The sequence below is a fragment of the Carassius carassius genome, chromosome 48 (genome assembly GCF_963082965.1).
Source record: "Carassius carassius chromosome 48, fCarCar2.1, whole genome shotgun sequence".
NCBI lineage: Eukaryota > Metazoa > Chordata > Actinopteri > Cypriniformes > Cyprinidae > Carassius > Carassius carassius.
The window spans coordinates 19,031,604-19,103,692 of record NC_081802.1 but is presented as its reverse complement, the minus strand read 5'-3'; the positions used below and the strand labels follow the sequence as shown (position 1 = coordinate 19,103,692).

The 72,089-nt window shown below is 40.2% G+C and overlaps 3 protein-coding genes across 4 annotated transcripts; all 3 read left to right on the top strand.

Moving 5' to 3' along the window:
- The first annotated feature begins 43,049 nt into the window (after positions 1-43,049).
- LOC132131426 (neuromedin-U receptor 1-like) lies at positions 43,050-52,260 on the top strand. The gene is made up of 2 exons (XM_059543443.1): positions 43,050-44,046; positions 51,869-52,260. The coding sequence occupies exons 1-2, from the start codon at positions 43,149-43,151 to the stop codon at positions 52,258-52,260; spliced, it is 1,290 nt and encodes a 429-aa protein (XP_059399426.1). The 5' UTR covers positions 43,050-43,148.
- Positions 52,261-57,665: 5,405 nt separating this feature from the next.
- On the top strand, positions 57,666-61,190 carry LOC132131279 (CMRF35-like molecule 8). 2 transcript variants are annotated; one of them, XM_059543304.1, is made up of 6 exons: positions 57,666-57,760; positions 58,298-58,567; positions 59,182-59,499; positions 59,676-59,855; positions 60,813-60,853; positions 60,928-61,190. In XM_059543304.1, exons 2-6 carry the CDS (start codon positions 58,504-58,506, stop codon positions 61,147-61,149), a joined length of 825 nt encoding a protein of 274 aa, XP_059399287.1. In that variant the 5' UTR covers positions 57,666-57,760; positions 58,298-58,503; the 3' UTR covers positions 61,150-61,190. The 2 variants fall into 2 exon arrangements, with proteins under 2 accessions (XP_059399287.1, XP_059399289.1); XM_059543306.1 differs by lacking the exon at positions 59,676-59,855.
- Positions 61,191-66,563: 5,373 nt separating this feature from the next.
- LOC132131345 (receptor-transporting protein 3-like) lies at positions 66,564-67,933 on the top strand. Its single transcript, XM_059543365.1, has 2 exons — positions 66,564-66,750; positions 67,416-67,933. Exons 1-2 carry the CDS (start codon positions 66,608-66,610, stop codon positions 67,756-67,758), a joined length of 486 nt encoding a protein of 161 aa, XP_059399348.1. The 5' UTR covers positions 66,564-66,607; the 3' UTR covers positions 67,759-67,933.
- The last annotated feature ends 4,156 nt before the right edge of the window (positions 67,934-72,089 follow it).

Below are 72,089 nucleotides of genomic sequence, written 5' to 3'. Positions count from 1 at the left end.
AACTGTGACGTTGAGACAGTATAGTGCCTACCCTGATGTTAGAAGCATCGACCTCAACAATGAAATGGGCATTCTGGATCTGGATGTCGGCAGATCGGGGCAGTGGTGAACAGAGTCTTTAGTTCGTTGAAGGCTAGGCGAGACTCTGGGACCAACTCAGTCTGTTTGTGTATTGTTTAGTCAAGGCAGTCAGAAGGGAGGCGACTGAGCTGAAGTTCCTAATAAATCAAACCCCAGGAAACCTTGTAACTCCTTCACCGTCTGAGGGTGTGGCCAATCCAAAACTGCCTTGACTTTTTTCTTGTCCATGGCTACTCACTCCAGACTGATAATGTACCCATGGAAAGAAGTGCTGGTTTGATGGAACTCACATTTCTCAGTCTTGGCATAGAGTTGATACTAGATAAGGCGGTTTAGCACTGACCTCACATGGTGGACGTGTTCCTCCAGAGAACTTGATTAGATCAGAATGTCATCTATGTATACAATTACCCATCTGTCAAGCATGTCCTGGAATATGTCATTCATGAAGGATTGAAAAACTGATGGTCTGTTTGCTAGGCCAAAGGGCATAACCAAGTACTTGTAGTGCCCACTAGTGGTGAAGAAAGCAGTCTTCCATTCGCCTCCCTCACGGATGCGAATCAGGTTGTAAGCACTACGTAAAATCAACTTGGTGTAGTATTTGGCCTGGCTAAGCTGTTCTAGTGTGGCTGGTACTAGGGGTAATGGGTAACAGAACTTAATGGTGATATCATTGAGGCCCCGTTAATCAATGCATGGCCGTAACCCTCCATCCTTCTTAACAAAAAAAAAACCCAGCTGAGGCAGGAGAAGTGGAGGGCCGAAAGAATGCCTTGGAGAGTTCTTCACCAATGTAATACTTCATGGCTTCAGATTCAGGTTGAGATAACGGGATTATCCAGCCTTTAGGAGGCATGGTGCCAGGCATCAGATCGATGGCGCAATCGACAGAGCGAGAAGTGTAAAGAGAGTGGGAAGTTGTGATACTTTCTTCTTTCTAAATGCGTCAGTAAGGTCTGAGTATTATTGGGCCAGATGTGAAGTATTAGTGTCGGGAGCTAAAGAGAGAGAAAGACATTACTCTTGACAGGCAATGTTCTTGACACATGGCGCCCCATTAAGTGATCTGTCCTTCCCTTCAAGAGATGAGTGGATTGTGTGTCCGTAACCATGGTAGTCCGAGAATGATGCTATGATTGGGTCAGAGGATGATGTAGAATCGAATGAGTTCTGAGTGCAGGGTTCAAACATGCAGGTTGACCTCCTCGATGATGCTGAGAATTCTCCCCTCTCCCAGGGTCCATCCGTCTAGCGTCTTCACTGCCAAGGGAGAGTTACAAGGAGTCATTTTCAGTTTATGGTGCTGAGCGAATTCATGTGATATAAAGTTACCCACTGCTCCTGAGTCTAAGAGAGCGGTGGTGGTATTCATTGACAAGGGTTTTAACAGGCAAGTTTAAAGTTTATGCTTGATATTGAGGTTGTAATGCAAGTCTTCCGGTCACCTGAGCCTCTATCCTCAGCTGGGTGTTCGGAAACCTCACGGAAAGTTTGGAGAAAGGCTTCAAAGGTGGAGAAGGGTGAACCGTCAATCCCCCATACAGCGGTAGCCCAATCCAATGCTCTCCCGGTCAGCAGTGAACAAACGAAAACAATGCGGCTGAAATATGTGGGGTATAGCAATGGTTGCTGGTTGACGAAGAGCGAACACTGAAATAAGATGTAATGGAAACAGGTCAATTTAGCTCAAAGGGAATCATTTAAGATTTTAAAGGGAATTTGAACAGAATCACTGTTTCACGGCTGATCACTGAGACGCCCTGCGATTCACTGAATGAGCCGTTTAACATCAAATCTGCGCTTGATATTAATATCCAAAGTATAGTGAAAACACTATAAATTAGCACAGTAACAAGATTAGCAGTTTAAGACATTAACTTGTAAGCACAAAACACAAGATACTTCTCTTTTTAATATGAATAAGGCTTTATTAGATAAATCTAAGACATATATACTAATCTAACAAATAAGCACACACACTCAGAGATTCATACAAGTTGCAGGAAGATAGAAAGTTAGGGAAGAATGAGTTTAAGAGAATGAAAATGTGAAGTCCCAAAATTACAGCTATACGTGCAATTGCATAGACATGAACAGCCATTAATCACTTAATTAACCCTCGCATTGAGTTCCTCAATGAGGTTAAAATTATATTATATACAAATGTCTGGAGGTACTACTTGCATCTCCTGTGTAAAGTTGTCGTTGAAAGGGGGTTTCCCGATGTCGCTGTTTGGCTGAAAGTTCAGTAGTCGCTGAAGTGACATCTTGGGAAGCCCGTGGTTGGGCATTGGCTGAAGATGCGGAGTTGTGGGCTGGTTGAAGTTGAACGGGCACTCGAGGTCAGACTCGGAGACACAGCGTTACAAAACTTAACTCAGAACACGAAACTCTCAAACAAAAAAGAACAGAAGTAAAGTTTGATGAGACTAGGTGGTATTTCTTCCCATCGTAGCTAAGTAGCAGCAGGCGTGCAGGCCGATGCACGCTGGAGCCGCGCTCAAAGAACAGTGATGACTAAAAGCATGGCTAAAAGCAAAAGCTAGGAAGCAAAGCTACAAACTAAAAGCTAAAAGCAGGCATGACTAAAAGCAGAAGCAAAGCTTAAAGCTAAAAGCAAAGCTAAAAGCTAAAAAGCAAACTAAAAGCATACATGACTAATAGCAGAAGCAAAGCTAGAAGCTAAAAGCTAGGAAGAAAAGCTACATGGATCATTTCAAATTGAGGTACAAAGGTATCGGGACTGTCAATTTTGTCTGCTTAAGGTAACTGTACTCTAGATAACCACAATTTAAAGAATGGTTGCCCTGGCATCTAAAGTTGGAACGCTCACATAATCCTTGCCAGGTGGGTGGGGTGGTGCTGGTGGTGGAATGGACCCCTATTTATAAGCTATTGCTTCTTGGGAGTCCTTTTTTTTCACAATAGAACACTATTGTTTTTCCTGATCAGTTGTTGGGTAGGTTACTCTTACACCGTGGTGTGTACTATAGTAGTAGTCCTTAGCTGCTGAAAAAGTAATATATTTTGTAACTTGTCACTTTTGTAATATGCTACTCCCAACATGCTAACAAATGCAATGTGTGAAATTGTGGAAAATAAATGAAAATGAAAAATGAAATGAAAGCTACAAGCTAAAAGCAAACATGACTAATAGCAAAAGCTTAACGCAAGCTAAAAGCAAAATTGTGTTCTGAGTATTTAAACTGGCCGGTTGGCCACACCTCAAATGTTGTCTTGACCAATCAGATATCGTCTTTGCTCGGGGTATCATAAATCATATGTTATATTATCAAGTACATGGTCTGAATTTTCCCGCCCTTGCAGGGTATAATTTTGGACAAGATTCCTATAACAAGCATATGATACATTTGACAAATAACTGATTGTCAGGACTGTTTCAAGCAAGCAGATTCAAGCACAAACATACCAAACATGATTATGAATCCTTAAGCTATCCCATAGTTATTAAAAGACATACTCAATAAGCGATTATTAACATGATATTCAAATGTGTGGGTTACATATAAATGAATATGGAGTGAAGCGATGGACTGATATTCATTTTTAAGTCTTTTTGAGTTCATTAAAAAGACAGTTCCTTTTCAGGAACTCGAGCTGTGTCAAGCGCTTTGGGCAACGTCCCTGACGAGACCGACTCTGAATATCGTGTGCAATCTTTCCAGTGGAAGGGCGTGACGTCACAGACGGGGTGACGTAGTGACCAGGAAGCTCTAAAGGCACCTGCCATGCAGCTGGCTTCAGCTTCTTGTCCTTCAGCAAGCGCTCTGTGTGTGCATGTCATTCTGTCTTGTCAGTCTTATTTATTGTCGTTTGTCACTATTAGCTCCTTTAAGTAGCTATAGTATGTCAAAGAGCAAAGCTAAGACTAGGCATCTGAAGGGTGAATCCAGACCACGTTCAGATTGTGTGTTCCTCCCTACTCAACAAAGCTAAACGTTAGAGGCGAGGATCAAAGTGCGCTGCGTATGATTTCACGTGCGCTTCGATCCTGGAGGGCTCTCTTCGAGAAGTGAGCCTTCGCCAGCGTTCCTCGCGATGCCAGTCCCGCTTTCGCCGAGGCGGAGCAATGCCGGCATTCATTGGGTTCGCAGATCGATCTGCTGGAAGGAATGGAGATGGGCACGTCCTTATCTCCTACCTTACCCACCAGATCTGCCCGATTCCGGGGTTCGGAAGCCCGAGCATCGGGCTTGACGCTCTGCCTTTCTTTCTCCGAGGAGTTGACACGGAGGGCATCGGCGAGCTTGTAGTTGCACTAACATAAAGTTGCATAAGCACCAGTATACAACAAACAGTGTTATGCCTAACATTATACGGGCAGCGTTAATGAGCAGCTATTTAATCTCCGAGAGAATTAATATTGTTTGTGTGACTAAGCTATTCGCGCGCTGTCGAGGCAACAACGTGTATTACATAATTTTCAGTTTTGATGTGAATTTTTCCATACCCGACCGCGTGTCTGGTTATTTAAATTCCATCAGATAAATCCAAGATGGCGCCGCACATGGCTGCTTCAGTGCTTGGCTCTCCAGTGTTTGTACTGTTTTTGTTCGTTTTTCCTGTTTTTTGTTTAACAAACACGATCAGTTTCACCAGGGATGAACTGCTGAACATTCGGCAGAACACACCACATGATATTTTTCCGGATTTCTATTATACAGACGTTTTACTGAACATTGTTATCGGAGGAGCAGCGGCGCTGATCAAGCGCTTCAAGACGCGCAGACGGGGAAAGCGAGCGGGAGCGCTCGTCAGACTCAGGAAGCGCGGATTTCGAACGCCGTTGCCTAGCATCCATCTCGCAAATCTCCGCTCTCTACCCAACAAAACGGACGAACTCCTTCTGCTCTCTCGGACAAATAAGGATTTCTCTCACTCTGCTGCTCTGTGTTTCACGGAAACCTGGCTGAATGACGCCATACCGGACAGCGCACTCCATCTGCCGGGCTTTCAGCTGTTTAGAGCGGATCGCGACGCAGAATCAACGGGGAAATCGCGCGGCGGCGGGACATGCTTTTACATCAATGAACGGTGGTGTACAGATGTAACTGTATTAAAGAAGATGTGCTGTCCTGATCTAGAAACGCAGTTTATCAACTGCAAGCCGTTCTATTCGCCGCGGGAGTTTCACTCGTTCATTCTGGTTAGTGTTTACATCCCTCCTCAAGCGCAAGTAAGTCTGGCTTTACAGAAACTCGCTGATCAGATCACAGACACAGAACAACAACACACGGACTCTGTTTTAATCATTCTTGGGGACTTTAATAAAGCCAATCTCTCCCGTGAACTGCCAAAATACAGACAGCATGTTACCTGTCCCACCAGAGACAGTAATATACTGGATCACTGTTACACCATAAAGGATGCATATCACTCTGTTCCACGAGCAGCTTTGGGACGTTCTGATCACTGTCTGGTTCATCTTATACCGACCTACAAGCAGAAACTTAAATCTGCTAAACCTGTAGTAAAGACTGTGAAGAGATGGACCAGCGAAACAGAGCAGGATTTACAATCTTGTTTTGACATTACAGACTGGAGCGTTTTTGAAGCTGCTACCACCGATCTGGACGAACTCACAGAGACCGTAACATCCTATATTAGTTTCTGTGAGGATATATGCATTCCTACCAGGACTTATTTAACATTCAACAATGATAAGCCATGGTTTACAGTAAAACTCAGACACCTTCGTCAGGCCAAAGAGGATGCCTACAGAAATGGGGACAGGGTCTTGTACAATCAGGCCAGGAACACACTGAACAAAGAGATTAGAGCGGCTAAAAAGACCTACGCTAAAAAGTTGGAAGACCAGTTTACTTCCAACGACTCTACTTCAGTTTGGAGAGGACTGAGAGCCATCACAAACTACAAGACACCATCCCCTTGCACTGAGGCTAATCAACGACTTGCTAACGACCTGAATGAGTTTTATAGTAGATTTGAAACCCCCAACACCCACTCTGACCATCTCCCTGCACAACCATTAACACCTCCTGCAATCCCCCTCTCCATACCTCCTGCTCTTCAAATCTGTGAAGATGATGTGCGCCAGGTCTTCAAGAAAAACAAAAGAAGAAAAGCACCAGGCCCAGATGGCGTTACAGCAGCCTGTCTGAAAACCTGTGCTGACCAGCTGGCCCCCATCTTTTCACAGATCTTTAACAGATCTCTGGAGTTGTGTGAAGTGCCTTCCTGCTTCAAACGCTCAACCATAATCCCCATTCCAAAGAAACCCAAGATAACAGGACTTAACGACTACAGACCTGTGGCTCTAACGTCTGTCGTCATGAAGTCGTTTGAAAAACTGGTTCTGGCTTATCTGAAGGACATCACTGGACCCTTACTAGACCCCCTGCAGTTTGCGTACCGAGCAAACAGGTCCGTGGATGATGCAATCAACATGGCATTGCACTTCATCCTGCAACATTTGGACAAAACAGGGACTTATGTGAGGATCCTGTTTGTGGACTTTAGTTCGGCTTTCAACACCATCATCCCAACAACCCTCCATACCAAACTGACCCAGCTCTCTGTTCCTAGCTCTATCTGTCAGTGGATCACCAGCTTTCTGACAGATAGGCAACAGTTAGTGAGACTGGGGAAATTCATGTCAAACAGCTACTCCACCAACACTGGTGCCCCTCAGGGATGTGTTCTCTCCCCTCTGCTCTTCTCCCTGTACACCAACGACTGCACCTCTAAAGACCCCTCTGTCAAGCTCCTGAAGTTTGCAGACGACACTACAGTCATCGGCCTCATCCAGGACGGTGACGAGTCTGCTTACAGACAGGAGGTTGAGCAGCTGGCTGTCTGGTGCAGTCTTAACAACCTGGAGCTGAACACGCTCAAAACAGTGGAGATGACTGTGGACTTTAGGAGAAACCCCCCTGCACTTTCCCCACTCACCATCATGAACAGCACTGTGACTGCAGTGGAGTCATTCAGATTCCTGGGAACCACCATCTCTCAGGACCTGAAGTGGGACAATCACATTGGCTCCATTGTGAAAAAAGCCCAACAAAGGTTGTACTTCCTTCGCCAGCTGAGGAAGTTTAACCTGCCACAGGAGCTGCTGAAACAGTTCTACTCAGCCGTCATTGAGTCAGTCCTGTGTACTTCAATTACTGTCTGGTTTGGTTCAGCTACAAAATCAGATATCAGAAGACTACAGAGAACTGTTCGGACTGCTGAAAGGATTATTGGTGCTCCCCTGCCCACCCTCCAAGAACTGTACACATCCAGAGTGAGGAAAAGGACTCAGAAAATCACTCTGGATCCCTCACATCCAAGTCACCCCATCTTTGAACTTTTGCCATCTGGCCGGCGCCTCAGAGCCGCAAATACAAGAACAGCAAGGCACAAGAATAGTTTCTTCCCCCAGGCAATCTACCTCATGAACAGTTAAATGTTTCCCACTTAAACTTATGCAAAAATGTGCAATATCCTTATATTTATTTGTTACCCCTCCATCCTAGAACATTCCTGCATCTCACTCAATCCTATTCCATTATCATTTATAGCACAATTGTTTATACACTTATTTATTTGCCAATTTGTAAATCTCCTGTAAAATTAATTTTTTTTTTTTATTTTTTTTTTGTCTGTGTGTTGTTGTCTCTGTTTACTGGAAGCTTATGTCACTAAAACAAATTCCTTGTATGCGCAAGCATACTTGGCAATAAAGCTCTTTCTGATTCTGATTCTGATCACTTCAATGTGTACTTTATCACAATCTAGACCGTGTTTACTTGTCTGATTGTTTGATTACATTAAATTCTGAGAAATTTAATGACTTTTAGAAGTTAATATATCACTTCAATGTGTATTGTATCACAATCTAGACCGTGTTTACTTGTCTGATTGTTTGATTACATTAAATTCTGAGAAATTTAATGACTTTGAGAAGTTAATATATCACTTCAATGTGTATTTTATCACAATCTAGACAGTGTTTACTTGTCTGATTGTTGGATTGCATTGGATTCTGAGGAATCTAATGACTGTTATCTAACTTCGAGAAGTTCAGTATATCACTTCAATGTGTATTGTATCACAATCCAGACCGTATTTACTTTTCTGATTGTTTGATTGCATTATATTCTGAGGAATATAATGACAGTTATTTGACTCGTGAAGTTAGATGTACTGGAGGGTCTGCTGGGCGGGAGCAGCTCCCTCCGCGTACAAACAGAGCGTTGCCGCTCGTGTTCCCCGCTTAAAGAATGGGACCAGAGGCTGAAGCAACGCTCTGGGCCAGTGACTTCTCAGCCTAATCCGAATCCGATGGAGCCGTACTTCAGGCTGGGAGGTCCACGACCAAGAAGTCATGACGCATTTCGGTCATGACTACAGAGGGTGGCCTCTACTGGGGTAGAGCGGTGTCCACCTCATTACACGGTGCCCATCTCACCTCAGTGCCCTAGGGAGGTGGGTCTGCCAACCCTGTCAGAGTTTCAGGGTGCAGCGGCTTCTAACGAGCACTGCTTTCAGTTATTTCCGCCCATGAGCGTAGCAGAGCTGAGACGCTCACCGCCCCTTCGGGAGACTGTTCTTCAAGCTTTTATTTTACTGTTTGCTTCGCGATGAGAGGAATAAGACATAAATCACCCCAAAAAGATTTGATGTGGTTGAGGATTTGAGAAATGGATTTCCTCAGAAAAGAATTAAGTGCTTTATTCAGCAGAGGTCATAAACAAGAGTAAGTCTCTTTTTATTCATTTATTTATATACTTGTACTAGTTTTCACATAACGTGTAAACATTTAACAAGTTTGACTTTTTCCAAAGACTTTTTCCAAACTATAATTCCTGACTAAATGTATAATCAAGTTAAATATTGAATAATATGAAGTTTCAACAACAATATACAATACTATAGCCAGCAGCCATATCACCCTGGAGCCCAAGACCGGTTTCCCACTGAAGCTAAGAAGGGCTGAGCCTGGTCAGTACCTGGATGGGAGACCTCCTGAGAAAACTAGGTTGCTGCTGGAAGAGGTGCTAGTGAGGCCAGCAGGGGGTGCTCACCCTGTGGTCTGTGTGGGTCCTAGCGCCCCAGTGTAGTGATGGGGACACTATACTGTCAAAAAGCACCGTCCTTCGGATGAGACGTTAAACCGAGGTCCTGACTCTCTGTGGTCATTAAAAATCCCAGGATGTCTTTCGAAAAGAGTAGAGGTGTGACCTCGGCATCCTGGCTAAAGGCCCATTGGCCTCCGATCATCATGGCCTCCTAAAAATCCCCATATCTGCTGATTGGCTTCATCACTCTGTCTCCTCTCCACCAGTAAGCTGGTATGTGGTGGGCGTTCTGGCGCAATATGGCTGCCGTCGCATCATCCAGGTGGATGCTGCACACTAGTGGTGGATGAGGAGATACCCCCGGTCTATGTAAAGCGCTTTGATTGCCTAGAAAAGCGCTATATAAAAAAAATATAATGAATTATTATACCATTCAAAAGTTTGATGTAAATAATATAAATGTAACTGTAACAAATGTAACAAAAAATGGTGTTCTTTTAATTTATCCCCCCTAAAAAACCTGAAAAGATATTCTCAGCTCTTTTCAACATTAATAATAATAATAATGATGATAATAATAATTACAATAGAAAAATAATATTTTTGTAGAAAATAAGATTAAAAAGGATTTCGGAAGGATTGTGTGACTGGAGTAATGATGCAAAAAATTAGTTTGAAAGTCAGCTTTGATTGTTCCTAATAAACTGTTTAACTGCTCCCCCAAGTGGATATTAAATTATGTTGTGGGATAATTAAATATATTCTAAATAAACTACAAACATAAAATTATATACATTTATTTTGTCTTCACATTCTTTCTTGTAACACCTCCCTCTCAGTGGCACAGATGACTGAGAGGCTCATTATGCAGCTCATTATGCAGGCCTTTGTCTTCTCAGGTGTAAATCACAATGATATTCATGATAGTTGACGCCTACTCGCATATGACTTTTACCAACAAAAAGTGTCTTAAAAAATTTAAATCAACATATTGTTTTCTGTAAGTGAGTAAAAAAGATGATTTTCACATAATTTAGAAAGAAAAATTCTAGGCTACAAGCTCCAGGTATCAGGTTCTTTATGTGTTTTTTTGCCTTATTCAAGTGTTTTAACATTTTTAGTTTTTCACTAACCACGCATAACATTTTTTTTCTCAAAAACACAATCATGTACATACAATAATTTCACATATTATTACAGCCCAGTTTGTGCTTTTTACAGTGAGATTAGACTTTACCCATTTAGATATTTATAAGAAACTGAAAAAAGCACAAATGTCAGGGCATGACAAAACTTCTCCAGGCCCCAAAAATACCCTTAGACTCCAGAGGGTTAACTTTCATTAAATGTAAAAGAGCAACCAATACATTATTAAAAAACAAATTTCCCATTTTGTTCCACAGAAGATAGAAAGTCATATGTTTCTGGCAAAAAAGAGGGCGAGTTAATAATCACACAATTTTAATTTTGAAGTAAACTAACACTATTATAAATGTAAAAAAGTAGAATTTTGAAAGTAGACCTGTTACAGAGGAGGTTCCCATACCGCTTCCTCCTCACCACCAGAGGAAACCGTCCCCTGAATATTGACAAACTCTGATTCGGACTCCATTTCCCATCATCCCTCATACCTAAGACTGATCACTCACACTCACATCATCACTCTCCACACCTGCACCTTATTTACACGCCCACATACCAACATATATAAGCAGTCACCAAATGCTCAGTCACTGCGAAGTCTTGATTTGCCCCGTCTGTCTTTTCGGAGCGTTATTACCTGTGTTTATTTTCTAATGTATTGACCTTGGACTATTTCTCGATTCTCTGATTGTGCTCTGCCTGCCCGACTCAGATTGCCTTCTCTAAACTCGGTCTGTTTGCTGCCTGCCCTGAATTCTCGCCTGGTTAAGGTTCTGTCTAAGCCCTTTCTCCATTATTCTGCCTTGCCGGTATCCAACCCTGTATTGTCTGACAGACATTCTAAACAGAGCTGCAAATGAATCTAACGCCTTCTGACATGTCACAACAGAAGACTTCGCCACATAGCGTTCCAGAGACTATCTACGGAACTCTCTGCTAAGGCGTCCCAGCACTCCCTGCACCAACACCAGTTAAACCGGTTCACCACACGAAACGAGGATCTGGTCAGAGAATTGCAAGGCCTCAGTCTGTTACTTCCAGGAGCTGGCTCTAATTCACCTATTCCTAACAACACACTCCCGGTTCCGACACCCACAGTCAGCCCACGACTCGCTTTCCCTGATAGATTTGATGGAGAATCCACTAAATGCAAGGACTTCTTTGTAGTGTATCTGACCCGAACCAGACAAATTAAAGAGTTGATCAGGACTGTGGTTGAAACATGTGCCAAATTCCTCAGAAAGGCAACAGGATCTCATACATCTTTCCTAGTGCCACAAGTCCAAAGCAAGATAACCAACCAACCAACTCTTTCACAGAACAGCTTTCAATATTAACACCACTAGAACAATAATTGACAATTTCAATTCGGAGAAGAGATTGTCAAATTTGGGGCAAGTAATTAAGATGCAACGCCGGACATCACATGTAAACCCATAAGAGTTATACACAATATCCTTGGATTGACTTCCCCAACCAAGCAGAGCAAGACTGAAATTCCTAAGGGGGCCTTTTAACCTCTGGTCTCCACAGAACATCCCTATGTCAGAGAATGGCACAGAAACGTCACAAGGTTACGAATGTAACCCTGGTTTCTTGAGGGAATGAGACGCTGCGTCAAGTGCTTTGGGGAACGTCCCTGATGAGACCGACTCTGTCAGACTGACTGAGACCGATATCATGTGCAATCTTTCCAATGGAAGGGCGTGACGTCACGTGCGGGGTGATGTAGTGACCAGGAAGCTATAAAGGCACCTGCCACGCAGCTGGCTTTAGCTTCGAGGAGGGAAGCAAGCGCCGGCAGGGGTGCCGGGAGTATGGCTCTGCGACGCAGCGTCTCGTTCCCTCAAGGAACCAGGGTTACATTCGTAACCTTGAGACGTTCCTTTTCAGGAACTCGAGCTGCGTCAAGCGCTTTGGGGAACGATGTGCCCACGCTGCCAGACTTCCAAATCCCTGCCTAGTGTGTATCCGAAGAGCACAGCTAAGATGAGAGAACAGAAGAGCCCAGAGTGGCTCGCATATCAAGGTCATAAAATCTGGCAAATGTAGAGGGCGAGGATCATCCCACAGCCTTGCAGATGTCCAAGAGGGACACACCTGCTAGAGAGGCCTTAGAGGCAGCCATACCCCGAGTGGAGTGAGCCTTGGCTCCCAAAGGAAGGGGAAGACCAGAGGACTCATAGGATACGTTGATAGCCTCGACTATCCAACGACTAGGGGTCTGCTTAGAGGCAGGAAAACCCCTTTTAGGAAGAACGTAGCAAACAAGCAATTGGTCAGATTTTCTCCACTGAGCAGCTCTGTGGACGTATGCGTCCAGCGCTCGAACAAGATTGCTTTGGCCATACCAGGAGCAATCTCTAAGTAGGTAGGGGCCACCGAGGGGGCCTGAAGATCTCTAACTCTCTTTAGAGAAGTAATAGCCTGTAACAGGCCAGTCTTAAGGGTCAGATGTCTATCTGAGATATCTTGTATTGGCTCAAATGGAGCTTTACAAAGAGCCTCTAACACCACAACCAAGTCCCATGGGGGAATACGGGACCGTACTGGAGGTCTCAGCCTCAGTGCACCGTGGAAGAAACGTGTAACTAGGGGGTGTCTACCCACTGACTGACTGTTGAAAGGGACGTGGTAAGCAGCTATGGGTGCCACGTACACTTTTAATGGGACTTTCAAGCTCCAAAAGCACCATGAAAAATCATGAAAATGATCCATATTACATGTGCACTATAGAGAGAGTCTTCTGAAGCCATCCAAGAGATTTCTGAGGAACAAACTAAAATGTAATAAAATTATTAACCTAATTTAACTTAATTATTCACCAACAACATCAACCAAAGTTTCAAAATGAATGCCAAAAGTTGTGTAGCTTAAGGATATGGCAACACCATTTGACATTATCATATGACTGACTGTGTACTTTTGTACACAGGAGCCCACCAGGGCAGTGCAGAGGACCACCACAGCCGAGCAGATGAGACAGAAGCCCACCAGGGCGTAGCAGAGGACCACCACAGCCATGCGGACGAGACAGAAGCCCACCAGGGCGGTGCAGAGGACCACCACAGCCAAGCAGACGAGACAGAAACCCCCCAGGGCAGAGCAGAGGACCACCACAGTCATGCGGACGAGACAGAAGCCCACCAGGGTGGTGCAGAGGACCATCACAGCCCTGCGGATGAGACAGAAGCCCACCAGGGTGAATCAGACCACCACAGCCAAGCAGACGAGACAGAAACCCCCCAGGGGCGGAGCAGAGGACCACCACAGCCATGCGGATGAGACAGAAGCCCACTAGGGCAGCGCAGAGGACCACCACAGCCGTGCGGACGAGACAGAAGCCCAACACGGTGGAGCAGAGGACCACCACAGTGGGGTCGATGGCACAGGAGAGCAAGTCTGGTCAGGTAAGGCTGAATAGAGAACATGAACAGGTTAAGGGTGGCCTCCGTGGCCACGATGAGATGGAAGATGGTCTCCATGGCCATCACAGGGCAGGCGATGAGTTCCTGGATGGCCTCCATCGTCATGACAGGATAGGATGAGTGCTCAGGAAATTCGGCTGAGACGTGACCAGACTCTGGAAGTTCGGCTGAGACGTGACGAGGCTCTGGTAGATCCATGGTGATTTGACTTGGTTCAGGAAGGTCAACTGTGGTTTGACTTGGCTCATGAAGATCAAGAGTGACTTGACTTTGCTCATGAGGTCTAACTGTGGTTCTGCTTGACTCATGGGTGTTACTGGTGACTTGACCTGACTCTGGAGGGACCACGGGGGCCTGACTCGACTCTGGAGGGACCACGGGGACCTGACTTGGGTCTGGAGCGTCCACGGGGACCTGACTCAACTCTGGAAAGTCTCCTGTGGCTGCCATCTTGTGCAGTGGCGCTGGGCCGGCGGCCATCTTGGGCAGTGGCTCTGGGTCATCCAGGCAGGCGTTTAATAGGTCCTTCAGTGCCTAATTATTATATCCCAGCTCTATTATCATCGTCCAAAAGATCTGTGCTAAACCACCCACCTCACTCCCCTTTTGACGGAGGGTAATTAGTTTCAAGAACCTCCCCCTCCGCTCCTCCATGCTGGCTGGGGAACGGATACGAAATCCCATACTGCTGGATCTGGGCATGATGGAGTCCTTCTGTCATGAACGTACACACAAACAGAGAGATCCAATTGCAGTGTTTATTTAGGAGAATCCAAAAATCGTAGTCCATACAGGCAAGAGGTCAATATTAACAAAAGCAGTCCAAAACAAGAAACACGAAGAAAAACACTAGGGAGCACGAGAAAGCAGGGTGACATAAAACAAGGACTCCATGAAACTGGTAGAAACAAACCGGGTATATATGGACAGGTGTAAACAATGAAAGTGGGGACAGCTGAGTGCAATTACAGGTGTGCAATTAACAGTGATGAAATGGACAAAGGCTTGTGGGAAATGTATTGCCTGCAGTGGGGTGATTCTATGGGGAAGTGAGACCACTAGTGGACACCTAGGGAACACAGACCAGACACTGAGGCAACACCTCTGACTATAACCATAAAGTTTAAAAAAATAGTCAACTGTATTGACACAAAGCAACAATATAGATAGAATCATTTTTCAGAATTTTTTAAGCAGATAACAAAAATAACAATCAATCAAAATGCATCTGTCGTTAAAGCACACACTGTGAGAACATTAAAATATTAGTACACTAATAATAAAAAACAACAATACGTAATTTTGATGATTCACACTGATTGAACTCAAATATTTCTACGATCTACTTATCCTTAGGATGATTTTGGGAGACTTTGTTGTCCATTAGTGTGGACGTTAATATACTTATCATCATTATAGTTTCCATTCTTGGTGTGTTTTTAGACTGAAGTTTTCCTTTATAAATGTAATAAAAATATTTGCAGTAAAACTGTATCCAATGTTGTGGCCATTTTCTCAACACCATACAAGATCTGAGGACTGCAGGTAATTTTAGCTATGGTTGTGCCATGCAGGTAGAAAAGTAAATGGACTAAATATTTCTGCGGGCCAAAACCACAATCTGTTATAGCACAAAAAAAATTAAAAAAAATAATTGTTAATTAGTATGAGTCATAATATCATTTTGAGAACTTATTGTTAACTCACCTTTAACAGGCATTTCAAACCTCTAACAATCTGCATTTTAGGACCTAATATTTAATTAAATTAATAGTTGACGTAAATTATACATCAGTTCTGAACATTATAACTGTGCAGCGCTCAAATGATGGACACAGTCCAGCCCTGGAGTCGCTTAATAATCCCAGTAACCTGGGAAGGGCTGAGATTTGGCTTTGATTATTTTATTAACATGGTTGAGGATTAAAAAAACAGTTATTGGTGTATATATATATATATATAGTTTTGTACTTTCAACATACTCAATATAGGTTAAATTCACCTATATCTTGGATGCCCTGAGGGTAAAGCATATAAAAAATGTTTTTAAAGTTTATCAATGTTTTAGTTGATAACCTTGTGGAGCCTGCTCTATCTTTCCCAGTTTAGTCTTAGTCTTGCCTTGCCTGTTTTCCTGTGTTCTGATTCTTGCCTGTGTGTCTCGGATTACCCCTGTAGTCTTGCCATTCAGACTCTGTTTACCCCTGCCTGGATTATTGCCCACGCCTGTTTACTGGACTGCTCTTGTGTTTTGCCCATGCCATACCTGTTCGTTGGTGTTTCGACCCTGCCTGTGTTTGTGACCCCTTCTTTCAATAAAAAGCTTGGATATGGATTTGCACGTCTCTCGTTCCTTTCGCTCGGTAACATAATACTCTGCCTCACAAGGATCTCGCAGCTTTTCAAGTGGACACTGGCAAGGTATGGACATTGCAAGTCTGTTATTAGTCCTCAAACAGGGCACATTATCGCTCGAGGACTAAATTCAAGAGTATCTGAATTTTGATTAATTTTCTGATCTGCCAGACTGTGTGCTCATATACTTCTTTTGTGAAGGCATTAATCAGCTGCTCAAATAATGTTTAATACGTGAAGGTCCCCCCTCATCTCTCAGTTTATGGACTATGCTTTGTTGACTGTTGGTTCAACGTTCCATGTGGGTGTTGCGGAAGAATGTAACCCCGCACTCCCTCATGAAATGGCGGCCACACTAGAGCACGCTCACAAGATGGCGGACACAACAGTGCCTCTGTGTCACAGCTGCCAATCCTGCATCAAGTCAAGTCACAGTTGATCTTCACTAGTCAAGTCACAACTGATCTTCCTGCCTTGTCATGTTTTAGCTGATCTCCCAGAGCCTCGTCGCATCTCAGCTGATCTTCTAGAGTCTCGCCATGTCTCAGCTGTTCGTCCAGAGTCACATCACATCACAGCTGTTCGTCCAGAGTGACGTCACAGCTGGTCGAGAGTCAAATTACATCACCGTTATTTGTCCAGAGTCAAATCTCATCACCACTAATCGTCCAGTGTCAAGTCACATCACAGCTGTTTGTCAGAGTCCTGTCACTTCCTGTCTGTCGTAGCCACTCAAGGTCTGTTCTTCAGACTCTCACACTACACAGACTGTTAGCTATCACCATGGACTACACCCTGTGTTTGTGACCACTTCTTTCAATAAAAAGCTTGCATATGGATATGCATGTCTCTCGTTCCTGTCGCTCCATAACAACAGTAGCCTGGAGGACTTACTTAGACTTATAATTATTAGGTTAAAGACAGGTTTCAGTTAGGCAGAGTATGTCAAAACTATTATCTGGGATCATTTAGTTTACAATTACTGCCTTAGGTTGAGTGATCGAATGTTTAAGAGCCCAAGCTTTAGAAATAATTGTTGTTCACTTAATTTGCGATTTTCTGAGTTAATCACAATCAGATTTGTTCTATTTATCGAATTTATTGAAATTAAATTGCAAAGGCGATAAATCACGATAAGGCAGTGGCTGCAATTTTTATTCATATCATTCAGTTCTGTGATCAGCAGTAAATATCCATCCAATGGCTAGAGGGCGCTCTTGCGCTGAATATCCAAATATGCCTTAAAAAAGAAACCCAGGAGATGCCTATAAGGTTCCTGAATTAACAGAATATTTAACTTTTTTCATTTTTTCATTCAACACACGACTACAAAAATACATAGTTTATCAGAGTTTTTCTTTTTATAATTTTATTATAATAAAGTATATAATAATGATATTGTAATTGCCTTTATCACTGCTATGAAATATGTTGCGTGCCTTATTCTGTGTAAGAAGCCAAATCATCGCACAGAAGGGTTGACTTTAAACACTTGACTTACATTATGAGGTGAGTTTGTAGTAAAAACATGTTATGAAATGTGGTATTTTCATGTGCTTTCAGATGGAACAGCATTTATTACACAGAGCCGTAGTTCACTGACTACACTACACAAACAGCTTTCATAATGGCAGATCGATTTCTTTGATTTCATAATCGCGTGATTAAAATGTTCTGTGATTATGAACACAATTTTGTGTAGATTGTAATTATCTATGGCTCTGTGCAGTAAATGTTACTCCATCTGAAAACATGTGCCCGAGATTTACTACTAATCATAGGACCAGTTTTACTGACAAAATACGCATGACAATCACATTCGATTAATCGTGCAGCCCTATATAATAGATTTATTATTTGATCTCATTATTCAGGGATCAGACACAGTCTCTATCAAATGGACTACACATGCGCTACTATCCTTTAAGTTGGTAGAACAACAAAGACTGTAATTTGAGGATTGACTTACTAGTCATACAGTGCATAGCATCTTCGAGATGTTGTCCGACAGAAGATCTGTTCCTGCTCTGCTGGGGTGCAGGCCATCAGCACGATAAAGCCTAGGTCACTCACAGAAAAGTTTCTAATTATTAACAAAGAGTAGTTTCTGTTCATTAGACCATAACATTAGCCATTAATTTAGAGCAAATAATCTTCTGAACCTTTCATTTCCTCGTCTGTATGTCATAAGCGGTCCAGACACAATTAAGTCCTGCTTTAGAACCTCCATCTGCCGCAGCCTGATGTCGTTCACCCCCGCATGCAGCACGACAGATCTGAGGCTCTCGTCGCCCTTCAGAAATCGTGAGTTCCTGCACTGCAACATCAAGAACACAAGCACCAAGAAAACAATGAATGCACACCTTATCTTTAGCTTAGGTAGCGTGGATGTCCTGTACGTTCAAGTCACAGATTTTAGAAAAAATAATGCATAAATCATAATGTAAACTAAAAGAAAGTCACAGAAATGCTGATTAAACAATTATCTGTAGCGTTCTTATATCCACTGACTGTGCATATTGTTGTGGCTTTGAGACACAGTATTAAGGTTACAAGGTTGTGGTTTTTTACCACAACGAGAACGGGGGTTTTCTCCCAGTCTGAGCTTTATTCAGAAAAACACAGAGGAGACAAACCCAATTAGTATCAGAGTTTGATGGAATAAGAGAATTCTTGACTTATGTCTAATAACTAAGAAATTATAGTCACAAATGTACAATGTAGTAAACTTGGAAATAGTAAATTACTTGGTAGTATCAATTTTATTCATTTATTTATTTGCAGCATTGTATTTTTTATTTTGGTTTGTATCTTTTTATTCATGATTGTTCTTTACTTTATATTTGAAAAATTTAATTGTATTTATTTATTAGATTTTATTTCTTTAAATCATGTTTAATACGACTTTTATATGTGTGTGTGATATACGTGCCTAGGTTTGCTTTTTTTTTACAAAAATACTTTTTTTTCCAGCATGCATAGATGATTAGGCCAAAGCAGGTCTTACAGGTTCATGAAGGGAAATGAGTTGGTGGCAGGCACACACAACTTCTGAATATACAGAGGAAGAATAGCCAGCGGTGTGCACAAGCAAAACAGCAGCTCTGTATGTCAAAGGGAAATGTTACAGTCTTCAGAAGCACTCATGAGGCTCAGCATCCTGTGATTGTGCAGATACAGCCTGTGAGGTTCACATGCTCAAGTTTTCATATGGTAAAATGAATACTGCATGATTTTTTTTTTCAAGCAACTTGTCAGTTTATCTTTTAGAATTAAATAGATATAGGTCTACAGAGTGATATTCAAAATATTATACTACAAAAAAAATATTCTTCATGTATGTAGGCAATTAATACAGCTTCCAAGAAGTTAATCTTGGTGCTCCAACTGTCTAGGTCTCATGATCATTTTTTGCATTATAGCACTGGTGACTGTTGGTCTCTTTTATGTATGTTGGCTTTGTGAAGCTCTCTGTGGTTTGTGTGGAAACAGACTCTTCACGGCGAATATTGAGGTTTACTGTCACTTTGTTGCAGTAGTTCTGTGTTGTTTGGACACTATCCTTCTTAGTGTTTCACAGTTCCTGTTTTTTGGTCCATGATTTGTCATTTTTAGATGTGTGACAATTCACCTAATTTACCCACAGTGTGTACTAAACACTGCTGAACAAAACATATACTACTCTGATATACAAACTAGAGAATATACACAACAAAAAAGCTAAAAGATATTCACAAAGTTTTTTTTTTTTTTTTTTTTTCACAATATAGTCTAAACAGAGTATATACTAAGCCTGGTTTATTAAATTTCCTGTTTGCAAGACCTTAAAAAAAAAGATAAGTAGTTGAAACACCTTTTACTGTCATCATTCAGATGTGTTGTGTAACACAAATTATCAGCTGAACAAATAATACACATTCGTACATGATGCATGGTTGAAATGGGGAATCTGGTGGTGAAAATGTGTACCTGCAATGCAGTTAAAGTGCCAAAAGCTTTACATAACTTAAATTACGTAAGTTTACATATTATTAATTAGATGTAGTTGATTAATGATTAATTTATTCGTAGCTGTAATTCATTTTCCTTGTTCATTTGAAATATTTCTCCACAGAGACGATGTATTGCATAATGCTGTTCAGCAGTTGTGCTCACTGGAAGATTTAAGCTGGTGGACCACAATCCCTGGTGATTTTTATCATCTGGACAATTTTACATTTGAGGATGCAAACATTAGAGAAATCATGTTTTAATCAAACTTATTTAATTAATATCACTGGAATCGGTATATTCAAATCATATTAAATATCAGATAAACACAGTACTTTATTTACATCCGATATATCTTTCTTAAAAATGCAACTTGTCTGAAAAAGTTGACCTTGAACCTCCAGGCCCAAGATAGGAGAAACGCTTGTTAATGCTAACACATCTTTTTTATTAGCTTCTGGCATATAGCGTCCCAGGCTATTCTTTAGGTCAGGACTCCAACTGCTTTATTTAGTTATTTGAGAATGAGATGTAATTAATTCAATCTTTTCTGCTAACACCGTGTCCAACCAGACACAGACAAGATAAAAGCTATCCTTTTCATGTTAATCTGAAGTATTTGCCCTAACTAGCCACAAGTCACAATGTCTATGTAGGCAAAGAGTGGCTGAGAGCTCAATTACTGCTTGAGTTTTGTATAAAATTAAAATGGTTTCTTTTGAGTTTGTATATGTGAGTAACTAATAGTCATAATGGAAGCGACAATGGATAATTATATCTTGATTAATTTTACCTCATATCTTGAAAATAATTTAGAGGAAACCAGAACATTCAAACTGTGAACTCATTGCAAGTGCAAGACTGCACTTCAGCTTGAAAGGCCGCCCACACTGTCATACTGGCTGTTATTTGTGATTGATTTTGTCTAATCCTATCAATATGTCACATCTGTGTGGGCAAACAAATGCTTGTCACTGGAATCTTGTTGGATCCTATTTAATTAGGACACTAATTAGTTCCTTTTCAAAGAAAAAGCAGCAATTCTTGTTTAATCTGGTCTGTGTCATTCTTCATTCAGGTTGTGGTGAGAAACATGTAGGCTGTTCATGTGCACACAAGGTCTGGATATACAGGTACTGACCAACAAATCAAGTTCTGTGCCTCTAGACTAGTTGACAAATTTAGCAAGAGATATGCATATTTATTTACATAATACTTGAGAAAGGCAATACTTAAAGATGTAGAATGATTTATGGAAATGAATTACACAACACAGAATTACAGAACACAAGTAATGATTGAAATGTTAGCTGTTTAAACTGGAGATGGCAAAAATGATTTTATGTCTAGATGTTCTAGTGCCTAGAGATCTGTAGTGTCTGCCTGAGGGGAGAAGTGCAAACAGGTTGTGTCCGGGGTGAGCGGGGTCTTTGATGATGTTACCTGCCCGTTTCTTCACTCTGGAGTTGTACAAGTCCTGAAGACTGGGCAGGTGCACACCAATGATCGTTTCTGTGGTCCTAACAGTCCATTGCAGTCTTCTTAAATCTGATTTGCTGGCTGACCCAAACCAGACAGTTATAGAAGAGCACAGAACTGACTCAATAATAGCAGAATAAAACTGTGTTATCTGTGCCTGTGGCAGGTTGAACATCCTCAGCTGGAGAAGGAAGTACAACCTCTGCTGGACCTTTTTCACAATGGAGTCAATGTGAATGTCCCACTTCAGGTCCTGAGAGATGGTTGTGCCCAGGAACCTGAATGACTCCACTGCAGTCACAGTGCTGTTCATGATGGTGAGTAGGGGGAGAGCAGGGGGGTTTCTCCTGAAGTCCACGATCATCTCCACAGTTTTGAGCGTGTTCAGCTCCAGGTTGTTGTGACTGCACCAGACAGCCAGCTGCTCAACCTCCTGTCTGTAAGCAGACTCATCTCCATCTTGGATGAGTCTGATGACTGTGGTGTCTTCTGCAAACTTTAGGAGAATGACAGTGATCTTTAGAGGTAGAGTCATTTGTTTACAGGGAAAAGAGCAGTGGGCAGAGAATGCAACCCTGAGGAACTCCAGTGCTGATGGTGCGGGTGTTGGATGTGATTTTTCCCAGCCTCTCTAGCTGCTGCCTGTCTGTTAAAAAGCTGGTGATCCACTGACAGATAGAGGTGGATACAGAGAGCTGTGTGAGTTTATTCTGAAGGGTGTCTGGGATGATGGTGTTAAAAGCAGAGCTGAAGTCCACAAACAAGATCCTTGCATAAGTCCCTGTTTTGTTCAGATGTATGATGCAGTCATGTATAGTGACTGCATCATATATATATAGATATAGTGCAATACCATATTGACTGCATCATCCACAGACCTGTTTGCTCAGAAAGCAAACTGCAGGGGGTCCAACAAGGGTCCAATAATGTCCTTCAAGTAGGCCAACACCAGTCTCTCAAATGACTTAATGACCACAGATGTTAAAGCAACAGGTACAGGGATGAATGTGGAGCATTTGAAGCAGGAGGGGACTTCACACTGCTCCAGGGATCTGTTGAAGATCAATGTGAAGATGGGTGATAGCTGGATAGCACATGCTGGGCCTTTGGCTTTCCTTATTTTCTGCTTCCTGAAGACTTTGCACACATCCTCATTGAAGATATTGAGTACAACCTGAGAAACAATAGTGGGGAGGGAGGGGGAGGGTGTTGATGGCTGTGCTGTGAGACCATCAGAGTGGGTGTGGGGTGTCAGACCAGGCTTTTCCTTTTCAAACCTGCAGTAAAACTTGTTTAGGTCTTCAGCCAGGTGTTGATTGGCCTCAGTGCTGGAGGATGGGGACGTGTAGCTGCTGATGGCTTTCAGGTCATTCCACACTGTTGTAACGTCATTACTTGAAAGCTGTTGTTTTAGCTTTTCAGAGTAGTTTAACTTTGCCACTCTTATCTCCCTATGTGTGTATTTGGCCTGTTTGTTCAAGTCTTTGAGGGTACATAGGGTAACATCAACATTACTGGAAGGAAAACAGTGAACAAAACACAACTTAAGGAAGCTGGCAAATGAAGATAATTAACTAGACTCACCTGAACCAAATGACATAATTAATGTGAGACAGAAACTAGATCACACAGAGCACATGTGCAAAGAAAACACAACAAACAGTCCAGGGGTGAGACAACTCACCCCCTCCCAGAAGTCCAGGCCACAGCTATGATAGCATCCAACCGTAGAGCCGATGGAGGGAGGAGCCATGGTGGAGGAAGGGCTGATGGCTCCAGGTGGTTGACCGACAGCGGCGGAGCAGGTGGTGTTGGAGCCCGAAGCGGAGATGGAGAACCGAAAAGCCAGGGGGATGGGGAGGATCCAGAGGACCAAGGTGAAGGTGAAGTTGGAGGGGAGGAGGAGCCTGAAAGAGCTCGAGGGACAAGGTGTAGCCAAAGGAGTGGAGTCCTGAGGCGGTAGATAGTCAATGACAGACTAAGGCGGTGCTGGAGGGACGAGGGAGCCCATCAGAGCAGGTGGACTGACAGGCCACTGTGGAGATGAGGGAGCTAGGAGCCATGGTGGAGAAGTTGGGTCAAAGGGCCGAGATGGAGTCTGGGACTTAGAGGCTACAAGGTGGAGACAAGGGATCTTCCAGCCACAGCGCCAATGGAGACTGGCAGACCCACCGCACAGATGGTGAGCTGAGGGTGAGCAGAGGGGCTGCCAGGAGACAGTGGTGGTGATGGTGAGGACTGGTACAGAGGTGGTGGGAGAGAGAGGCTGGGTGGGAGTTCAGGATGCTCAGGGGGTTCAGGAACGGTGTGTGTTGCCCACACACACCACAAGGCCACTCCCAACACTGGGAGCACCTGTGACAGGGGGACGACCTCCGTGGTCTTTGTCCCACAGGCAGATAGTTTAAGGCAGATAGACAGATTGCAGAAATACAGTTCAGGGCAGACAGATAATTCAGGGTGAGCTCAGCTTACCCTTACCCTTACCCTCAGCTCTGTAGCCGGCTCTCATACCGTACCTTATCTGACATCATGAGCTCTAGCTCCAGGGTGACCCTCAGCTCTTGCCTTTGCTTGAGGACCTTCCAGTTGGTCCCAAACCCAAGGCAATATGTACTGACCGAGAATGCCTGCAGGTCACCCATTCACATGACTGATGCAAAAGCCAGCAGAAGGGCAGTCTTAAGTGAAATGGGCCACACTTCAGCTGATAGTAGTTGCTCTAACGAAGGGCCTCAAAGAGCCCCAAGGACATTGGAGAAGCCCCAGGTCATAATCATATGGCAATGAGGCAGATTCACCCTCCTGGGGTTGTTCCTCATTCCTTTCAACTGACAGGCCAGCCACTGGGACATGGTTTGCACCGATAACACTGAGAGAGGATGAAGCGCAGTCCTTATCAAGCAGCTCCTGTAGGAAAGACAATGTCACAAGATAAGGGAACTTCATTCCAGAATGTGCATCAGTCTGAAAAGATAGACCACATAAAAGCATAGAGGCTCCTAGTAGGTGGTGCTCTGGACTCTGAAATAGTGTTCTTGATCCTCTTGGGAAAGCATGAAGGCTCATGTCGAGGCCCATAGATGTAGGATCCAGAACTTGGGTTAGGGGTGCCAACTCATTCCCTTTGCATGCCTTGACCTATTAAGTTCATTGTGAACTTCAGAAAAGAAAGTGACAGTTCTTTGACAAGGAGCTCACTGGTGGTGCCCAGGCTAAAGAAACCAGAAACCATTTGTCAAGGCAGCTGCAGGCCAATGACCTTGGCATACGTGATCCGTGTCAGACCAGATTTGGCATCACCTGGCTCACTATACAGCAGAGGGGCGGAGGCCTCCATGGAGTTTGCCAAATCGTCGGCATCAGAAGCGACCCAAGACAAAATATCATCGGTAAAATCCTCCTCAGAACCCCCAAAAGAGACCAAACCACCTGCACCTGACAAGGAGCGCTGGTCCTTGTGAGAAAAGAGCAAAAGGGAGTCTTCTCGACATGAGAAGCATGAGACCTATTGGATAAATATGTAAATAAATATCTACTTCATCCAGTGCCGTTTGTTCTGTGTTCTTAAGTATCCCAATACTGCCTGCTTTACTGTAGAAGAAACCTCTTAAGATGATTCATTGAAAGAATGGTCAAAACTAATGCAAATTGATTCAGACTATTTTGCAAAGCTATTTAGCCAGTTCAGTGAAAGTACCAACTTATTATGACCCAGTAGACAGAAATACGGGACACACACAGGGGTAGACTTACCCATTAGGCAAATGTAGGCGACGGCCTTGGGCCCCATAAAGCTATTTTAGCAGCTATTTTACAAATGGGAATACAACAAATTCACGACATGGGTAAAAAAAAAAAGGAAAAAAAATAAATAATACATTTCACCTGCACTGTAGCTTGTGTATATTAATTTTTGTTTTTTAACCATTATTCTGTATAACTCAAAGAGATTTCAACATTAAGACATAGGTGAATAGAAAAAAAAAACATTTTAGACGTTTTTTTTCTGGTTTTCATGGAATTCTCTCTTCATATTGAATCAGTATTAACAGCTTGAGTATCTAAAAGTAGAAACTTGCCTGAGGGCTTTCAACATGCTGAAATGGATGTAAATGTTACAAAGAAATGGTACGCGCACAATGCCCTTTTCCTAGCAAAACCCTTTCTGGAAGGAATGGAAAATATTCTGTTCCCACAAAATTAGCTCTTGAGACTTTCAACAAGAAAAAAAAAACAATAAAAATAATGAATTCTAGGGTGTATGCTTTTCAGGACTGGTGATTGCAATTGTTTTCTTAATTTTCTTTTCCATTACAATTTCAGAATGTCACAGAGGTGTTAAGATCTTACAAAATGCTGTCCTACAGCCTTACTGTTATATTATATTGTATGCAAATAGTATATGCCATAAACTATATACAATAATATAGTTAGCAATAATTTGCATTTAGCATGTTTTATATATTTATTTTTCTTCTGCAAGAATTAGAGGTTATGTTCTGAATCACTGTAAAATAACAAATAACAGTATGTTTACTAATATGCATGCTTCTGACTCACGTTTTGGTTGCAGTTTAGGTTGATGGATTCATTTTGGCATGTTTTTTTTTTCTTCTTCTTTTTTCTTGTATTCATAATTCATTGGATTGTGAAAATCTCTGTAGGTGTCATGACAGGAAAAACAGCACAGATTCATTTATGCATTGACTGGCAATAGCCAGTGCCTATTAATTATGTATTTCCATCTGTTACAACCTCAGTGTCTCACCAGTGAACAATAAAATCATAGTCCCACTATCTGTGGACCAGCTTTTTCAAACATCTATATCAGAGTTAAAGTTTTATTTTCTGTGAAGAAGAGAGATTTACTTTGTAAAGTTCATACATTAGTAATTATTAATTCATTTGTTATGATTAATTCAGATTATTATGATTGCAGATAGCAGAGATAAGCAATGACAAATGCAAATAATAAAAGGCAACCAAGAGCTGTTAAAGAGCTGTGAAATGGGCCTTTATTTTTTTATTTCTAAGGATAAAATGGCTGAGAATGGGGATTGATGATTATATTTGAAAGCCATCATTAAAAATGTAATAGGCTGAAGAAAAAAAATGACCAGACTTCTGTTTTGCTGAAACTTTGTTAATATTACAGAAATATGTATAATATGTCCACATAGTATTTCTCAGTCTCTCTGTTACTCACTGATGTCTTTAGTCTTGGAAGATTTCTGCTCATGTTCAGATCATTTGCTAATAGTTTTGTTTACACTTATAAGCTTCTATTTAATGATGCCACTAAAATTGCATGTTAAATAATACAAATTATCTTAAACATATCTTTAAGATTTTAGTTTGCAGAAAACTGTATCAGTATGCCCTAATTCAAATAAGCTGAATACTTCACTGCTGGAAATCCCATTAACAAAACCTAATCTTAAATGATGCTAAACTGCTAAATATATCACCACATGCTCTTTGAAGGACAGCTTTTGCAAACAAACCAAAAGAGCTGTTTCCATATTCTAATATATAGTAATTAACAGCAAATAGCTTTCAGAGTGCAGCATACAAAACATTTCTGCCTCATATTAATTCCCTATCATCCATTTTGTTGATCAATGACCTTTAATTTTGCTTCATTATCAGTATCATTTCACAAACATTGTGTATTCATGAGAGAATGTAAACAGAAAGAATAATGAAAATAAACCCCATTTATATGAGGGGTATGCATTTACATGTCACTCCCAAAACTGTATGGCCATACGCAGCACAAATAACTAAACTTTTATTCAAATTCTTGACAGATTATATTTAGCCTAGAAATAGTTCCCTTTTAATCACTAAAAAGGTGTCACTTACTTCAGTTCATCCCAATCTCACAAAGTTCCTTTATAACCAATGAACCTCTTGTTTACATCTGGTTACAGTGAGAAGACTCGTGGAGAGTGCACAACAAAATCCAGTGTTTAGCCGTGAGAGATTTCTGACTCGTTTGAATGGAATAGCCAATAAGTGGTGTTCAAGAATCAGTTTATGAGTTTGCACTTACATATAACCTCTGCCATTTTATCTCCATTTTATTGTGACCTGGAGGCAAATGCCAGTGTGGGACAAGACAGCTCCTCTAATGTGCTCAGTCAGCAACAAAAAACCCGTAGCCAGCAGGTCACTAAAATGTTGTGTAAGTAGGCCAGCTGGCCAATAATTGAATTCTCAAGTATGACAGTGCCATGGCTGCGTTAAAGGGATAGCCCACCCCAAAATAAAAAAAAAATTACCCCATGATTTACTTACCCTCAAACCATTCTAGGTGTGTATGATTTTCTTCTTTCAGAAGAATGAAATCTGAGCTTTTTTGTTTTGTTTTTTAATGTCCTGACTCTTCCCAGTTTTATAATGGCAGTGAATAGGGGTCAAGATATTGAAGCCCTAAAAAAAGCATCCATTCATCATAAAACGTGCTCCACATTGCTCCAGGGGGTTTAACGGAGGACTGTTACCTACAATGCAGGCTGTTCTGAGCATGTTTTCATGTTTAAATAATTTACCAATGAGGATTCAAACACAAGTTTTGAGCAGTGTAGAGTAGCGCTTGTTTGTCGTTTCTCCAATCACAAATGCAGACATGGTTTTATGTTTACGCGGCGCGATGCAATGCAGCACATAAAAAGACAGTATAAGTCATTGTAATCCATAATTACGTTCCCCATTGGATGCACCTAATGCCTCGTTTGTAATGGGTTTTATTGGTTCCCTTTCAAGGGAACTTCGAACTGCTTCCTCTAGGGGTCACTATGGGGAACACCTCATCGTGACCCGTGTCTGAAGCATACATTGAAAAAACACCAACGAGTTGGCCGCCGACAGCCTCTGACGTAACTACCGGCGCGACTATAAACAGGCACCGGGAGAACACGTCATTCTCTTTTTCGTCTTCACTGACTGTTCTGTTTGAAGCATGCATCTGAAAGAACTGGTAAGAGCAATCCTTCTCTGTATATCATGGCGACTACTAGCAAGTGTTTAGACAATGTGTGCATGCATGTCGGCGTTATTTGACACCCGATGACACACACAAGCTTTGTGTCATTTGTTTGGGTGAAGAGCACGCACGCAATGTCTTTGAGGAGGCAATCTACGTGCATTGTGAGCGTTTTTTTTTTCAATTAAAAAGCTCTGCTCTCCTTCGTCTCTCTTTCCAAAGAAAAAAGGAAGCAATCTATTTCCCGCAGTTTAGGACCCGCCGCTGCAGAGGCACGGAGGAGAATGAGCTCGTGAGAATTACAGGTGGATCTGGGGATCCAATCTTAGGGATTTTTAACTTCTGCTTTTATCCTCCCCCTCCTAACTCCCCTGTTACCAAAAGCTTTCCACCTGATCGAGGTAAGGTGGAAACCTCTCGCATAACAGTCTCCTATGCTGGACCTATAATGTTTTTGGCTGGTTCTATGTTCATAGCAACCACCTTACTGATGATCCGGACTAAAAGGAGGCGCCCCTTGAGTGGGGCTAGCGCAGGAGGGTGGGTGAGTATGTAACCCTTTCTGTATTTACTTATGTGTATTAAATTGCTGGTGGTTATGTGTCTACTAATAAACTCTGTGAGTTTCCTTTGCAGTGCTCAGTTACAGTGTTTACTAAACACTCGTCAGCACCAGCCATCCGGCTTCATGTTCCGGTATTAGGCGGCTGAGATCACAGGTTTCTGCGGGAGCCTCCTTGCTCATCAGGCCTGGCACAGCACTGCAGGGAATTTCATGGATGTCCAGCCAGGTCACGCCGAGGGGTCTCCTGACCGCTTAGTGGTGCTGTCGCATCTAGCGGGAAGTGGAGGTGGCAATTACAGAAGTCTTCTTGTATATGCTGCCTCAGGTAATGCTCCCCTCGTTAGAGGTTTGTAAAATTTGAGCTTGCCTCTCCTGTGTGGTTCAGAGCCTCTGTGATGCTTAGGAACCCTTAGGTACACACGCTAAGCTCTGTGTACTTTCTGAAAACCACATGGTGGTCAGTGTGGTTTCCCCAGAGCGCTCCAGCATTATTTCCACAAATCGAGTTGATGACTCTCAAACATACTGTTTTGAGATGCACCATTCCATCTATGAGCTGCTCTATTAGAGTGCCACGAGAGCCCCTCCTTAGAACAGTATTTTAAAATCCATGCTATGGTAAGTGTGCTTGTGAAGTCTTTGCGCACTTTCTGAAATCCACACTGTGGTAAGTTCGCACACTAGTATTCTGCATTCTTTCTAAAATCCTATATGGTGAGGGCTTCACGCGGTTACTTCGTGCCCTTTCTTAAATTGGTAAAAGCCCCGTTCATCTTGGGCGCCACTCCATCTATGTATGCTCGGATACCTATCTAAACAGGGTGTTGCTGCACTTCATGAGCATTTGATTGTTTGATTTGAGTAAAACTAGTGTCACATCACATACACAGAACTGTAAAGGTATGTCAACCCGTCAAAATAAAAGTCCTGTTTAGTTTAAAGACAAGTATTTGCCAGCGATGTATTACTATTGTTCAGCAAAATGTACATAGCCTACTACTAAAAAAAAAGCAAACATTATTTTTTTAAGGTTTAATCACACAACATTTCTTTCATGTTTTATTTTTAATAGTAAATCCCATTTGTTTACCAAAAAGTTCAGTTTGCTTAATTTTCAATAATTAAAAGATAAATTAAATTAATGTTTAATTTGCATCTCAGAAATGCTTTATTTAAAACACCAACTGAATGGCACGTAAATGCACTTAATTCATCTGTCAACTTTATTGTCATTGTTCACAGTACAAATACAGACAGAGAAACAATGGGTAATAACTAAATGTTTATTTTTGATGTATGCATTGCATTCTATGCATTTAAAAAATAAAAAATAAAAATTCTAAAAAAGGAAACTTAGTTGTTCATTTTAAGAGACCCAGGAGTCTTATTTTCTCTTGCATAATTAATCTTAAACTTTAATTAAGCAAAAACACATTTTATCTGATTACTCGATTAATCAATGGAATTTTTGGTAGTGTAAGATTATTGATGCCATTTTGACTGGATCAGATAAAAGATCAAAGCAAGGAACTTTTACGAGAATCAACACCTAGATTCTGTCTCGCAAGTCTAAAGCAACGCACCCAACTGAGAGACAGACAAATGGCCCTCACTATATGCATAACCCTCCACCTTCACTCCTTTTGCCCACTCTCCCCCTCTCTCCCCTAACAGGAAATGACTGAAATTACCTTTCTTATTCAGAGTTTATAACAATGCAACAATTCATGTGTCTTGTTTTACAAAAGGTCTCTGTGTGTCTGGTAAAGGGTTCCCATTCGCAATAGAACAGGTAACCGTAAATATTGTAAACAGACTACTCCCAGGTTTTTCACACAAATTACCCCCTGTATGTAATTAGTTACTTAGAAACCAAAGTAACTAATCCTCAAAAGTAATATGCAAAAACCCTGCAATGAATACCATTTGGCAACTTTGGGGTCCTGCTGGATATTTAAGGGAAGGTGACAAAGAGCTCAGGGAATCTGTAAGCAGATATCCCGCATAATTGCTGTGCGTAGCTCTGAATTATCAGGTAACATTTGCATTTCGATATTATTGAATGTTTTTATGTGATTGATTAGTGTTTGAATTGGATTTTGAATTATTACTTTGATTACCTGATTAATAAATTGTTATGTTTGAATTTATTCGGGTTATCCTGAAATTATTTTCTCAAGTAGAATAAGTGAAGGCTATGTTTCCGCAAATCTGCATCCAGGGTTAAGTGCATACTAAAACTCAGACTTGATGGAGCATAGGGCACATCATGTGAGGTTTTAGATTTCTGGCTAAACCGCTTGACTTTAGTTAAGTTGTACTCAGTTGCATTATCTATGGGGGGCTAGTAAAAGTACTGGTCATAACCGCTGGTTATTGTCTCAGCTCTAATTAAGTTATACATAGTTATATAACTGTCGGGGGCTAGACAGGTAGTGCTAGAATAACCGCTGATTATTGTTTGAGCTTTAACTAAGTTGTACTTGGGTAGCTGAGGGGGACTAAACAGAAATACTATTTAAAATATGGTAAGTATGGGTAACCTATTAAATAGTATTATTCATAACCTCTGACTACTGTTGAGACTGGCGAGTTTGTGATCGTGGGGCACACGTAAAAGAACGGCCATCGTGGGGCACCCTGAGTGACATAGATTCCTAATGAAGGAGTGAAAATAAATTTGAAAGTCAAACAGGATTGTCAAACATATACTTAAATTTAATATATATCAAACATCTCTTCTAACCCTTTTCATTTTTGGAGTCAGATGAATAAAAGAGGTAAACATATAAGAAAAAATTTATTTAATCTGATATCATTGCGTTATATAAAAGGAAAGACAGCAATGCGCAAGAATCCTACAGCCCTAGTGTTCACCATGATTCTAGCCTAACAAATGTAACCATGGTTCCCTGAGTAGGAAACGAGACACTGCGTTCTCTGGCTCTCTGCCATGCATTGGATGTAAGCTTCAGACAAAGAAGTGAATGACCAGTTCTCCCAGTGCCTGTTTGTAGTCGCAGCGGTAGTGACGTAAGAGGCTGTCGCCAGCCAACTCGTTGGTGTTTTTTCAATGTATGCTTCAGACACAGGTCATGACGACGTGTTCCCCATAGTGACCCCTAGAGGACACAGTGTCTCGTCCCCTACTCAGGGAACCATGGTTACATTCGTAACCTGAGACGTTTTGTCTAGTCATGCCGGGACACACAGCATCACAGTATGACAAAAGGCGTATCATTTCCGTCACACGCTTGAGGTATTCGGCCAATCACAATGCACTGGATAGCTGCCCAAGCAACGGACACTTTACTTTTCAGAAGATGAGCTTTGTAAAAATCTATATGTTTCAGAAAGGCGGGGCATTGAGGAGAAACAATCATGTACAGTAACTGGAAGATAATGTGTTTTTTTAACCTTCAACCACGTACACACAATTCATCACACCAAATAATGTTATTTTTTAGCAATAATAATAATAATAATAATAATTCATTACATTTATATAGCGCTTTTCTAGGCACTCAAAGCGCTTTACATAGACAGGGGGTATCTCCTCATCCACCACCAGTGTGGAGCATCCACCTGGATGATGCGACGGCAGCCATAGTGCGCCAGAACGCCCACCACACACCAGCTTACTGGTGGAGAGGAGACAGAGTGATGAAGCCGATCAGTAGATATGGGGATTGTTAGGAGGCCATGATGGTCAGAGGCCAATGGGCGAATTTAGCCAGGATGCCGAGGTCACACCTCTACTCTTTTCGAAAGACATCCTGGGATTTTTAATGACCACAGAGAGTCAGGACCTCGGTTTAACGTCTCATCCGAAGGATGGTGCTTGTTGACAGTATAGTGTCCCCATCACTACACTGGGGCGCTAGGACCCACACAGACCACAGGGTGAGCACCCCCTGCTGGCCTCACTAGCACCTCTTCCAGCAGCAACCTATACCGCGTTTCCACCGAAATTACCCGGAATATTTGTACCAGGAACTTTTTTTCCCAGGAGCTTTTTTCCCCCCAGACCTGTTGCTTTCTGCGTTTCCACCGCGGTGTAAAGTACCGGGAAGATTAGGCAAATAGACTGGTGACGTAGGTCTGCATGCGTTTCTCAATACAAAGTATGCTGATTTTGGACGTGCATCCTCGGTAGTTCAGACTTAGCTCATTCGACTCGGAGTGTGATGTCCACGATGACGCAAATCCGGTAAATCTGCAATAAGCAGCATACTTCATGACTTCAGTCAGCTCGCTTTGGCTACTGCAGTTTTACTCTCTGTATATTTACAATAAAATGAAATAGGATATCAAATATCACTGCCTCCTTTCGTTTTCATTTAAGCATAATAACAGCTGCAGAAATGTACTTAGTTCAGGGATATGTGTATATATACAGCCATTACAATGAAAATAAATATTATATAAATTTGCCTTTTTTATTTTCATTTTAACATATAGAAAAATTTAATACAGACCAAAGATAACCTGTTAGATTTACCCATAACGAAATTATATTTTATGTTTAACCATTAAGAGACATCAGAGCCAGCGGCACACATCAGAAGGTCTAGCCGAGGTGAGGCTGCTCTCGGTGGATACATGAGGACTGATCTCCCGCTGATCGCGTGGAGCTCACTGTCTCCGGGATCGGCAAAACACATTTTTAAATAGGCGCTGTCTTTATAAATAAACCACTGATTTGAATTTAAACAACTACATTCTTGCCTGAAATACTTTTAAAATTACATTTCATGACACAATAACAGTAATATTTTGAAAATGTTGATCCGAATAAATGGTGGTTGAATTAAACCAATGCTGCGTGAACTCAACCAATCAGGATGTTTAGCGCCCAAGTCCCGCCCCCGAAAGTTCAAGAACTTTGAAAAAGTACCACCTTGCCAGCAGGGACTTGGGGGGGCTTGGGCTCCAGGGTGATATGGCTGCCGGATAAATGTCATATACAATGTCATATGACCCCTTTAAGTAGTCCCGTCATGGCGTTTCTGCTTGAGCGTGCTCTTTGCAAACGCCTAAAATTATATGAGAGCCAAACTGGCCAACACAAACTGGCTAAATAACTCACATGTCCTGATCCCACCCTTGTATATTTTGTTAATATTCAGTCAATGTCTGGCGTAGATCCAGGTCTTTATCATTAAATAAATTCCTTCGGAATGAGACAAGTTAATAAGAGGCTCCCGGTAAAGAAACAACCAATCAGAGCTGCGGTCCGTAACTTTTTTTGTGTTCAAAGTATACAAAATGTATATAATAAGTGAGTACACCATGAATCCATTTTCCAAACCGTGTTTTAGCCTGTCCTGAATCACTAGGGTACACCTATAATAAGTGTTTATATTCGGACTATTTTAGATTGCTTCAGGGGTACCGCGGCGGAGTAACCCAGTACCTTTGTGATTCTTCATAGACATAAACAGTGAGAAGTAGCTCCGGCTACAATGTCTTTCCGCCACACGCAAGCAGTTCCGTTTATTAACCGCTAGAGCGTCAAAAGTTACCGACTGCAGCTTTAATGTTATTTTTTTATGGGATGAGAAAAATATACTTTGTGGTAAACAAACACTCATGTAAAATAAAAATAAAAAAATACATCAAATCACACTTATAACCAGTAGACAGCAGCAGAGCACTTACTGGCTTATTAGTCATTAATTTAAAGTTTTTATCTATATTTTGTAATTATAAAATCACTATTATAAAATATCAAATCGCCAAAAAATTTGATTTTGTCAGAATCTTACACTTTTTTGTGTATGAAGTAAAAAAAGCCTCAAAATCTATTTTAATTTGCTACTACATCACACATAATCAATGAAGTTGGTCAGTTCCATGTGCTAGAAAAATAATGGTACATTTAACCTTTTCAGTGGTGAGTTTAAAATATTCTAGTGGTCCCCCCAGAGTGAGTTTTTTTAAGATGACCATTATTTTAGAACGTTCCCCTTACTGTTTCCATGGCGACGCGTCAGGCTTTTCACGTGACACAACGTGTCTACAATAACACTACAATAACTACAATAACGATGGAGCGCTTTTATTTCGTTTTTCTTTTTTTAATATAAAATATTCACAAACGTGCATACCATGTCAGGAACAATCTGATATTCCGATTCATAAATATGTGTAAATGAGTGTGTTTTGTCATTTAAAAACCTTTCTAAATTATCTTAATCATGATCTGTAATGAGAGATGGGTGCCGCAATGTTTGTTCGCGCTGCAGTGCAGAGTTCTGTCAGTCGGATTTACAGCATGTGAATCCATCAGTCTCTCCTGAAATACAACTAATAAGTGGCAGGTGAACTGAGCGAAGAATAGAGTGAACTTTATAGTTACTTACGCTATGTGTATCTGATATGAGTAAAACACATCTGCAAATTAAATTTGAATAGATTGTTATTTGTTGCTTCCATAGATATGTGTGTATTTTTTAAACTATATATGTATTGCTTTACTATTACTTATGTGTATTTAAATGTCTGAAACCTAAAATATGCATTATGTGGTTGAGAACACTGCATAGTTGTGATGATATGACAAGAGCAGTGCATGTCTCTCTCTGGCTCAGCGCCAGATAAAGCGATGTCACCAAACATTCTAAATCCCATATGTGGGACCATACTCCGAGGAGCACGGAGAGAAAAAACGAATGTGTGAAACAGTACCGCTCAAAGGGTTAATAAAATTGGAATATATAATTTTTTTTGTATATAACATATTTTTTTGTAGATTTTGCACCTGTTACTGTTGTTAATTCAAAATCATTCTCACGGACCTTTTCCTGGACTGTGTCCAGCTGCTGGAATGACCTCCCAATCTCAATTCGTACAGCTGAGTCTTTACTCATTTTCAAGAAACATCTAAAGACTCATCTTTTTCGCCTGCACTTAACCAACTAACACTAGCACTTTTCCTTTTCTTGTCTTTTCATTTATATAAAAAAAAAAAACGCTATGCGTTCTATATTAGACTAACTGAGACTTGTCATGGCACTTGTATACTGTAGTTGTTCTCTTGTTGACCTGACTGCTTCTATTGTTCTCATTTGTAAGTCGCTTTGGATAAAAGCGTCTGCTAAATGATTAAATGTAAATGTAAATGTAATTGTGAATGCATCTCATTTCAAGCTTAGTGCCTTACTGTCAAATTTGTATAAACAATAAACAAAAGAAAAATAAACAAGAAATTAACATGAAATATTTTAGCAACTGCACTTATTAATGCAAAACTATAGTAATTTTATGATTAAATTATTTTTATTTTGAATACCCCCAAACACCTCCCCCAGTGCTACCAAATTTACTTCATATTGGCCCAACAGGACCTGCTTCCCGGAACTCATGCTCCTCGCAACAGCTCCTCCCTGGCCGATTCCTCTGAGAAAGGATCTGCTTTCTCAGGGAAGGGGTACTTTGGCACCCGTGCCCAGACCTGTGAAAAACTCCATGTGTTGTCCCTGGACGGGACGTGGAGGATTTAAGTGACCTACCCCAGGTGGTAGCTCTCACTATCGCTTCAGCGTGTGCTCCGTCCACGAGACAGGCCTATGCGCTGGAGTGGAACCTGTTCGTCGAATAGTGTTCGATCAGAGCCATGATTTCCTTCTTGCAGCAAGGGTTGGAGCGTAGGTCCCCTCCAACCTTAAGGTGTACGTTGCAGCTATCTCGTCCCATCACGACCTCATAAATGCTAGGTGGGGAGCATGAGCTGGTCATCAGGTTTCTTTGTGGGGCCACAAGTGTAATCCTCCTAGGCCTCCCTACATACCTTTTTGGGATTTGACATTGTTGCTAAGAGCCCTTTTAGCTGCCCCCTTCGAGCCTTGGCCTCGATCAAGAAGGTGGGGGACCTGCAGGCATTTTCAGTTGATGAATTGTGCCATCAGTTTTGGCCAGCTGATTCCAGTTCAACACTGAGACCCCAGCCTGGCTACATGCATAAGGTTCCTACCACTCCCTTCAGGGACCAGTTGGTGAACCTGCAAGCGCTGCCCCTAAAGGAGGAAGACCCAGGCCTAGCTTTGCTCTGTCCTGTACACGCACTGCGACAGTACGTGGATAGAACTCAGAGCTTTAGGATTCAAGGCAGCTCTTTGTCTGTTACGGTGGAAAGCAGAAGGGGAAGGCTTTCTCCAAGCAGAGGATGACCCACTCGATAGTGGATGCCATCACCTTAGCCAACAAAGCACAAGGTGTGCCATGACTACTCAGACTCCGTGTTCACTCCACTATGGGTGTCGCATCAACCTGGGCACTGGCTCGCGGTGCCTCACTAGCAGACATTTATAGAGCTGCGGGCTGGGTGACTCCTAACACATTTCCTAGGTTCTATAGCCTGCATGCTGAACCAGTTTCCTCCTGTGTTCTCACTTCAAATGGGTAGTGAGACTGAGAGGCCCTGTTCAGAGTTGGCTTGCGGCGTCCTAGACACCTAGTTCTCCAGAGAGTCCCATCGCCACAGATTCTGTACCTCAGCTGAGCTGCCATGTCACTGGCTTGGCTCCTCAGCGAAAGCATGAATGAATGCATGCACCTGCTTGCTCTTATACTCATGCTGTGATCAGTGCCAGCTGGTTACAAAAATCAAATCAAATCGTTTAGTTACACTCGAAGTGGATTGGTTTCTCTGGCGAGATCCCAATTTCATCCATCATCTGACATGACGTCTCCGTTACCTGCTTCAGGGAACAAGGGTTACCATACGTAACCGAGACGTTTTAATGGTCTGTCACAGACTATGAATATCATGTCTTTGTCACCATAGGGTGATGGCAGCACTCAACATTCTGTCATTTAAATGGACCCGTTTCAGAGACATGAGTGGAGGCAGGTCAACTCTGCCTCAAATCTTGTTGAAACCTCCATGAAAAAGCAGAGAACTCATATATATGCAGTCCAGATCATAAAACGTAAAAGTCGTTCAGAAGATTTACGTTTTCTTCCATTATAGACAATGTTTTAGCTTTGAATACTCTAAATGAGTAATAGAGGCTATAAGGGGCACTTGTATGCCGCTTTTCCACTGCGTGGTACGACTTGGCACGGCTCAGTATGGCACGGTTTGGCTGATCACGGTTTGCATTTCCACTGCAGTTTACAACCACTTTAGAGTGGGCGAGATTATTCACATTGCACCACCTCTACTGCCTCGTTTACATTCTGCATCGCGCAATCAAGCTCTCGCTGGATCCACTCCTCTGCTATCAACAGAAGGAAAGTCTGTACTTCCGCAACAGACAACAAAATCGTTCGATCCTTCGCTGGCTTGCTGATTTAATTCTAGCAGTTCTTTTGTGTTTATGTTCCAAGTTTAGTGACACAGGTAGTGACGTGTTCAGCAGAGTTTACACGTCATGTTTTGGTAGCAGTACGGTTCACTTGGAACTTCAACCGAGGTGGTACTAATAAAAGGTCCAGGTACCAGGTACTGTACCTAGTGCAAAAATCCCCAAAACTGAACCGTATTGTGTCTTATCATGCAGTGGAAAAGCACCATTAGATTGTCACACCTTTGCATCTCCAAGTGAGAGCACAGAGAACATTGTAATTGTCTCAGTTAGGGGCCATTCACTTGTGTATTTTTCCCTGTTCCCTGTGTGAACCAGCTCAGTGAAAGAAAAATGTGTAAGGTCTCCAGAACCGTTTTTAAAAAGTTTAACAAATTTCAACTTGAGCACCATGTTTTTAGAATACTGTGTCATGAGCAAGACAAAAATAAAACAACATGAAACAAACAGCGGACAAACACATGCACCTAGCACATAAGAAAAACAATTGAAAAGCAGTGCAATGCAAAAATGAATTATGTGTGAAATAATAATGATTATTCTTGGTCATTAAGTAAATTAAGTCATTGATTCAGGAAGGGACATCAGTGACTTTCATAACATGGACAAAAACTGTTGCAACATTCCTAAAAATAATCTTTTATATTCCACAGAACAGAAACAAGGTTTGGAATGACGTAAGGGTGAGTAAATAATGAAAGAATTTCTGTATTTGTTTGAACGTACCCCTTTATGCACAAGCTAGGTTTGAATTTGATTTGAATCAGCTTGGCTGAATCAGATGGCTGGAATAATTAAGAAGGATTTGATTTCCGCTAAAAGAATGAAGGAAACAATGGCAGGTGCTCATTATCTTTGAGAGTCATTACCATCATGGAAACCAGAGGTGTGCTGCATTGTGACGAAGGCCCTCAATTTAATTAGCTATCTAAATTCTATTCAGTAATCCAGTTCAATTTAACATAGAACTGCTGACAGTTCAATCAGTCAGAGCAAATGAAATTAGTTTATTTTGTGCTAAATCACTGTGTTGGAGTGTGATGAAAGATGCAAAGGGACAGAGCTCAATGCACATGCTTGTATAGGGTTAAACAAGAATTGCAATTACATACAGAAAAGGGGCGAAGAGAGAGAGGGAGGGAGACAGAAATGCAGAGCTAACACTGTCTGTCTGTATAACCAAGCAAACACTCCCATAGTACCTTGTGTGATGGGCTTATTGTCAGACTAGAATTGTATTTTTACATTATGACTATCAGCTAGGGCTTCTGATGAGAACCTTCTGAACCTTCAGCTTTATTTTTAATGTCACTAATGTTTTAACATACTGGATTGTGCATTGTGCCAAACTATAAGGTAAGAGTTTTCTATTCAAATAATTTTTATTGTTGCTTTATTGCTGTCTTGTCAGATATTAGAGTCTGATTGGAATTGAAATTGATCTGGGTGGTTTCCTTAATGAAATATTCCAGGGAATAAATTTATAAAGTAGGTTTCAGACTGAACGATCTGTTTGCAGTCTCATGGTACTGTGTAAAATAAGGGCTCTTTATATGTTCTTTTAAAATATCTGACACACTTGTTGATCTCATTTGATTATGTTAAAAAAACAGATCGTATACATCATTTCCTCTTGATACATGCAAGCGCTTGGGGGAAAAAATGAAACAGAATATTAATAAATACTATTATATTGCATGTACTTGCACATACAGCCTGTTGCTATGATTGAATGTGTGAATCTGCTGTGAAATATACTGTAGTTCTTATAATATGTATTTACCCTTGATAAAAATGTGTGCTTAATTATACTGAATGTGCACTTGTAGTGTATTATAGTGTATAAGTCTTATATATTTTGTAATAATTTAATTGCAGATAACATAATGTTAATGAAATAAAAGTCCACTGAAATAAACTTAAAGAGAGACACGTTCATGACTATTTCTTAACGCACTTAAGTACACATTTAAATAACATTATTGCAAATGTCAGCTTTAAAGTACATTTTAAATCATTGTGTTTAATAGTCTTTTGTCTTGCTTTATAGAAGTACACTTATTTTGACTGTTCGACTGCAAAACAAAATCTTATCCCAAAACAAAAAGGGGAGAAAGATAAAGGGTTAACGAGAGCAATAGTCCCTCATGTGAACCCCCCGTGGCATTTTTTCTTCCCCCTTTTTTTTTTTAAACGCTGATCATACAGCCTACCCTGCCCTCTTATTCACAGGGGAGTGACATAATTTGGGCACTGTTCAATTGATCCCTATTTAAATGCATAACACCTTTTTTTTGTTTGTTTGTTTGTTTACCACAACCTACCACTTTTTAAACACCCATTTTCTCTTTACTCCTTTTCCCTTTTACACATTTTCATTAAAACCTTACATACTAATTATAATTTCTTATGACCCTATATTCATTTCCCCCTTCTCTGAAACCTCTCTCTGAAACTGGGAATGAGTAACAGCACAGACTGAAAACACACCCAGATATTCCTTTTCTAAAACCTGGTCCCCTGCCAAGTTATTACACAGAAGCAAACCAACTCCTTTAATGGGTAAGGAAGACATAACTCCAATCATGACATTGCCTGTGACCAAACTAAAATTTGTACAAAAACACCCGGTCCAATGGCACCAATCTATACTCAGCCCCAACACCCTCAATCAAAACAGAGGTGCCCTCTGCCCTATGGGGCGGTAAATCAATAACATCTTTAAGTATCATCGACTCCTGCACCCGTATCTCTATGCAGAGTCACAGGAACTTCTGGCGTTTTCCAGGGCGATTTCCACTCCTCTTTTGCAAGGCAGGGTAATGAGGCTTTATATGCCCAGGCTTTTCCCAGTAATGACAAATAATGTCTTTGGGGAATCTACTTAACTCCTGGGACCTTGTGAATCCTCTTTCACTCTTAGATTCCTTCTTAAACCTTTCCTCAAACTGTCTTGGAGGACCCAATTTCTTCTCTGAAGAAATTCCATCCATGGCTCCTGGTGCATTAAGACATAATTATATGCCATTTCCACTGCTGCAAGAACCTTAGTTACCTCCTGCTCATTCAAATGCACCACATTATGTTTAGGTTAATTCTTTTGAAACTGTTCCAGCACCATTAACTGCTTCAAATCTTGAAAGGAATATGTTTCAGTTGCTCGCAACCATTTATCAAAGAGTATTTCCTGCTGCCTAGCAAAATCAACATATGTCTGGCCTGGCTTTAACCTACCTTTTCTAAACTGCTGCCTATAGGCCTCAGCCACCAACTCATACCATATACCCACAAAACATCCTGTTTCACAGTTTCATACTGTGCACTGAACAGCATCAACGTCTACATACGCTTCTTGCATTTATCAGCATACTCCCTCCTAACCAATATCACCCACTCATATTGCAGCTAATGTTTTTCTGTAGCAATTCTCTCGAATCCTTCGAAAAATACATCAACTGCATCAGCATGACATCGAGGCATATGTGCGAAGCACTTATTACTGTATATCAAATCTTACCTCATGCTCCCTTGTCACAGTCTATGTAGTTAATTTACTTGATCACATTCCAGCTCCAATCGCACATGTTCATTTTCCAACTCCTGCTCCTTACTCTTCCGAATGGCTTCATGTTCTTTTCTCGTGTCCTCTCTTGCCGTTTCAGCGATCACATCAGGTACACCAAAATACAATAAAAGCTTTTTAATTAGCTCAGACTTCCTAAAATCACCCTCCACTTCATCAGTTTCATAATGTTCTACTATTTCCATAAGCTGAGCTTTTTTAGGCCAAGAAAGCTTTCCGAGTGACCTTACATGCACAAAATCGATCCACTTCAAATTCTGTCATCCTTTCACTACAGAGAAATACTTCTACAGCAATGTACTGCTCAACCCACCACCCTTACCCTAACTCTCACTCTTACCCTAATATTGTCTTTGATACGGATCTTACGTGTCTGCATTTGCCACAATTCACTTCAGTTAACAAAGGTTAATAAATGCTGTAAAAAATTATTGGTCAATGTTAATTAATACATTAACTAATGTTAATAATTGAGACCTATGTGTTAGCATTTTTTGCTTTGTTTATCCATGCTAAAAAAAATTAAACCTATGAAAATGTATTTGTTACAAAACAGACTTAAATACAGCAGTACTGAATCGTGAATAAAATAGTTTTTCATCAATTAAAAGAAAAACTTGTTATAGGTTTAGCATAATCACAGTTATCTATGATTACTTAACTTTCCAGTCCATACATACAAAAAAAAAAATAATAATAATATATATATATTCTGAGCAATATTAGTTGGAAAAAGATGCATTTTCAGTGTATTATGATTTGGAACCAATTAAAAGGGCTTAAAATCTGTTATGGAAGGAATTGAGGAAAATTTAGCTTTAAAAAAATGATTTGCCTATTTGCATGATGTGTGTATTGCCATATGGAAGATACAATTACCTCATCAGATTCACCTCATGGCGTCAAGTTTTGCAATAATAACAGTGACCATTACCGTCTCCCCCATGGGCCCTGTATATAATTCAACTTCCCATTTTTTATTAAATTAAAAATGAGAATATTGTAGTTTTAATATCAAATCCCCCACAGTCCCTTATTTATTTTCCCAAGCTCCTTCTTTCTCACTCTAAACTGTCTAGAAACACTTTGAAAAAGTGCCAGTTTGTCTATGATCATCAAGCAAATTTGATCCTTTGTCTCCCACTCTTTCTTCTTCCATCACTAGATCCAGAATGATTGCCAAACCCAACTGTTCCTCAACAAATTCCTATGTATCAAGATGTGTCCAAGACCTGCTGTGCAACACCAGCACTGTGTTGAACCTTAGTGAGTTGGAGATGGATGAGTTTTGCCTCAATCAAGACGAGTATCTCGAGAAATATCTGGGGCCCAGACGTTCCCCGGTGTTTCTGCCTGTGTGTATCACCTACCTGATCATCTTTTTGGTGGGAGCGGTGGGGAACATTCTTACGTGCATTGTTATTGCTCGCAACAAGGTCATGAGGACGCCCACCAACTTCTACCTGTTCAGTTTGGCGATGTCGGACCTGCTGGTGCTTCTTCTGGGAATGCCTTTGGAGCTCTACGAAATGTGGAGTAACTATCCGTTCCTTTTTGGCAAAGGTGGCTGCTACTTCAAGACCTTCCTCTTTGAGACTGTATGTTTTGCCTCCATCTTGAATGTAACAGCACTGAGTGTGGAGCGCTACATTGCTGTAGTCCATCCACTTAGGGTCAAATACGTAGTTACTCGCACTCACGCCAAGCGGGTGATCTTGAGCGTGTGGAGCGTGTCTGTATTATGTGCCATTCCCAACACCAGCCTCCATGGCATTTTCACCCTCCCTTTTCCCAAAGGGAAAGGAGTAGGTGCCTTGTCCACTTCTGCCACCTGCATGCTGGTCAAGCCACGCTGGATGTACAACCTGATCATCCAAATCACAACTCTGCTGTTTTTCCTACTGCCCATGTTGACCATCAGCATGCTGTATTTGCTCATCGGGATGCAGCTAAAACGCGAGAAGATGTTGCATGTCCTGGAGGCAAATGCCAGTGTGGGACAAGACAGCTCCTCTAATGTGCGCAGTCAGCAGCAGAAAACCCGTCGCCAGCAGGTCACTAAAATGTTGTGTAAGTAGGCCAGCTGGCCAATAACTGAATTCTCATGTATGACAGTGCCACCGCTGTGATAAAGGAATAGTTCAGCCAAAAATGAAAACTGACCTATGACTTACCTTCAAACCATCCTAGGTGTGTATGAATTTCTTCTTTTAGACAAATACAATCAGAGTTATATAAAAAATGTCCTGGCTCTTCCAAGCTTTATTATGGCAGTGAATGGGTGTTGAGATTTTGAAGCCAAAAAAACAGCATTCATCCATCATAATAAGTGCTCCACGTGACTCCAAGGGGTTAATAAAAGCCTTCTGAAAAGAAGATGCATTTGTCCATATTTAAGACTTTATCAACCATAATCTCTGACTTCTGCTAACTGTTGTTGACGCATTCATGAGAGAGTGGATTTCCAGCAGATGTCATAGTTTTAGGCGAGCGTAGATGAGAGAGCAAAACAAAACACCGCTCACAGATTAGAAATGCAAACGAGGATTTGTAAAGAAAAATGTCAGAGGATTTTGATATAAGCCAAGAGGAGACTGGTTTTCCTTTGCTGTAAACAAAACTTGGTTTTCGCGAGACTTGCATATTCTCACCGGAGCTTATGCTACACCTACAGCCTATGTCATCCGCTGGATACCACTCTCTTGTGGAGCACTTTTTATTTTGGATGGATGCAGTTTATTGGACTTCTTTTGGACTATTGAAAAATAACACCCATTCACTGCAATTATAAAGCTTGGAAGTGCCAGGAATTTTTTTTATATATATAACTGCAAATGTATTTTTCTGAAAGATGAAAGTCATATACACCTAGGATGGTTTGAGTGTGAGTAAATTGTGGGATAATTTTAATTTTTGGGTGAACTATCCCTTTACATTATAATACACTACAAGCATATTTTTAACATATGTGTCCTGCTTCATCACTTGAGTCATTTTGAATTTATGCACTGAATAGATTGCATTCTAATGAATTCTTATTGAAGAGTTCCCACGGCCCACTATGGGTTGGTCATATGCTGGTCCTAAAGATCTGAAAGGATTTTTAAATTCAAATAACAGTGAAATGTCAACAAAATTCGGCATTAAAGAAGTAACGGCACATACAACGTAATTACACTATTATTATTATTTAATGACCCTGGTAGCACACATATAGAAGACATCTATCTGACATGTATTAAAATCCACAAACTTATTTTTTAGAGTGTTTGCTCATCTGTAATAATGTACGTCTATAAGACGTTTCCTATCAGATGTCAAATAGACATTTGAAAATGTCTTTAAGATGTTTAGGATTTTAGAATGCATGTAAAACTGACATCTAATAGATGTCTATTAGATGTTTGTACACAGCAGATGCTTTCCAGATAAAGAGATCTTTAACAGACATCTTTTATGTGTGTTATCTGGCTACAGATGTGTCATCAGCTCAACTTAGGGACCATGCGATTTTCTATTATTCAAGCTTTTTAGGCAACCTGTTACTATTGTTTTTTTTTTAAAGAATAATACATTTTGAAATGTAACTAACACCAAGATATCAGTAAAAATTACTGTAAAAATACTGAAGCACATAAAATATAATTAAATCATTATTTAATTATTGCATATGTCATCCTTTGAGTAATGAATCAGCTGCATAAATAAATCAATGTAATGACGCGGAGGCGGCGTTAGAATCCATGTGCAGTTTTTTTAATAACATCCACAGCAGACAAATCCAAAACAGTAGGCAGATAATCATAAACGTAAAAGGCAGAGGTACGTACACAGATAGGCAGTCCAATCCAAACAACAAGACAGTGGGCAAATCCAAAAGGCAAAAACAGGAAAACCAGGCAAAGATCATACACAATAAGGCAAATATGGCAATGGGAAGAACGCTCGGTAGGGCAGACAGGCTGGCAATACTTCGCAAAGTACTCGTGGCTCCGGCCACGCTTAAATGTCTACCAAACAGGAAGTGACAGGTGAAGAAGAGGGAGCGGAACACAGTCAGTACTCGGGCGAGGGCTCCCTCTGCTGGCGTGGCGTTACAGAACCGCCCCCCCCCCCCCCCCCACGCGCACCTCCTGGCGCTCTACGAAGGATCTAGTATGTCGTGGGCGGCCACCCATGATCTCTCCTCTGGTCAGTATCCCTCCCAGTCCACCAAGTATTGAAGCTGACCCCCTCTCCGTCTGGAGTCCAACAACTCCTTTACCGCATAAGCCGGGGTTCTATCAATGTCCAGCGGTGGAGGTGGCTCCGGGTTTCCGACATTGGGGTTAGCATCCAGGTGGAACGGTTTTAGGAGGGAAACATGGAAGGAGGGAGAGATACCAGTATTTAACGGGCAGCTCAAGTTCATAAGTGACCGCATTAATCTGTCGTAAGATTCTGAATGGGCCTACGTACCTTGGGCTGAGCTTCTTGCTGGGCAGCTGCAACTTGAGGTCCTGTGTGGAGACCCAGACCCTTTGTCCAGGTTGGTAGGGAGGATGTGGACGACGTCGTCGGTTAGCTTGGATCTCTCGATTCCAGATGGCTATTTGCAGACGTACATGAGTGCTGTCCCACACCCTCTTGCTACGGCGAATCCAGACGTCGACTGCAGGTACTAGTGATGGTTCTCCAGACCACGGGAACATGGGGGGTTGGTATCCTAGCACACATTGGAACGGTGTAAGGCCAGTGGATGAATGCCTCAATGAGTTTTGTGCGTATTCTGCCCATGGAAGGAACTCTGACCACAGATGCTGCTCACGTCCACAGTATGACCTGAGGTATCTGCCAATCTCCTGATTCAATCTCTCCACTTGCCCATTCGATTGAGGGTGGTAACCTGAAGTTAAACTGACATTAATGTCCAATTGTTTACAGAATGCTCTCCATACCTGGGACGTGAACTGAGTTCCTCTGTCTGAGACAATGTCTTCGGGGATACCGTACATCCTGAAGACGTTGTGGAACATCGCTTGAGCGGTATTCATCGCTGTGGGAAGACCTTTCAGAGGTATGAGTCTACATGCCTTGGAGAAGCGGTCAATGGTAGAACGGTGACAAAGTCAATGGATAGGTGTGACCAAGGTCTCTGCAGTATGGGTAATGGTTGTAGCAGACCTGATGGGAGTTCTTTGGGGGGTTTTGACTGTGCACACAAAGGACATGACTTGACGTAATTTGCTACATCTTTCACCATAGCAGGCCACCAGAAAGAATTCTGCTTGAGGTGTAGTGTGCGAGAGATACCTGGATGCCCGGAGCACAGTGAAGTATGGACCCACTGTAAGACTCGTGGTCGAATCCTGGAAGGAACATAGTGTTTATTAGCGGGACAACCTGGAGGTGTGGGTTTGTTTTGTTTTGAGGTATTGTTCCTTTTGAATCTCATCCATTATGTCCCGCGTGACTGGCGCTATGATGATGGACGGTGGCAGGATAGATTCAGGTTGGTGATCTGTCAATGGATGGTCATGTCTTCTGGAAAGAGCGTCTGCCTTGCTATTTTTACTGCCAGGGCGGTAAGTCACTGCGAATTGGAACCTGGTGAAAAACAAGGACCAGCGAGCCTGGCGAGGATTTAATCTCTTGGCACTTTTGATATATTGAAGGTTCTTATGATCAGTGGTTACCTGGAAGGGGTGAGTGGAACCCTCCAACCAGTGCCTCCATTCCTCAATGGCCGCCTTCATAACCAGTAGCTCTTTGTTTCCGACATCATAATTACGCTCAGCATCTGTGAGTTTCCTTGAAAAGGAAGCACTGGGAAAAAGCTTGCCTGGTTGTCCGTGGCATTGGGAGAGCACTGCACCTATCCCAAAGTCGGAGGCATCAACCTCCAGTACAAATGGCAAGTTGGGGTCAGGGTGTTTCAAGATGGGTGCAGTGGAAAAGCTGTTCTTAAGCTCAGAGAATGCTTGCATAGCTCGATCAGTCCATTTCAACTTTGATGGTTTACCTTTCAATAGTGACGTCAAAGGTCTTGCTGTAGTTCCTAATGAAACGTCGGTAGAAATTTGCAAATCCCAGAAAGCGTTGAAGCTCCTTCACAGTGTTGGGTCGTGGCCATTCAGTGACTGCCTTGATCTTGGATTGGTCCACTTCCACACCTTGATGGCTGATGTTGTAGCCTAGGAAAGAGGTTCGTTGTACATGGAATTCACATTTCTCTGCCTTGACATAGAGTTGATTCTCTAACAGCCTGGTAAGTACTGTTCTGACATGACCCTTGTGTTCCTCTTCAGACTTGGAATAGATCAAGATATCATTAATGTAAGCTACTACAAATTTGTTCAAGAGGTCTTTGAAAATCTCATTCATGAATGACTGGAATACCGCAGGTGCATTGGCCAGCCCATACGGCATAACCTGGTACTCATAGTGCCCCCTAGTTGTCAGAAATGCAGTCTTCCATTCAACAACCGCCTTGATCCTGATGAGGTTATAGACACTTCTCAAATCTAATTTAGTGTAAATCTTGGCTTCTCTAAGTTGTTCAAGTGCTGCAGGGACTAGTGGCAGTGGATAACGGAACTTGATAGTAACATTGTTCAAACCTCTATAATCGATGCAGGGGCACAGTCCTCCATCCTTTTTCTCCACGAAGAAGAATCCTGCTGCAGCTGGGGAAGTGGATGGACAGATGAATCCAGAGCTGAGAGCTTCCTCAATATATGCGTCTATGGTTTGACTTTCCGGACGTGACAGTGGATAGATCTTACTCTTGGGTGGCATGGCGTTGGGTAATAGCTCTATGGCGCAATCCCAAGGATGATGAGGTGGCAGTTGAGTGGCCTTAGTTTTGCTGAAGACCTCTTGAAGGTCCTGATAATGGGATGGTATGGTGACGGGCATCTGTGTAACTTGGGGGATATGCATGACGTTCGTTGACTTGGGTTGAGGGCGGTGAGTGCGAATGAGGTTATCGCGAGCTCTGCCTGTAGCTCCAGATTTAAACTGCGACGAAACATGGCCTTGAGTGCTATGTCGTTCCACCCACTCTGAGCAGCAATTGTTCTGAACTCGATAGCATGTTCAGCGGCCGAATTGCGGCCTTGAGTGAGTTGCATTAGACGACTGGATACATCCTTACCCCCTGCCGGGTATACAAACACATCTCTGAGTTGTTTAATGAAATATGGATAGGATGTTTGAAACAGACGGTCAGTTTCCCAAACTGCTGCGGCCCACTCAATCGCTTTGCCCGTTAACAATGACATGAGGAAAGCACACTTCTTCTCATCAGAGTCAAAGTTACTCCCTTGATGCATGAGAAAGATCTCAACTTGCCGAATGAAACCTTTACATTTTTCAGCAGAACCGTTGAATTTGTCAGGAAGAGCAAAATTTACCTTTATGGGCATAGGTGGTGGTAGCGATCGTAGATACTGAGTGAGATAATCTTTAACCACTTGAGCTTTAGCCAGTTGGTCACGGTACTCCTTGAGAACTTCGCTCTGATAAGCGAACGCAGCCTGTAGATTCGTTACTTCTGCTGGATTCTTCGGTGGCGAAGTATTATGTAATGACGCGGAGGCAGCGTTAGAATCCATGTGCAGTTTTTTTTAATAACATCCACAGCAGACAAATCCAAAACAGTAGGCAGATAATCATAAACGTAGAAGGCAGAGGTACGTACACAGATAGGTAGTCCAATCAAGACACAAGACAGTGGGCAAATCCAAAAGGCAAAAACAGGGAAACCAGGCAAAGATCATACACAATAAGGCAAACTATGGCAATGGGAAGAACGCTCGGTAAGGCAGACAGGCTGGCAATACTTCGCAAAGTACTCGTGGCTCCGGCCACGCTTAAATGTATACCAAACAGGAAGTGACAGGTGAAGCAGAGGGAGCGGAACACAGTCAGTACTCGGGCAAGGGCTCCCTCTGCTGGCATGGCGTTACAATCAACTGAATTAAAATAATAATAATAATAATAATAATAATTCAAACAATTGTTACAAATGTCAATAAGATAACTAGAGATTATTAAAAAAGATGCGGTTTTCCTTACAATAGAAGGTCTATATAGAGACTGTCAAACTCAAAATAATTCAAATACACATAATTTAAATAATATCTTAAGGACCCCATATATTTTGTGCACTATATTAAAAGTCTTCCCAAGCCATAAGATGACCTAGATTTAAGTCATTATAGAAAAGAAAAAAGAAAACTGCCGTAGCTGGAATGTAATATTGGAGAGCAGTAGGATGACATTTTATTTGAGTTACAATTTTATTTGGGTAAATGATGTGAAAATTAACCATCTTTCTTCAAGCGCTTTTAGTCAGAGGTGTAAAAAGTACTAAAATATTTTACTCAGTGAAAACTTTACTCAATTAAAAGTACAAGTATTAGGTCAAAATCATACATGAGTATTAGTAAAAAAAAGTACAACTTTAAATTGTACTCAAGTATCCAAAAAGTAGAAGTACTTTTTTTCTGACAGACAATACAGAAGAATGGTTAAAGGGAGAGAACGAAAAAAATGCAGTGGTACAGGTCAAACATGTATATTTAGTTCAACAACAACAATTAAAATGAAACCCAGCGGAACACCAAAAAATACAAAAATTAAATACAAGAAAAGAGATTAAAAGGAAACTCCATCATTTCCACCCTCATGCCATCCTGTATGACTTTCATTTATCAGATAAACACAAACTAAGAGTTTTAGAAAAAAAAAGTCATAGAATTCAAACATAAAACGTTAACGTTTTAAAAAGGCCACTTTTTTTGTGTTGTCTATTCAACTTTACTGTCTAAAAGGACAATTAACCTTTTAAATGTTTTCTTAGCAAATATTGATAAATAATTATTTGTGACTAATTAGATTAAATAATGAGAAAAACATGTAATTATTAAGATAAAAAATATTTACTGACAGTCCTAATTCCTACTTAATGATTCATTTAATAACATATTGTAAATACAACTTATCCACCACCTGGTAAGAACATCACTAAACATGAATTACAATTTATTTATCATATAATGTTTATTCAAACACTTTTTTTGGAGATTTGTGACATTTAATAAAAAAAATCCCACATAAATATTAATTGTATTTAAATTCTCATCACTAATTTTATTTAGCACTCAATTTTGTGCATTAAGCTAATATATTACAGCTAATGGTATCAAAACTGAACAAATAATGAATAAACTTTTTTGGGCGGGAAAAAGCAACTTTGCTACCTTAATATGCTTCCTCAGATTTGATGGTGAACTTTCGAAGCCAGGCATTTACCTGATGAAAGTCATAATTGAAGTAGAAATGTGTGTGTTTGATGCATGAAAACAATGATCATTAGTTCTCACATCAGGCGCACACATTTGAGCTTCTATTTACCATATTTAATGTGCATAAGATAAATTCAAAATATAATGTTATTTTCAAGATGAAATCAAATTGTAAGAAGTAAAAAGTACTGTTTTTTCTTCAGAAATGTAATCAAGTACAAGTACAAGTAGTCCGTTTAAATTGTATTTGAGTAAAGTACAAATCCCCCAAAATAATACTTAAGTACAGTAATCAAGTAAAATTACTCAAGTATTTTACACCTCTGCTTTTAGTCGTATGTATTTTGACTGTTATTAACATTAAATTGTTAGCACTCAGCAGCTCTAACAATTCATATTTGTTTTCTCCCTATGTATCCCCTGTATCAGTGACACATAAGTACATGGCAAAAGATATTTCAGAGGTTTTCTGCTTTGAAATGTCATTTTTAATAGGACAATGTTCACAAAGGGGAAAAAAACAGGTATTTTGATTTAATATTTTGGGTTAAACAGATTAAATATGGACCTAAATTATATGTAACAGAGTATTTTCTCCGCAGTTGTACTAGTGGTCATGTTTGGCATCTGTTGGGCTCCGTTCCACACCGATCGACTCATGTGGAGTTTCCTGGACCAGAAGAGCAGTGAGCACATGAAGATTTTCCAGGTGTATGAATATGTCCATGTCATCTCTGGGGTCTTCTTCTATCTGAGCTCAGCCATTAATCCGATTCTCTACAACCTCATGTCCACCCGCTTCAGGGAGATGTTTAAAGAGGTGATGTGTCACCACAAATGGCATCCTGTCCCAAGAAAACGCTCTTTGAGCATGACGAGGGTTACTGTGCGCAGTACCTTGAGTGAAGTCCCACCCTGCAATGGCACAGTAACTACAGAAGGAGATGATTATGATATGGATGACTGCCAGGAAAATAAGACCAACTTTTCCTAAGAAAATGTATCATTTATTGTATTTTATTGTCAGTGCATGAAATTAATTCAAACATTTGGGTAAAATACATGGTTTGGTGATTTTCTGAGATCAAACAGGAATTAAAAATCTGTGACTCTCCCATATGTTTACCGCTGTAACTCTTTTTTTGTTGGCATATTTTCAATTAGATGCTTACCAAGTGATGCAGATTGTCTTTACCCACTGGAAATGATCTCAATATAAAACCACTCTTGCACTGACTGTCAATATCTGCTCAAAATTTATTTCAAGACATTGTTCTTTGCTGAATGAATATGTGATTCTAAATGAAGTGGTTAAGTGAATAATTCAATGAATCATTCATAAATACAAAGTAATGTCATGAAACTCTAGAGGGCGCAGACCAAAAGGTTTTAACTCAATCTGACATTATTCACACGGTGTAGCCGACTGGTTTTAGTTCCATCAGCAGCATATGAGCTTCCTGCTCGGCATTCAAATTATTGGCTAGTGCTTGCTGTAGCAGTTGCAGCATGCTTCAGAAACCCTCCACCTCCCCAGCTCCACCTGTATAGATCTGCTTTTAGGTGATTTCATGAGTGTTGTATATGGGGTTATTTCATGTATATTAAATGTGCTGCAGCAGTATTTCTTACATGCTCACAGCAGCATGTCTCTGGATGTATTGGCAGTAGAAAGACTCAGAACTTGGCAGATCTATAGCGCCAAAACCAAACACATTAACTTTGCCATGTACATTACCAGACTAGACTCTCCAAAAGTTGTCATGACAGAAATATAACACATTTCGTTGCAGAATGAATGAGCGTTTTGAACGAATTGGTTAGATTAATAAACAACTCTCAAAGACTCTCAACAGAGTCTTTATATTTGAAACAGATCATCTGAAAATCAAGCGAACTGACACCCAGGACTCCGGACGACAAGTCAGTCGAGGATCGGATTCAAGCATAACTGCTGTAAAAAGCTTTATAGTGACATTTGATAATAAAATATCTCATGAAAATAAGATAAAAATTTAATTGAGCCTGCTGATAGCATTAATTTCCCCATGATGTTTGTGTTATTTGTTCAGTGAATAAATAAAGTGGAGCAGCGTTTGTGAATTTGCAGATGAATACCTGTATTTCTAGATCTATTATGCAAGATGTATGAGTATTAATTTGACATATTTGCTGTGCAACTGCATGGCCTAATATACAACATTTGACATTAGATACAAGCTTACAGAAAGAGGAATAAGACAGATGGCTAATTCACACTAAATGTTTAGGGCATATACTGCAGACATGAACCATGCGCTAATGTCATATGGAAAATGTCAATGCAAACCATAGATCCTTAAGTAATTTCACATGAAAACATTTGTAACTATTTATTTAAATATGTTTTGTGAGTCAAAACTGTCAAACGTGACCTTTTTTACTTGCTCAAAGTACATTGCTGTTCTTTTTGTCCATGATTTAGAAATCCACATTATTGCTAAGAATGAAAATGTTTGGTTTGAAATCACAACCAGTTATATGGAGACGACTTACATGATCCAAATCAGTGAATAAAAAGAATTATATTCAGCAATTATATACATTTCCATTGAATGTTCATAGACAACAAACCAGAAAAAAAAGCTTTTATTTTGGGATGAAATGTTTTATATTTAATGTCTTATGTCCAAAAGTGTATTATATTTCTGACTGTGAAACTAAACTGAAATATACAACTATCTCTTCTTCTGACAAGCTTTGTAAATAAAAAGGATTGGTCTGCAGGGCACAGCAGAATGTTTTCAAACCATTTGCTGAAATCTACAATAACACAAACACATCTATAAATAACAGAAATGTTCTGGCAGAGTCCTTCTTTATGAATTTTACAAAAATGGTGGAAGTCAGGATATAAAGATAAGATGGATAATGGCACAGTTCCCTTGGGTAAGGTAAAGGGAGTCTGAGAAGCTAGAAATATCAGTTGTTTTGTCCCTGAGAATTTCATTGAAGAGATACTAAAAGCCACAAAGCAATATCCTGTACCCCTACATTTTTATTCATAATAGAGTCACTTTAATCTTAGCGCATGAGCTCTGATCAGATTGGGTGATCAAAGCCTTGGATGCCATTAATATATATATATATATATATATATATATATATATATATATATATATATATATATATATATATATATATATACAGTATAAGTATACTTTTATTTTACTTCTAGTTTTGTTTTGTTTTACAGGCTTTGACTATTAATAAGACAGCCCTATTTGTTTAAAACAGTATGATCTGTTTGCATATGTAGTTATTTTCACACCTGTGGACTTTCTAAGCGAGTCCATCACTGTCAGTCCAGAAATCACACTGACTGCTGTTCAGCAACACACACAGCTGCAAAACAAATGGCCAGTGACATATGGGCAATGAAATGGACACCAGTCTCTCATCACACAATTATATCTCATCAGTAGTGGCTGAAATCCATGACATCCCAGTTCTTAGGTTACACTGAGAAAGAGAAAAAAGTCCAACCGAAAGGTTTCCTGAAAATGCAACTGCTGATTTTCCTGATGTGCATAACAACAAAACACCATAATAATCCTTGCAGGGTCAAAGGTCGTTTAGAAATCCATTCCACAATGTGGTTTTAAAGTAATTCACCATATCTCTAGACTCCAGGGTGAGAGTGGATAAACTGGCTCTTGTAAGTCCCACAGACAGTCAGTAGGGGGCCACCTTACACATTTAACCAAAATAATGGCAATACTTTCATTAATGTGGCATTTATATCCATGCAAGTGCTTTTTTTTTTTTTTTTGAATGACAATTTTATTTTATTTTTTTACAATATCACAGTCAATCATATCAAATGAATAGGTGTGAAAAGTTAAACTATTATATATAAAAGCATACAGAATGATAGTGACAAACAAATTATGTATTTTATATAAATATTTATTTAAAAATTAAACATTTTCAGCATTGTTAAGATGGGGGAAAAAAAGACAAAAATCATATAGTGAGGTAGTCATACAAACAAACATGGATGTGACTGATATAATAATGAATAATTAAGTACAATAAATTAAATTAATTTTAATACGCAATGTGATAAATAAAATTAAATATGCATCTAAAGGTGTCTTATATGACTTACAAAATTTTGTTACACTGAAGATTTTTTTGGGGGGGGGGGGGGACTCAAGATCTTTACAAGTCAGATCTGCAATTACGAAGAACTGTGGGTTTCAGATGCCCTGTAATATTGGTTTCACATCATGAGACCACATTGAGTCAGGCTGTATCTTACTTAATGTGGGTGACCTAGAAAGATCAGTAGAAACCTCAGACACGTGACAAACAACCCAAAGGTCACAGCTAAGCATCTGAGGATGCGTCTTCTGCTCGTTATAATGTCTGTGGTCATGGGTCTACTGCACAAAAAACACAGCGCCACTGCTCAGGTTTGCTAAAGATTCGTTTGAAAGCATCCTGATTTCACAATTCATTTGTTTTCCTTAGAAGTATTGCTCTTACTTGACTCCCTCCCCGTGCTGCTCTCCAACGGCCACCTGCACGATGAGCTTGTATCTGTCGAAGCCCACGTCTGAAAATACACCCGTCTGCTGCTATCAATCCAAATCAAAGATTTCATGTTCAACTGTATGAGAAATGATTTCGCTCCAGACACGAAGACTGCTGAACTCCGGCAGTGGCATTTTATTCGTTAAAGTTTGTGTGTGTGTGTGTGTGTGTGTGTGTTTCAACATTAACAGAACAAGATAAAACTATAAATCCTTACAGACTGATATATACTTGATAGATACTACAAAAGAGAAACAAAAAAGCAAGTAATAGATTACAATTAAAGATTAGATTAAATACACACTGTGGGCGGTTAAACAAGATCATACTGATTAAAAATATTAGGATGCACGATCAAGATTTTTCATGGCCGATTCCGATACCGATTTCCGTGTTTTTTTTTTTCTTTCTTTAAGCAACAAACAAGAAAGAAGGAAAGTATGCATAAAAACAAGATGTTTATTTGGTATTTAATAGGCCAAACTGGCTTTGGCTATTGAAAACAATACCAGTGACAGTCTGAAATGAACAGCAGTAACTGCACAGTTAGTAGCCTACATTCAATACAAACACAGATGGTACAGACATCAGCATTTAGCTTTTGTTTTTGAATTGGGTTGAAACTACACAGAACTGGCCTTACATGAAAACAGTAACTGTAACCATGTGAAATTAAAGGAAATAACTGCATAGTTCTACAGTCCAAATAACACAATCAACACACATTCAATAAGAGGTTTCTTAATCAGCGTTCAGTATTTCAGTTTCTAAATTTGGTTTTAAATAAAAAAAAATGTCTTTACCAGTGAGACCAAATACAAGTATGCTATATAAATAAATTATTTCAAAATGTTAAAATCAAGTAATTTTGGTGCGAATAAAACAAAGATGCAAAGTGTTTCAATCGTATATTTTTTTTTTAACTTGAGCAAATGAAAAATAAATAACTATTGTCTCAAGTTTAAAAAAAATATATATAGATGTGAATCATTACCCTAAAATGTTTTAATTGGATCAATGAAACACCTTTTTTGCAGTGTGCAGCAGGTGATTTTTAAATCAAATTACGTCGATGTAATTTTAAGGTAAAATAAAAATAATCATCCTATACAGAAAAAAAGCATTACAGTTTTGTCAGAGTTTAGTCGGTTTCGTTTCTCATCCAACACGTGAGAGGTTGAGCTGAACATCACTGTCTCCGCTTGTGCAGGGACAGATACAGTTCGCTCGCGCAGGAGAGGGACTCTTATTTGTGCTGCAGTACTGTACACCAACGGCTGTTCGCTTCCTGCTCTCTGTGTCTCTGGATTGGGACGTGTAGCTCTGCACTTCCTGCGCTGAACGGCTGCCCGTGACCTCCACACAAATGACATGATAGCGAATGATTTATGGCCGGTCAACCGGTGCATCCCCAAAATTATCTCACTGTTCAAAACAAATTTTCTAGCCTTATATCTTCTCATAATTTTTGACGATTTTTTAAAAGACAAATAAACTGGGGTGCTGCTTTCAAAATACTGCATTTACATAAAATGTGTTCATATAAAAATGCAAACATTTATAACAAAGTCTACACTTTTGTCAAAGTTCACCATGTCTGAAGTATTAGATAGATAGATAGATAGATAGATAGATAGATAGATAGATAGATAGATAGATAGATAGATAGATAGATAGATAGATAGAATATAACCGGACTAGCGACCCTTTTAAAGGCAGTTCAACGAGCGTTTGGTGCGCGACGCCGTTACTTTCGCTTTACCGCTTGACCGTCGTTGCCATAACAACTCGGCTTCATCCGGGGAGCGGTGAGGGCGTGATGAGCGTCGGGCGCGTTCACGTTTACACGTGAGGCGCTGTTTCCGAACGTTCAGCGTTTTCTGGAGGAAGCACATTCAGATCTTATCTTCACAGGGGTAAAAACACACGTATACATTCGCCTTCCCTTAAGTCTGATTTCTCCCTAAAAAACATAAATAGGAAAAATTCATTGAGTCTGGAGGACAAGTTAGTCATCAAACTCAGTCACACTAAACTGGTCACCATAGAGGCCCAGTGAAGGTACACTTGAACTGAAAAGTTCAAATGTGTTTTTAGAGTAAGGGCATTTTTCATAAATGTTAAATTTGGCCAGGTTTATTTTGGTGTTTTAAATGTAATGTCATGCAGTCGTGAGCCATCAGTGTGTTTTGTGGCAGTTTACACAGTCTAGTTTCCTCCAAGGGGTTGTGAAACTCAAGGTGGTCTGTCGGTGGTCTTGTGGTGGGATTGTGTGATGAGAGATGAAATGATTTGACAAAAAAAACAAAGATCTACAGTCACTGTACATATATGTAACAGAGCAGCTTTTTTATTTTTTGTAATGCTGTTTATTGTAACAATGATCTTGTTGCTATTATTAGTATTATTATTTTCCACTTATTATTATTATTTTTTTTTTTTTTAGTTTCCAGAGATCTGAGAGTGAACAAAAGGAAAAGAAAAGTAAAAAAAAAAAAAAAAAGCATAATGAGATTCAGTTCCTGTCTGTACCTCCCCCTGAAAGACGTAGGTTTGATCCTCAACATGCTGTAAGTGCGAAGCATAAATCAGCAGAAACGGGAAGACGTTTGCATCTCCGGTGGCTGCCTGCGTTCACTCGCTCCGTTCCTTCTGCAGCATGAAGCGTGACTTCAAGAACAAACTCGTACTTTTCTCATTCATGCTCTACTTGACTCTTAACGGTGAGTAAAAGAGGTCATGATCATTTTGGGGTTTTGTCTTACTGTCTGTTGATTTGTACGGTATTTTCACAATGTTTCTTACATTAAGGCCCAATGTAAACCTTACATCAAATATCAGTCTTTATTTGGAATAATATATGAATAGTTGTGCCTTTACACTTGTTTTTAAAGTGATTTTAGGCCAAAGTAATTGCACGTAAAATTCGATTGAAAGGATTTGTAGTGTTGTACAAAAAAAGGGCAATTGAAGTACCAAGAAATTTCCTTTGACTCATGGAAAATATGAGCGAGATCTGCAGAACAACAGCTCTTTCTTCCTTTGAAGAGTTTCATAGCTGTATCATACCATCAGTGAAATAACAGTGAGTAAGTCTTTTTAAAATTAAAAAGAAACATCGTGACACAGACTTGTTGAGATGATCTAGAGGAGGGCCACTGTAGTACCAGTTTTACTCGGGCGAATGCTTTCATCGTAGTTTGTTCATCATTGACCCAAAAGTAAAAAACTTGGCTACAAAAAGCTGTTGAACATTTACAACAAAAATCTCAATCTGCTATTAAACAGTCTATTGTCAGATTTCTGTTGAAGTGACCAAGTGTTGTTTTTATTTCAGTGGAATCAACACATGAAGTAAATGGCTCATCGGAAGAAAACATCACTGTTAAATTCACTTTTCAAGACTCTGTTATACCCTCCAAACCTAGTCTGTACAAAAATGGGGTAAAGATAGCAACTTCGATAGAATCCAACGATTGCAAAGAAAGGTTTGCCCTGAGTGATGTGAAAAACCAAACTGTCACACTAAACATCACAAATCTCACACTGGAAGATGAAGGGACATATTATGTTGTAGTGCTTACAGATGGCATTAAGTATTTTTTTGAGAGCAATAAAATCAGTATTAAAGTCAAATTAGTAAATAAATCAGCAGGTAAGTTTTCTCTTTAAAGCTTAGTGTTAAACAGAATCCATTTAAAACTTTTTTCATTCAGTGACGTACTCATACATGTGCATGTGCTATTGTAATTGTCACTGCGTTTATAATATTCTTTAATTTATGCTCCGTGTTGCATGCCATTTTGACAAACGAGGTGATTTTCCTTTCAGAAACTGCGAAAGAAACAGAAGCTGTGCATGAAAACATAGGGACTAATTCACCTAAACTGGAGTCATCAGAACAAAACTCATTCTTCATTTTCTTAAGTGCATTGATTACAATATTTATATTTATATGTCTCGTTGTGGGCATATTGTTCTGGCTTTTTAGGACCTATCCAAGAAAACCAGGTAATGTAATATTCATGCACTGTTTTGAATCAGATTTCTTTTACAGATTGACTGGGTGATTTTAAAAATATGTTTGTATGATTTTGTACATGAGACAGTTGAGTGTTATTGAACAGCATTGTGCCATCTTATGCTAAATTCAGTACTTTTTATAAATCACTTCCATTCAAAAGTTTGGGATCAGGTATTTTTTAGAAAGAAATTAATACTTTTAGCAGGCAAGGATACATTCAGCTGATCATAAGTGACAATAAAGATATCAAAAATGTATATATATATATACATATATATATATATATATATATATATATATATTTAAACCAAAGACTCAAAAAAATACATTTGACATTGATAATGTTAACCATATTAGAATGACTTCTGAAGGATCATTTCAACATTCAACATTTCTTAAGGATCAGGTTTTATGCCAATGATGCTAGAAATTCAGCTTTTCATCACAGAAATAAATTGCATTTTAAAATATATATTCACGTAGAAAACAGTTATTTAAAATGATAATAATATTTCACAATATTGCTTATTTTTTTCGATCAAATAAATACAGCCTTGCTGAGCAGAAGAGACTTCTTTCAAAAACATCGAAAATGTAATGAACTCTAAACTTTTAAATGATAGTACAGTAGCAGGGTTCACATTTTACGATCGTTCATTAATGTAAAACATAAAATAAAATGATTTATGGAGTAGTTTATTACTTTTTAAAAGGGAAAATAAATATGGTAGATGATAAATTCGATACGCAATTTGGGACACTGCTTCAAGTATTTCAAAAAACACATTGCTAAAACGGAGGAAAATATAAACAAAACGTCTGTGAAAAGAAATGTAAAATTAGAAATGAATGAATATTCAATTAAAAAAGTAAATATGCACATTTACTAAAACACCATAATGTGTTTAGAAAAATGCGCTAATTGTAACTCTATGACTCTTCAGACGCAGAAAACCCTCCAGTTCACACCAACACAACTCAACAGGTATGTTCATGACCTCTTTATTTCACCTAAACTATTGAAAAACACTAACAGTATTTTATGGCTTGGGCTGTTAGCAGGGGCAGTGTGGGACATCCGGGGCTGTGTTTGTCAGCTGTGTGGAGTATGGAGAGTTAGACTTTCAAAATAGACCTGAAAGAGATGACAGAGTAGAACCTGCCGAGACGACATCAAAGGACCAGGACGGAGTGGAATATGCTGCCATCATTTTCCCTCAGCAAAAACAGCCACCGAGTGGGCGGATGAGAAACAAACAGCAAGTACCTGCCATTAAGTGATAGTCAGCCTCATTAAACCATATCATGCATTGTCCACTAAAGTTAGTCTGTTTTAATATATCCTCATGTAAACCTAATGTACTATTTGGGAGTTTTATTGAGAGTGCTTAGAAATCCTAAACAGTTTAAGACTGTTATGATTTTTTTTATAATTAAACTATCACAAACTGCCACATAAGTGATAATCTCACTGTTAACTAGTTCACAACGATACTGTAAACGTGCCACAGAGTTCAACACTGAATCATAAAGAGGTGCTAACCACAGAAGCCCCCATAAAGAAACCTGAGGTACTTGAGTATTTTTGTACAGTATTACATAACCCAGGCTCATTGGAAAAAACACTCTTATTCTGCAAAATTATATTATGTTGCTGTGCTTCTTTTTTCTTTTCTTTTTTCTTTTCTTTTTTGTACCAGCGAGTGGCACTTAGATCTAAAACAAATGAACATGAATGTGGCAGTGTTTTATTATGTTGGTTGTTGAATGTGTTGTGGCAGTCCGTTAATGTAATGTCTGGTGCTAAGAGGCTCTACCGCGTTTGCAGAGCTGGATTGGGAATCTGGGGAAGTTGTGGCCTAGTGGTTAGAGTGTTTGACTCCTAACCCTAGGGTTGTGGGTTCGAGTCTCGGCTTAGGTGCCCTTGAGCAAGGCACTGATACCCCAACTGCTCCCCGGGCGCTTTACTGATTACAAATTACATGAAAGAAATTAGTTAGTAGCACAATCCATTACATTACATTTTAGAAAATATAGGGTCAGATTTACTAAACAGGGCAAATTAGCAGATACCAATGAAAGTACAGATGGGAGTGGATCCAGAATACATGTAATCCGTTACTACCCATCACTGCGCATCTGAAAATACTGTACCGCTACACCTAACCAACAGTGTTAATAGAAGCAAACATGAGGGGAAAACTCATTTGCGGGAGCAACTGTGCTAATTTAAAGGGTTACTCCATCCCAAGATGACAATTTTGGGTAACACTTTAGTATAGGGTCCAATTCTCACTAATAACTAGTTCCTTATTAGCATGCCTATTATTAACATATTGGCTGTTTATTAAGTGCTTATAAAGTACATATAATGCATGGCATCCATAATCCTACCCAATACCCTAAACTTCACAACTACCTTATAAACTATTAATAAGTAGCAAATTATGAGTTAATTGAGGCAAAAGTCATAGTTAATGGTTAGTTAATAGTGAGAATTGGACCTTAAAATAAAGTGTGACACAATTTTTTCATTAATCGCTTACCCCCATCTCGTTCCAAACACGTAAAAGCTTTATTCATCTTCAAAACACAATTTAAAAGATTTTGGTTGAAAACCGGGAGGCTTGTGACTGGCCCATTGACTGCCATGTGAATTACACTGTCAAAGTCCAGAAAAGTAAGCATGATCAGAATAGTCCATCTGCCATTAGTGGTTCAACCGTAACGTTGTGAAGCGACGACAATACTTTTTGTGCAAGAAGAAAACAAAAATAACGACTTTATTCAACAGTTTGTCCCCTCTTTGTCTCTCGCAAACAAAAAGTACTTCATAACGTTACGGTTGAACCACTGATGGCAGATGGACTATCGAAGCTTGTACATGTTTGGAGCAACATTAATGAAAACATTTTCATTTTAGGGTGGAGTTACCATTTAAGTACCGATTACAAGTCCTTGAGCTCTTTAATCGTTTCGCAGGACTCGTACCCGAGCGCTTCACATTGCAAGTGCAATGCTGTACCGGGTGCGCTACTGAGCAAGTTTACATGTGCCATATGCCATACAAATGGAGCTTGTTATGTGATGCAAATACATCACAGTTAAAATCCACGCACTATGGTGAAAGTGTTTTGAGGTCATGCCATATTATTACTTTCAGAACGGCATGAAAAATCAATAATCTGATCCTTTGATCATAATTGTTGTGATAAGGAATAAAAGTTGTTGGTGTTTTACTGACACTAGTGTTCATTTCAGATGGAAACTGCAGTGAACTGTATGCATAGGTGCATTTCTGTAGTTTTGCAAAGATATAGAGACACTTTTTTTCCAATGAGCCCATGTTGCAACCACAAGCGTATTATTTCTCATTCTTGCACCATCTCCGGTATTCACAAGAATGATACTTCACACTGTGGGGCTTATGAGGAAAGGTTTATGTGCTATTACATAAAAAAAAAAAAATTACTTACGATTTGATAAAACTGGCCAAAATCCCCAGGACTTACATTTATGGAGTAACCTGAGTCATTTCGAGACCAGAGAATTGAGAGAGTAACAGCAAGTTTTGCATTCACATACGCCACTCACGTTCTCTAAAAGAAATGTAACATTTATTTTTGATTTTATCATTCTCCTGTTATTATTTTCTAATTTGCTACTAAAATGTTTGTGTGTATCCTAACACTATTGACCTTAAAATGTAAGTAACAGCAGCTTGTGTATTATGTAAATTGTATATGCTGATTAATGCATTGTGTGTGTAAATATTGTACTTGAATGAGTTCTGTACCACATATGAATGTATAGCGACAAAGGAATCTCATAAAATTTGTAAAACTGCTAAATGGAGTAAAACACATTTTTTTAACATAAGCATCCTGATTCAACACTAAAACAAACAGCCTAGTGAAGAAAGCACTTGAAACAGCATCTTGAATGCCAGAGAGCATTTGATTTTGTTTACTTCTGTCTGAAGGTTCACATGAGCATGGCCATGAAGATAACATCAAATGTGGCTGCATGTGTTGGCAGTTGTGAGTAGGAGTGCTGATGGAGTCACATATACAGCGTTTTAAACTGAGAGCTGTAGAAAATGAAAACGCCTTTCTCTCAGAAATTTCTGCGAGCATCAAAACCTAACATTTCAAACCGCAAAATATGCATGACTCTATAGCTGCATTGCGAACAGTTTCCAGCACCCACACAGGTTGTCCTGAATATCTAATGAGAAACGCATAAGGCAATAAAAGGCAATAAAGAAAAAACTGTAGGACGATCTATATCGTTGCATGTAAAGTTCACTTATTTTCAGTTTAAATTGAAGCATTTCTTTCAATCAGCAAAAAGTAGTCCTGGCTAAGCATTTTTCGTAGCTTACTCTAGAAACACTGTGCATCTCATTTTCCATTGACAGTCCTCTTTGAGACTGCATCCTGCTACTAAAGTTAAGGTAGGTCTTTATTACAAATATCAAGCAATAATATATGTTATGTAATAGTAGCAGAAATAGTATTTTCACAATACCCTGTGTCAAACTTCTTCAGCAAATGTCATTTGGTTTTAAAGCAATGCTACAAAAGACAATAGTGTTATTATCCAGCTCAGTTCAAGTTTTGTTCTCATTCGATAGTGGCATTTCTTTCAAATCACTAACAGCATCACTATACAAGTAATACCAATGAGAGGTCAGTATACATCGAGGTATATAATACAGCTGGATGTCTGTATTGACCAATCAGCATCCAGGACAGGAAACGTTAGGGTAGCTTGGGAAACCCTAGAATAATGTCATGTTTAGCGCATTTCATTATCTTGATAACAAAAAATACAATATATTGTATCTGGGTTTTATATTACAATAATACTATTCAAATCTGTTAACAAGTTTGGTCAAAAGTATTGCCAGAATAAGTTTCCTAATATGAGTATTCTAGATTACATTACTGACTACAATTTTCATCATGTAATTTTGTACAGACTAAAATTTGTAAGTAATCTTCCCAGCTCTGACTCTTATTACCCACATTGTCTTTAACTACTATGTACTTACTGTTAAATTAACATCAGTGCACTTATTGTGTACATGAACGGATTAACATTGTACTGACAATATATTGAAAAAAAATTATCTACCTGTAGTTACACAACTAATTTCTGTAGTTATATCTACACTTAGACCTCAACCCAGCCCTAAACCTAACCATACCACCAAAGCTGTCCGTAACCATGTCCCGCCTCAACAGCACCATTGCATATGCCATGTTGTCCAGTAGGTGGAGCTTAAACAATAACAAATATTTCTTCCTGTAACTTTAACGGTTTCTTCACTGTTCTGACTGGACAGCAAATGAGAAAAGACTGTTACCCGATTCACCCCAATAATATCATATATATATATATATATATATATATATATATATATATATATATATATATATATATATATATATATATATATATATATATATCATATATAGGCTATATAAGTCATATATCGAACAGCACAAAATCACACGTGAGATTTACACACAACAAGGGCAAATAGCTTCACAATGTACAGGTGTAATCACTTCAAAATAAAACCCACACATTAAGAAATAATTATATAACTACATTAGTTTGATCAGTCATAGCCTTAAAAACAATTCACTCCATTATGGAGGATAACACACACACAATTTAAACCTAGGCGTCGGTGAGCAGCCATTATCTCACTAAGCCAAGAGAAGTGTAAACAAGCAAAACATCACAATTACATGCGTTTAGCAGAGTTTCATACAACACTGTCAATCAAGTCACTCACGACCCCTCCCACTCGGTGCTCGTAATGCACACAGAAGGCGCTAAAGGCGAGATAGAGGCAATCTGCAGTGACACACACAAGTCCCGGCTTCAAATCAATCGTCAGGACGCTCCCAGTGGCCAGCGGAGGAAACCGGAACCGTAGATCCGAGCTGCGAGGGCAATCAGTTCGGAATAGATACACGTCAATGCCCACCTGTTCGTGAACGTTAATAATTAATATTAATAATTAATAATTTACATTTGTTACATTTATTCACTTAGCTGACGCTTTTATCCAAAGCGACTTACAATTGCTACATATGTCAGAGGTCGCACACCTCTGGAGCAACTAGGGGGTAAGTGTCTTGCTCAGGGACACGTTGGTGTCTCACAGTGGATTCGAACCCGGGTCTCTCACACCAAAGGCATGTGTCTTATCCACTGCGCTAGTACCACCCCTCAATATGAATGAATAGAGCGCGTTGATTAATCTCGTAGACCTCTCGCCGCCCAGAGTCGCTGCGTGGAGTCGCCCCTCAAATCAATCGGCACCAAGACAGTCAGGCATCTCCCAATCATGTTGTACTGCTGGCTCATCAGTAACACTGAACACACCTGCAAAAGAGACTTGCAGTTTCTCTAAGAAAGATTGATAATGAGTATTCAGTAATAAGTTTAGTTGTTGGATTTAGACATCAGGAAATCCAGGGGGGTTCTCCATATGTTTACAGTAAAATAATAAAAACCATTCAAACTCTAATACTGGTCATAAGTTACTGTCTCTGTTTCTTTGACTTGCAAAGCAATGTTCACTCTTGTGTTGTAGAAAACAGATACCTACTTATTACTTTCAGTTTCGTTTTTGGTGAACTGAGAGCTTAGCTGTATATATAAAGGGTAATAAGAAAGCAGAGCATCCTTCCTGTGATATCTCTGCGAGGAAACAGACATGATATCGCTGTGGAACAGTTCTTTACAGGAGAAGATAGACGAGCTTCATGACGACACTTGGAGCATTGAAATTAATGACTCGATTGAGGAAAACAGACCAGCTCGTGACTGGCACCAGTACATTTCTGGCTCCTTTGCACAGTAAGAGCACAAATGTCAAATATTTATTTGTGTAATTGGACTATTAAGACACAAATGTGTCGTATGCTTTATTGCTTATTTATGCAGAATCTGGCTTAAAAAGCTTTGTAGTTTGAAATTGTATAGGTCTTGCAATTATAACTTTCCATGTAACCTTGTGTGCATTAAGTAATATTAACAAATACAACTTTTGGCAGTATGTATTAGTAAATGTTGAAATTAACATTAAGATAAATAAATGGTTTAGATGTATTTTTCAATAACATTACCATTTTTAAACAAACAATTAAGGCTAAGCCGGTTGCTAAAATAGGCAACTTTGTGGGATATGTTGTTGATTCCCTCAGCTAAAACTTTATAAATGAAATGTAAGAAATCTAAATTCAAGTTTATGTGTCATGTTAATATTGTATGAATGCAATAACCATAAATATGCATATGACCATATGCAGTCATTCCCGGCCTCACAACTACAAAAGTTTATGGTTGTTATCAGTTAAACAGAGACTTAATCAACAACAACATTTTGATATAAAAACTGCCAACCTGGTAAAATAAAAGATATCAATGAATCATTAAATCATCAGACACACTGTTCTAATGAATGGTCCTAGAAGTATCAGTATAGAGTGCACTAAAACATCTATTCTCCATTTCATTTGTAGGTTCAAGTGTTCTCTTTGTAAAAAAGGCTGGGGGTCTAAAAGAGTGCAGGTGCTGTTCCATTTCGACCTGAACACAGCAAGCAATCGGGGAACCATTAAAGTGCGACGCTTCAAACAGAAGTGCAGGAGATGTACAGAAGCTCCGTGGGAGGAACCAAACTTCCCAGTGGAAAACATTGATGTGCTTGTTGAGAGACTGGTTAAAAATATCCGTGTGAAATGCTACAGAGAAGACCTGGGTCAAACGAACAGACCCTCCGTGTTCAGTGGCAGAGTTAATGGGCCGCATGAAACTGCTCACTGTGAAGCCTGTCATAAGGGTGTCTGCAGTCAGGCCAACTGAGACCAATAAATCAGCGGATAGTTCTTATTTATTATTATAAATGGTTTCACAATGAAAACAAAGGAATAACAAGGAATGTGGTATTTCTTTTATATAATTCTATATAATTTAAAATGTGTAATATTTTACAAGACACTGCTGCAAACATTATAAAAGATCCAAAAAGTCACTGATGCTTGAGAAAGAAACACAATTAAAGGCCTTTGGGCCAGTGGGTGAAAACCTTTTGAATTTTGAAGATCAGGGTGAATTGTCATTATTTAGTCTTCTGCTAAGCATCTTCTGTAGCTTCTGAAGTAAAGTATAAAATGAAAAAAAAGATATATATAATATTTAAACAAACATTTTTAAAAAGTGCATATATCAATATAGTTTTAATTCAGTTTTCTTTTTTTTTTTTGGAATGTGTTAGTGGTTGTTCCTCAGCACCGTGTTGACTTTTGTGATGTTAATAAAAGAAATATCCACACAAAGCTGAGTTTTTATCACGTGTGATTTAATTAAGAGTAGTAAAACGTCTCAGGTTACAAATGTAACCTTTGTTCCCTGAGAACAGGGAACGAGACAATACGTCATCGACATTATGGGGAACGCCTCAGGCGTGACAGGTGTCTGAAATCAAATATCAACTCACAGCAATCATGCTAACTGGCGACAGCCGTGAATCATCAGCTTGAATGATGAGCGTGTGACCTGGATATATAAAAAGGGCGCCTTGAAACCATGACAATATCCTTTCGTCTGAAGGGACTGTTTGGCAGGCAGACCCCGAGGCATAGCTGGGAGACGTATTGTCTGGTTCCCTGTTCTCAGGGAACAAAGGTTACTTTTGTAACATGAGACGTTCCCTTTCGAAGGGAACTTCGACAATACGTCATTGACGTTATGGGGAACAAAATACCCACGCCGCAATGCTAAAGGGAGTGCATGCCCAATGGCAGTGACAACTGTCAGAACCAGCAATTCAATGAATGCTAGAACCACTCACCCTCAGGTCACACTCCCTACGGTCATAGCCCAAGCTATACGATACCACAGAAAACCTCCAGAAAGATAGTTTAGAGAAAGGTCTACCTGGGCCTGCTCAAGGACCTAGGACCACAACTTCAACTTCTTAGAAGGGGTCCCTTCTAGGGAATGTGGCTAGGGAACCCGAGGGAACCCCAGCCAGTCACTATTTTAGGGGAGCGTGCCACCTGAAATACCACCAGGCAGGCCTGACCTGGTGTCACTACATAAGACACTACAGTCTGGCCACTTCCTGTCTGTCCGAAGACAGAGCCTCTAGACACTTGCCTTTAGGAAGGCATCCAACCCGAGGAACTGCAGAGCAGGCATTGAACCACTCGGCCCGGATCTCAGAGACGGGATATCCTGGAGAGTATGACTCAGCATAGTGCTTTACAACCCTTGCCAGCGAGGGGAGTTTCTCTACTCGATCCACGGATCTACCCAGTGTTTGTGTTTAAAAACACTGAGGAGGTCTGTGAGGGCCTAAGGACTGATCTAACTGGGAGGCCTCATGAGAGGCCTACGACCGACTGACCAGACTCAGGAGACCACATACTCATATTGACCCTCAGTGAGGGGAGCATAAGATCTACCTGGTAGGCAACCAGGCTGTAGCAGGATAAAGAGGGTCCAGGAGGGAACCCGTAGCAGAGAATAAAAACTTGAGTTGAGCCAGGGTGCAAGCTCACCTTCGGTAGCTGCCTGATAAGGACTGCTAAACTGAAAGTAAGCGGCCACTAGCTTACAAAACCCAGCACCACTGTGAAACTACTCTCAGGGAGACCTGGAGAGGCCTACTACCTGACAACCACAGTATGTGGGAGCTCAACTTCAGAGAGGCCTGGTGAAGCCTACTACCTGATAACCACAATATGTGGGAGTTCACCTACAGAGAGGCCCAGAGAGGCCTACTACCTGTTACCAGATAACCACCTTAAGTGGAAACTCAAAGTAATTTGGAACTCAACTCCAGGGAGGCCTACTACTTGACAACCACAAAACATGGGAGCTCGCTTACAGAGAGGCCTGGAGGGGCCTACTACCTGAAAAACCATGCTATTTAGTGGAAACGCACAGTATGTGGGAGCTAAAACTCCAGGGAGGCCTGGTGAGGCCTACTAGCTGACAACCACAGTATGTGGGAGCTCAACTTCAGGGAGGCCTAGTGAGGCCTACTACCTGATAAATACAGTGCATGGGAGTTCACTTACAGAGAGGCCTAGAGAGGCCTACTACCTGTTACCAGAAAACAACCCTAAGTGGAAACTCAAAATATGAAAACCATGACATGAAGGAGCTTACTTTCAGGGAGGCCTGGAGAGGCCTACAACCTGAAAACCATAGCTGATAGTGAGCCAGACTGGCAGTTCAGTTGACTGTCTTTGGGGCTTTGCCTTCAGGGAGGCCTTATGAGGCCTACTACCTGATAGTTAAAAAAAGCAGGAATTCAACTTCAGGGAGGCCTGTGGGGCCTGCCACCTAGTAACCACAGTATGTGGGATTTAACCCTCAGGGAGGCCTAGTAAAGCCTACTACCTGACCACCACAAAATGTGGGAGCCCACCTTCAGGGAGGCCTGAAGAGGCCTACTACCTGAAACAGTCTAATCAGCTGGATGTGACTGCTGCTGGGGACTCGCCTAACAGGGAGGCCTGGTCGAGCCTACTACCTGATAGCGAGTCTATTCTGCTACTTTAACGAACACTGTTGGAACCATACTATATAAAGAGAGAGTCCATAGTTTCTGTAACATCATCAGAACAACTTGATGATGTAACAGAAACTATGGACTCTCTCTTTTCTAGCACTTTAAATACAGTTGCTCCTTTCCACATAAGGAAGGTTAAGGAAAACAGTTTGACACCATGGTATAATGAGCATACTCGGACCCTAAAGAGAGCAGCCCGAAAAATGGAGCGCAGCTGGAGGAAAACAAAACTAGAGGTATTTCGTATTGCCTGGCGGGAAAGTAATCTATCCTACAGAAAAGCATTCAAAACTGCTAGATCCGATTACTTTTCTTCTCTTTTAGAAGAAAACAAACATAACCCCAGGTATTTATTCAATACAGTGGCTAAATTAATGAAAAATAAAGCCTCAACAAGTGTTGACATTTCCCAACACCACAGCAGTAATGACTTTATGAACTACTTTACTTCTAAAATCGATACTATTAGAGATAAAATTGCAACCATTCAGCCGTCAGCTACAGTATCGCATCAGACAGTGCACTATAGACCCCCTGAGGAACAGTTCCACTCATTATCTACTATAGGAGAGGAAGAATTGTATAAACTTGTTAAATCATCTAAACCAACAACATGTATGTTAGGACCCTATACCATCTAAGCTCCTAAAAGAGGTGCATCCAGAAGTCATAGATCCTCTTCTGACTATTATTAATTCCTCAATGTCATTAGGATATGTCCCCAAAACCTTCAAACTGGCTGTTATTAAGCCTCTCATCAAAAAACCACAACTTGACCCCAAAGAACTAGTTAATTATAGACCAATCTCGAATCTCCCTTTTCTGTCCAAGATACTAGAAAAGGTGGTATCCTCACAATTATATTCCTTCTTAGAGAAAAAGGGTATATGTGAGGATTTCCAGTCAGGATTTAGACCGTATCATAGTACTGAGACTGCTCTCCTTAGAGTTACAAATGATCTGCTCTTATCATCTGATTGTGGGTGTATCTCTCTATTAGTTTTATTGGATCTTAGTGCTGCGTTTGACACAATTGACCAAAACATTCTTTTGCATAGACTTGAACACTTTGTTGGCATCAATGGAAGTGCATTAGCATGGTTTAAATCGTACTTATGTGACCGCCATCAGTTCGTAGCAGTGAATGAAGATGTATCATATCGATCACAAGTGCAGTATGGAGTACCTCAAGGCTGCGTACTAGGGCCGCTACTCTTCACGCTTTATATGTTACCCTTGGGAGATATCTTCAGGAAACATGGTGTTAGCTTTCACTGTTATGCTGATGATACTCAGCTCTATATTTCTTCGCGTCCCGGTGAAACACACCAATTTGAAAAACTAATGGAATGCATAGTCGATATAAAAAACTGGATGACGAGTAATTTCTTGCTGCTAAATTCTAAAAAAACAGAGGTGTTAATTATAGAACCTAAAAACTCTGCTTGTTATAACCTAGAACACTGTCTAAGACTTGATGGTTGCTCTGTCAATTCTTCGTCATCAGTTAGGAACCTAGGTGTGCTATTTGATCGCAATCTTTCCTTAGAAAGCCATGTTTCTAGCATTTGTAAAACTGCATTTTTCCATCTCAAAAATATATCTAAATTAC

Excerpts from the sequence above, each read along its gene's own strand:
- LOC132131279 (XM_059543304.1), top strand. The coding sequence starts at position 58,504 with ATGAAGCGTGACTTCAAGAACAAACTCGTACTTTTCTCATTCATGCTC. Across the intron at positions 59,500-59,675 it reads ATTAGTAAATAAATCAGCAG|AAACTGCGAAAGAAACAGAA; the intron begins GTAAGTTTTCTC and ends TTTTCCTTTCAG. Across the intron at positions 59,856-60,812 it reads GACCTATCCAAGAAAACCAG|ACGCAGAAAACCCTCCAGTT; the intron begins GTAATGTAATAT and ends ATGACTCTTCAG.
- LOC132131426 (XM_059543443.1), top strand. The coding sequence starts at position 43,149 with ATGATTGCCAAACCCAACTGTTCCTCAACAAATTCCTATGTATCAAGA. Across the intron at positions 44,047-51,868 it reads GCAGGTCACTAAAATGTTGT|TTGTACTAGTGGTCATGTTT; the intron begins GTAAGTAGGCCA and ends TTTTCTCCGCAG.
- LOC132131345 (XM_059543365.1), top strand. The coding sequence starts at position 66,608 with ATGATATCGCTGTGGAACAGTTCTTTACAGGAGAAGATAGACGAGCTT. Across the intron at positions 66,751-67,415 it reads ATTTCTGGCTCCTTTGCACA|GTTCAAGTGTTCTCTTTGTA; the intron begins GTAAGAGCACAA and ends TTTCATTTGTAG.